At 39.6% G+C, this 72089-nt stretch overlaps 2 protein-coding genes across 2 annotated transcripts; both read left to right on the forward strand.

The window, feature by feature from the left end:
• Positions 1-11671: 11671 nt before the first annotated feature.
• On the forward strand, positions 11672-27083 carry abraa (actin binding Rho activating protein a; the record flags this gene model as incomplete). The annotated part of the gene is made up of 2 exons (XM_079579166.1): positions 11672-12271; positions 26634-27083. 2 exons carry the CDS (start codon positions 11672-11674, stop codon positions 27081-27083), a joined length of 1050 nt encoding a protein of 349 aa, XP_079435292.1.
• Positions 27084-50916: 23833 nt separating this feature from the next.
• On the forward strand, positions 50917-63275 carry lsm3 (LSM3 homolog, U6 small nuclear RNA and mRNA degradation associated). The gene is made up of 4 exons (XM_079579366.1): positions 50917-50951; positions 52584-52694; positions 55760-55855; positions 63158-63275. The coding sequence occupies exons 1-4, from the start codon at positions 50931-50933 to the stop codon at positions 63236-63238; spliced, it is 309 nt and encodes a 102-aa protein (XP_079435492.1). The 5' UTR covers positions 50917-50930; the 3' UTR covers positions 63239-63275.
• Positions 63276-72089: the final 8814 nt, after the last annotated feature.

Raw genomic sequence — 72089 nt, forward strand, 5'->3', positions numbered from 1 at the left:
GGCTTTATGTGTGAGTTTTAATCATGTGATGAAGGTTTTTAACCTCTTAACTCACGCCTGAACCGAGAGGATCTTTTTCCTCACGTCATTTTTTTTCCATCATTTTTTTGTTTGGTATTCAACTCATTTTTGTAATTTTTTCGTCACATTTTTTGTCATTTTCTCATCAATTTTTTATCAATTTTTTGTCATTTTTTTGTAACATTTTTGTCATTTTTTGTCACATTTGTTGTCATTTTTTCATCACCTTTTTATCAAACTTTTGTCATTTTTTTGTCGTTTTTTTGTCAAATTTTTATCACATTTTTGTCATTTTTTTTGTCCTTTTTGTCAATTTCTTGTGACATTTTGGCCACTTTTTCATCAATGTTTTCTCACTTTTTTTTCACATTTCCATCGTTGTTTTCTGTCGCTATTTTCCCACCTTTTTTCCAGAAGCTTTTGGATTGGGGTAAAGCCAAACTGGAGAAAATGTGCTCAGTTCAGGCGGGAGGCTTCTCCAGGTGGTATGAGGATCATTTTGTAAACTTCATCGTGTTAATAGAGTGCATATGACAGGCTTGAATGACTTCACTTGAAATCACTGATAACACCAGACTAACCATATACATGTCTGTGTCCATAGAGTCATGTTTGGAATATAACTGACCTGCATCACATGAATGAGCACATTTTGAGGGACTATTTTCTAGCAGATCACTCCGCCGCTGTGTAGCTTATACAACCACGAAGCTGATGCTGCTCAAATATAAGTTACTTTAAATGATTCTATGGACACAGACATGTATATGGTTAGTCTGGTGTTATCAGTGATTTGACTCAGGTGCTCTGTGGAGCGGGTCACACTGTTTTTAATGCAGGCTAGCTGATACCATAGACATGCACTAGCCTTTGTTTTGCTCTTTTTGGTGGTATGCAAAAACAAAGTGTGCAATATCTCTTCTGGATCTTTAGAATCACAGCATTAAAACAAATTACAATTACAAATTTCAAGGAATTGGCGATCAATAAAACTTCCAAACGTTAAGAACTGGCTCGAAACTATAGAAAGCAAACGACGTATGGAAAGATTGACTCATGTAATAAATGATAAAGAAGCTGAGTTCCAAAACAAATGGTCTCTCTTCAACCAAGACAGATTCATATAGTAACATAAAATAAATGAATAAATAATAATAATAAAAAAATAATAATGATAATAAAAAATGTGTATATAGGTGTATACATAGTATATATTAGAATATACACATTTTAAGAATTAGAATCCCATGATGGGGAGTCCCTTTCCATTTTTTTCCAAATACATGGCAGCTTTGATGTATTATAAAACAAGGAATTATTATTATTTATTTTTTTTCCTCTGTGTTTTTTTTTCTCTGTGTTTTTTTTTCTCTGTTTTTTTTTCTCTGTGTTTTTTTCTCTGTGTTTTTTTTTCTCTGTGTTTTTTTTTCTCTGTGTTTTTTTCTCTGTGTTTTTTTCTCTGTGTTTTTTTTCTCTGTGTTTTTTTCTCTGTGTTTTTTTCTCTGTTTTTTTTTCTCTGTTTTTTTTCTCTGTTTTTTTTTCTCTGTGTTTTTTTTCTCTGTGTTTTTTTTTCTCTGTGTTTTTTTTCTCTGTGTTTTTTTGGGTTTTTTTTTGTTTGTTTTTTTCTTCTTTTTTTTCTAGCTATAATGTATGAATTCGAACCACTGTCACAGCGCATCAGGTATGTAACAGCTCCTTTTGTTTGTTGATTTTATTTGCCACAAAAGGGGAGAAAAAAATAATAAAAAAATAAGACTAAATATTGTGTGTAATAACAGAAATGTAAAAATGTACACAGAAATGCGCTAGCCTTGCATTAGCCTAGCATCACTCGACTCTTTAAACATAAGAACTGATTGAATTACAAAAAAAAAATCTCCAGAAATCAGCAACACTCTGGATAACACTGTGTCAAACATCCTGAAGCGCTTGAGGACGAAATAATCAGCTACGTGGTGAAGTCAGGAACTGAAACATTCTCAAATATTTGCTCCATATTTTCAAGTATTTGGCTATTTATTTCTAGGAAAACATCCTGACTCACACAGTCCCAGCTCTCTCTCAAATGCTCCTAGAATTCAGTCCCATTTGGAACATTTCTAGACCTGTTTTCGTCCTGATTTTATCCTCCTGGTGGTACTGGAGGGGCAAGATATTTGATGAGGTGGTACGTAGTGTAAAGAAGAGGACCTCTAACCCTAAACAAGTTAATAAAGATGAAATAAACGCTGTAAATGTGAAGGTGTGTGAGGCAAAGTGTTCCTCAACATCAGCGCAAAACATTTCTTGCATTTGTGCGATTGTCTGATGGAAAACAAAGCTCTTCTTCTTTTTAATTGACATCCAAACCTGAGCGGTGTTTTTTTTTCTCTTCACATCAAAGTCTCGTCCGTGAAGCACCTCTCTCTCTCTCGCCCCGCCGTCGCCGTCTCTCTCTCTTATCAACGCCGCGACGGAAATAGATTTGGTTTCATCTCAAAGTCACGCTCCACATGCTTCCCCGCTCACGAAACACAACAGGCCCGGGATGTGACGGGAGTGGGTGTTTGGGAGTCCGGGGGTGACGAAGCGCCGGGGCCTCGGTTCGGTCAGACGCCGCTGTGGACGAGGACGCCGCTGTGGACGAGGACGCCGCTGTGGACGAGGACGCCGCTGTGGACGAGGACGCCGCTGTGGACGATGACGCCGATTTTAAACACAGTCAGTGTCATAATATTACAAGACAGTTTGATGTAATGTTTTTTCAGCTCACTCACTCATTTTGGTACAAAATAAAGAAAAGCTGGTTTGATATTGAGAAATGGCTCTAACATCTGTAAGCAGAGATTGGTATTCACACCAGAAGCCAGCTTACTTAAAGGATCTATATCATGCTATTTTAGCCATTCTAAAGTTAAGTATTGGCATTTATATGATATATTGTATTTTGGCTCTATTTGCTGCAGATGCTCCTCACGTTTCCCTCGCCTGATCAGCTCCACGCCGGCTTTAGAATCTGTTCAAAAGCAGGACTTTGTAAAGAATAATGTTCTGTGTTTATTTTACTTTGATGGCGTTGGATTCTCGCAGCACTGACCCCCTCGCTTCCCCCCCTGTCCACCGACCCGTCCCTAATAAGCGGTCATTTCAAACTGCGAATGTGGGCGGAGCTTGGTCTTTAGTTGCACTTTAAGATGAAAAAAAGATTCAATGAAATAGCGACTTTCTTTTTCATTTTCTTTAAGCCGGGTGTACAGGGCATGATCTCTGTCAAGTGTGTCATCAATAAAATACAGCATGTGTGACCAGGGCCATGTTTGTGTCATGTTTTGTCTTTGGTCTTGTCCTGTGTTTTATTTTGACATGTGTTCTGTCCTTGTGATTTTGCTTTGCTACCCTCGTTACCTGCCTGCCCCGCCCTGATGTGTTTCACCTGTGCCCCGTTTCCTCTTGTAGTTATACCCCTGTGTTTCCCTTGTCCTTTGTCGCGTCATTGTCTTTGTCAGCCCCGGTTTTTGGTTATGTCTTGATTTTGTTATTTTGTTTTTTGTCAGTTTCTTGTTTCTTGATTTTTGCACATATTAAATCTAGTTCCGTTGCAGTCTGCATTTTGGATTTTCTTTTCCTCACTCCACCTTAAACCGTGACAGAATGACGCGACCACTTCCACACCCAGCGGACTGCCCTTTGGCAGCTGAGGACCCCGTTCCCCTCGTTCCTGCCCTGAGCCACCGCCAGACTCCTTCCTTCGTTCGAGGTGGGCCCCTTCTGTTCCTGAGCCACCGCTGGACACTGTTCTCCGTCCAGGGTGGGCTCTTCTTGTCCTGGGGCCACCATCGAACTGGAACCTCTGTCTGGGGTGGCCTCCTGTTCATGTCCTAGGTCCACTGCAGGACATTGTTCTTCGTCCTGGGTGGGCCCTTCCCACTCCAGTCCCTCTTCGTCCACCAGGGTAGTCTCTCAGCTGCCTCCAGTGCCTGCACCCATCCCCGAACCACCGCCAGACAACACTCCACGTCTGGGGTGGGCTCCATTCGTCCCTGCGCCACTGCCGGACACTGGCCTCTGTTTGAGGTGGGCCCCTTCTGTCCGGGAGCCACTGCTGGACACCATTTTCCGTCCAGGGTGGGCTCCTCCTGTCCTGGGGCCGCCATCGGACCGAGGCATCCGTCCGGAGTGGGTTCCTTCAGTTTGTGTTCCTCACCTGAGCTCTTCCTGGCTGACGTTTGTCCCCCAGACCGCCTTCATTGCCTCTGGGGCCTGACTTGCCTCTGCTCTTCCCCCTTCAACGTCCTCCTGCTGCTCCCCTGGTTTTGACTCTGTTCCCTCCTCCGGACCCCCTCCACCCGCCCGGGGCTGTTTCGATCATGGGACGTCTGGGAGCCGTCCCTTAGTGGGGGGTACTGTCATGTTTTGTCTTTGGTCTTGTCCTGTGTTTTATTTTGACATGTGTTCTGTCCTTGTGATTTTGCTTTGCTACCCTCGTTACCTGCCTGCCCCGCCCTGATGTGTTTCACCTGTGCCCCGTTTCCTCTTGTAGTTATACCCCTGTGTTTCCCTTGTCCTTTGTCGCGTCATTGTCTTTGTCAGCCCCGGTTTTTGGTTATGTCTTGATTTTGTTATTTTGTTTTTTGTCAGTTTCTTGTTTCTTGATTTTTGCACATATTAAATCTAGTTCCGTTGCAGTCTGCATTTTGGGTTTTCTTTTCCTCACTCCACCTCAAACCGTGACAGTTTGACTTTCCCAGCACGATCCAAACGGAGCCGCCGTCTTACACTTGTCTTAGTAAATCAAATACTTAATGTTACGTAAAAGCAGAGACAGATATTTCCATAAATACATGTAAAACATCAGATGCAATGGTAATGTGTGCGTCCTAATACCACAGGGACGTCCGTCTGTCGCTCTCTGCACAGAAGTTCACCGAAACATTAACTTCTTCAGGACCAGTGATCAGGGACTTCCAGCCAGTCATATGCAAATGAGTATGATAATTATCTGGAATAAACGTGGGCATTGTTGTTTTGTTCAGGAAATGTCTGATCTGCTCATTTCCCGCTAAAACTAAAGACTGGCACACATTTAGTTCACTAATCCAGCAAGAACAGAGACTCAGGATGAAGTCACTCTTCAGAGTTACTTTAGTCAGACACCAGTGACGGAACATGGCTCTAAATATACGATGCTCGTCATATCACTATAATATCGTGGAAAGCAGTGTTAATTTCGTCGACTGAAATATTTAGTCTTAATTTTAGTCAAAGTGATATTTTTGTGACTAAAATTGGACTAAACCTAAATTAAAAGTTTCTCATGAGACTAAAACTGTGACTAAAATGTCCAGATATTTGAGTTGACTAAAATCAGACTAAATAAAAATGAAAAGGAGAGACTAAAATCATCCAAACTTGTATTGAGCGTCTGAAAGAGCCTCAGATCATATAGATTCACTGCCAAATGAACAGGTCTGAGCTTTATTCATGTGGAAGCAGCTCCATTAAGTCGAGGGCCTTGATTAAATATGATTATAATGAATACTATAAATGCAAAGTCGACTAAATTAGTCTTGAATTTAGTCGATTAAAACTAGACTAAAATTGAAAAGTTTTTTTTGACTAAATCTCGACTAAAATTACATTACATTTTAGTCAAAAGACTAAGTGCAGACAGAGTAAGTGCTCCTCATGACATAATTATACAGACAAGGACAAAACTGAAGAGAAGGGGGTTAGGTTACATGTAATATTGCTCGGCACAATTAGAATATTACTTTGTTTAGATCAGTAAAATCAGACGGACTAAAACTAAAATGAAATATGTTGTCAAAATTAACACTGGTGGAAAGTGCATTTACTTCTATTATTCAACTTAAACTGGGAAACTATATGATACAGACTCATTACATGCTGAGTGAGATATGTAGAGCTATTATTTCTTAACATTTTGATTATTATGGCTCAGCTTGAAAAAACCCCAATTAAAAAGCACAGAAAATGATAATATTTTAAAAATGGCTATGTACGTATGTATGTATGGCTATATACTATTAGCTTTAGTTTGCTAACTCCACTATTCTTAAGGCTAGGGCTATGGTAAGGTTAGCTTTAGTTTGCTAACTCCACTATCCTTAAGGCTAGGGCTATGGTAAGGTTAGCTTTAGTTTGCTAACTCCACTATCCTTAAGGCTAGGGCTATGGTAAGGTTAGCTTTAGTTTGTTAACTCCACTATCCTTAAGGTTAGGGCTAAGGTAAGGTTAGCTTTAGTTTGCTAACTCCACTATCCTTAAGGTTAGGGCTAAGGTAAGGTTAGCTTTACTTAAACTGTGAAACTATATGATACAGACTCATTACATGCTCTGTGCTTGTAAAACCCCCAATTAAAAAGCACAGAAAATGTTAATATTTAAAAAATGTACTGTAAGCCATAATCATCAAAATGATAACAAACAAAGGCTTGACACATGTCACTTTGCATGTAATGAGTCTATATCATATATTAGGTTGAATAACAGAAGTAACGACGAGCACCTGTAATGTGCTCTGTGTCTTCAGTCTATCACAGACCGACAGGTGAAGAAGGAAGTCATGGAGATTCTGCTTCAGACTGAACTTTCAAACTTCAGCTGGATGGATCATAGATACACCAGATATATCTGGTTTGTAGAAACATTTATATAACGTTAGCATCGTATGATCGTTTAATCACCTGGAACGCTCTGAGGTCGTAGGTCGTCATTTTCAAGTGGGAAAGATGAGGTCAGCCCGTCATTTGGACATCCTGTCAATCCAACACTTGTCTTTGACACCGCTATTCCGACAATAGGTCCTTAAGGTTAGGGCTAAGGTAAGGTTAGCTTTAGTTTGTAAACTCCACTATCCTTAAGGTTAGGGCTGAGGTAAGGTTAGCTTTAGTTTGCTAACTCCACTATCCTTAAGTTTAGGGCTAAGGTAAGGTTAGCTTTAGTTTGCTAACTCCACTATCCTTAAGGCTAGGGCTAAAGTAAGGTTAGCTTTAGTTTGCTAACTCCACTATCCTAAAGGTTAGGGCTATGGTAAGGTTAGCTTTAGTTTGCTAACTCCACTATCCTTAAGTTTAGGGCTAAGGTAAGGTTAGCTTTAGTTTGCTAACTCCACTATCCTTAAGGTTAGGGCTGAGGTAAGGTTAGCTTTAGTTTGCTAACTCCACTATCCTTAAGGTTAGGGCTGAGGTAAGGTTAGCTTTAGTTTGTTAACTCCACTATCCTTAAGGCTAGGGCTAAGGTAAGGTTAGCTTTAGTTTGCTAACTCCACTATCCTTAAGGCTAGGGCTAAGGTAAGGTTAGCTTTAGTTTGCTAACTCCACTATCCTTAAGGCTAGGGCTAAGGTAAGGTTAGCTTTAGTTTGTTAATAGAGTAGAGAGTCAGAGTGTTCTGACTTTCTGCGTCATCTGCTGGTTTCGGGGCCATGACTGAGGCACAAAAGAACTCCCTCAGGAAAATATGTTCAGTCAAAGCAAAATCCTCGGTGTTCCTCTGAAGGGTCTGCAGGACATTTACTTTGCTCGAGCTCTGAATAAAGCAGACATAATATTATCGGGCTCAAAACATCCTCTGTTTAGAGAGTTTGAGCTGCTCCCCTCAGGTCGAAGGTACAGGAGCCCCGCCCTGACTAAAAACAGCACCAGTCAAGTTATAATACAATTAAACAAACCAACAATACGAAGTAACCAACCAATTATTATTCTGCACAACTGGTCTGTCAGAGAAGGTTTTTAAGGAATGTAGATCACGATTTTAAAATAATTTTAACTGAGGTTGACGGGCCGTGGTTTGTTTTTTGTATGTTGTCAATGTTTGGATCTGTCTGCTGTGTCACTGTTGTATTTGTGTATCTCCACTCACTGCAAATGAATTTCCCCACGGGGACAATACATTTCTACTACTACTACTACTACTACTACTTAACTCCACTATCCTTAAGGTTAGGGCTAAGGTAAGGTTGGCTTTAGTTTGTTAACTCCACTATCCTTAAGGTTAGGGCTAAGGTAAGGTTAGCTTTATTTTGCTAACTCCACTGTCCTAAAGGTTAGGACTGAGGTAAGGTTAGCTTTATTTTGCTAACTCCACTATCCTTAAGGTTAGGGCTAAGGTAAGGTTAGCTTTAGTTTGCTAACTCCACTATCCTTAAGGTTAGGGCTATGGTAAGGTTAGCTTTAGTTTGCTAACTCCACTATCCTTAAGGTTAGGTTCAAGGTAAGGTTAGCTTTAGTTTGCTAACTCCACTATCCTTAAGGTTAGGTTCAAGGTAAGGTTAGCTTTAGTTTGCTAACTCCACTATCCTTAAGGTTAGGTTCAAGGTAAGGTTAGCTTTAGTTTGCTAACTCCACTATCCTTAAGGTTAGGGCTATGGTAAGGTTAGCTTTAGTTTGCTAACTCCACTATCCTTAAGGTTAGGGCTATGGTAAGGTTAGCTTTAGTTTGCTAACTCCACTATCCTTAAGGTTAGGGCTGAGGTAAGGTTAGCTTTAGTTTGCTAACTCCACTATCCTTAAGGTTAGGGCTGAGGTAAGGTTAGCTTTAGTTTGCTAACTCCACTATCCTTAAGGTTAGGGCTGAGGTAAGGTTAGCTTTAGTTTGCTAACTCCACTATCCTTAAGGTTAGGGCTAAGGTAAGGTTAGCTTTAGTTTGCTAACTCCACTATCCTAAAGGTTAGGGCTAAGGTAAGGTTAGCTTTAGTTTGCTAACTCCACTATCCTAAAGGTTAGGGCTAAGGTAAGGTTAGCTTTATTTTGCTAACTCCACTATCCTTAAGGTTAGGGCTAAGGTAAGGTTAGCTTTAGTTGCTAACTCCACTATCCTTAAGATTAGGTTCAAGGTAAGGTTAGCTTTAGTTTGCTAACTCCACTATCCTTAAGGTTAGGGCTATGGTAAGGTTAGCTTTAGTTTGCTAACTCCACTATCCTTAAGGTTAGGGCTATGGTAAGGTTAGCTTTAGTTTGCTAACTCCACTATCCTTAAGGTTAGGGCTGAGGTAAGGTTAGCTTTAGTTTGCTAACTCCACTATCCTTAAGGTTAGGGCTGAGGTAAGGTTAGCTTTAGTTTGCTAACTCCACTATCCTTAAGGTTAGGGCTGAGGTAAGGTTAGCTTTAGTTTGCTATCTCCACTATCCTTAAGGTTAGGGCTGAGGTAAGGTTAGCTTTAGTTCGTAAACTCCACTATCCTAAAGGTTAGGGCTAAGGTAAGGTTAGCTTTAGTTTGCTAACTCCACTATCCTTAAGGTTAGGGCTGAGGTAAGGTTAGCTTTAGTTTGCTAACTCCACTCTCCTTAAGGTTAGGGCTAAGGTAAGGTTAGCTTTAGTTTGCTAACTCCACTATGCTAAAGGTTAGGGCTAAGGTAAGGTTAGCTTTAGTTTGCTAACTCCACTATCCTTAAGGTTAGGGCTAAGGTAAGGTTAGCTTTAGTTTGCTAACTCCACTATCCTAAAGGTTAGGGCTAAGGTAAGGTTAGCTTTAGTTTGCTAACTCCACTATCCTTAAGGTTAGGGCTGAGGTAAGGTTAGCTTTAGTTTGCTAACTCCACTATCCTTAAGGTTAGGGCTGAGGTAAGGTTAGCTTTAGTTTGCTAACTCCACTATCCTTAAGGCTAGGGCTGAGGTAAGGTTAGCTTTAGTTTGCTAACTCCACTATCCTTAAGGTTAGGGCTAAGGTAAGGTTAGCTTTAGCTCGTAAACTCCACTATCCTTAAGGTTAGGGCTAAGGTAAGGTTAGCTTTAGTTTGCTAACTCCACTATCCTTAAGTTTAGGGCTAAGGTAAGGTTAGCTTTAGTTTGCTAACTCCACTATCCTTAAGGTTAGGGCTAAGGTAAGGTTAGCTTTAGTTTGTTAACTCCACTATCCTTAAGGCTAGGGCTATGGTAAGGTTAGCTTTAGTTTGCTAACTCCACTATCCTTAAGGCTAGGGCTATGGTAAGGTTAGCTTTAGTTTGCTAACTCCACTATCCTTAAGGCTAGGGCTATGGTAAGGTTAGCTTTAGTTTGCTAACTCCACTATCCTTAAGGTTAGGGCTATGGTAAGGTTAGCTTTAGTTTGCTAACTCCACTATCCTTAAGGCTAGGGCTATGGTAAGGTTAGCTTTAGTTTGCTAACTCCACTATCCTTAAGGCTAGGGCTATGGTAAGGTTAGCTTTAGTTTGCTAACTCCACTATCCTTAAGTTTAGGGCTAAGGTAAGGTTAGCTTTAGCTCGTAAACTCCACTATCCTTAAGGTTAGGGCTAAGGTAAGGTTAGCTTTAGTTTGCTAACTCCACTATCCTTAAGGTTAGGGCTAAGGTAAGGTTAGCTTTAGTTTGCTAACTCCACTATCCTTAAGTTTAGGGCTAAGGTAAGGTTAGCTTTAGCTCGTAAACTCCACTATCCTTAAGGTTAGGGCTAAGGTAAGGTTAGCTTTAGTTTGCTAACTCCACTATCCTTAAGGTTAGGGCTAAGGTAAGGTTACAGTTCGTAAACTAACAACTAACGTATATCGGAATGACGGGACGTTGCACAAAAGATAGAAGTGTCACCACTCCGAGAAAGGGGCAAAAAAATGTCGGCGTGCCGGGACGTTTGATAAGGAATGTAAACACCCCGATAATTAGACCTCAATGTCGGGGTGGGGGGGTGTTGGGAAAGATACCAGGTACCAGTGGCCTGGAATGCACCATTAGTTCCACTGGATTACCATGGCGACATCCTATCTCGTGTTTCATTACAGGTCTGTCATCTAATATCCAGCGAGAAATACTTTAATAAAATGTCCCAGTCGTTTTTCCATAACAGAATTTCCCCCCCTCGTGCGTCATTATTATTAGTAACTTCATTGCCGGTGCGCGGTGTCCCTCAGAACAGAAGCTAAAAAACACTTGCACCTGTCGCCCGGTCCCAACGGGAGGAAATTCCACCCCAGTCGTAACCCTCTCTCTGCCACCCTCACCCGCTCCGTCTGAAAGCCTGGCCCGAACGCCTCCACCGCAGAGGAATGCGAACGCTGGACTTTCCAAACATCATCACTTCCTTTACGACCGCCGCGCCGCTATTTAAGGGATCGGAGGACGCCAGCCGGGATCACTGCCTGCGGGACAAGCCTGGGACACGGTCGCTTCAGCCGCGGGACACACAAGCCTGGACTAATCAAGAAGAATCACATCGACTGGGGATATACAGCATCAAGAAACAAGCCAGGACGGAAGATTTAAGACACTTTGAAGGATTGATTAAGCTTCTTTTTCTACTACTTTTTGGATTCACTGGACAATTTTACAAACTCAAAACTACCTCTGCTAGAATTAATACTTCAAGCGCTCATTTCTACAGACGTTTTATTGAAAAACGCCTAAGTTTGGATGAATACAAACACTTTTGATTAATAAGAGTGAGCTGCTTTGATTTCTGAAAGCATATTTTCTGATCTTTTCTAATTAGCATTTTGTGTTAATCTAAATCCAAGCTAAGAAAATATATTTAAACTAGAAATCCATCTAGTTATATCACTAGCTAAGGAACCTACACCACACGTATCTGTTTCTGCTTTTGTCAACATTGCAGTATTTCTATATCTGAAATAAGCATCAAGCTATCAAAGCAACAAAACAAAGACTTTGACAAATCAAAGGATTACGTTTTGAAGACATTTCCCTTCACCTCGCCGTCATGAGCAGCGCCGCAGCGACGGTTTCCCCTCAGGAGCCGCAGGCCTTCAAACGGGCCGTGAAGAAGATCCGCTGCGCCGCCATGGTCGCTAACCTCGCCAAGAGCTGGCAGGGCTGGGCCGCCGAGCACTCGGGCAAACAGGACGCCATCCCCTGCGGCTGGATGCCGTCGTCCATCGAGGAGGACAGCGAGGCGGCGAAGACCCACGTGGTCAAACTGAGCGTGACCCCGCGCGTCATCGCCGCGGACGCCGGCCAATCGGGAGGCAGCAAAATCCGGACCGCGTCAGTGGCGAAGACGGTGCAGCCGAAGCGCAGCGAGGTCAGCAGCGGCGACGTGGTGAGCGCCATCAGGGGCAAGATGGAGTCCGGGGGCGAGGCGGACGCCAAGCCGTTTCTGGGGAACGAGTCGCCGACCAGGAGGCGCCAGATGAGGGCGCTGCAGCAGAGCGGCGGAGGGGGCGGAGTCGTGCTGGGCAGGAAGCTGAAGCTGTCGGAGAGGAGCAGCAGCGTGGATACGGAGGACAGCGGGCTGGGAGACGAGGAGGGCGAGATGAGAGCTGAAAACGACGACATCCTGAAGAAGCTGAACAGGCCCAAGGTACGACACGTGACTGACGATGTGTGCGCTTTTATTGTAATCTTCTTTTACAAGGTTTAGGAACATGTCCTCAGGAATACCGAAGGAGTCGTGTATTTTGTTTCACGCATATTTCAAGTATTTATATCCTGACGGTCAGACTATGGTAAGGTTAGCTTTAGGTGGCTAACTCCACTATCCTTAAGGTTAGGGCTAAGGTAAGGTTAGCTTTAGGTGGCTAACTCCACTATCCTTAAGGCTAGGGCTAAGGTAAGGTTAGCTTTAGTTTGCTAACTCCACTATCCTTAAGGTTAGGGCTAAGGTAAGGTTAGCTTTAGTTTGCTAACTCCACTATCCTTAAGGCTAGGGCTAAGGTAAGGTTAGCTTTAGTTTGCTAACTCCACTATCCTTAAGGTTAGGGCTAAGGTAAGGTTAGCTTTAGTTTGCTAACTCCACTATCCTAAAGGTTAGGGCTAAGGTAAGGTTAGCTTTAGTTTGCTAACTCCACTATCCTAAAGGTTAGGGCTAAGGTAAGGTTAGCTTTAGTTTGCTAACTCCACTATCCTTAAGGCTAGGGCTAAGGTAAGGTTAGCTTTAGTTTGCTAACTCCACTATCCTTAAGGTTAGGGCTAAGGTAAGGCTAGCTTTAGTTTGCTAACTCCACTATCCTAAAGGTTAGGGCTATGGTAAGGTTAGCTTTAGTTTGCTAACTCCACTATCCTTAAGGTTAGGGCTAAGGTAAGGTTAGCTTTAGTTTGCTAACTCCACTATCCTTAAGGTTAGGGCTAAGGTAAGGTTAGCTTTAGTTTGCTAACTCCACTATCCTAAAGGTTAGGGCTATGGTAAGGTTAGCTTTAGTTTGCTAACTCCACTATCCTTAAGGTTAGGGCTAAGGTAAGGTTAGCTTTAGTTTGGGCAGTATTTATATCCTGACGGTCAGACTGACTCGAAGTCAACACGTGCGACTGCCACACCTGAAGCCACAGTTCAACCAACACATTCATAAATTCAACTTGTGACGTCGTTTGTTTGCCTTTTCGTGGCTTGGGGCTGATGGTCGTGAGGAAACTGCGTAATTTGTCCACTTTGCGGCAAGAGAGCGCAGGGGTTAGTGCTCGTCTTTCACCGCTACAAGGTCCCGTTTCCAATAGCATTTAGCTTGTAGCCTTCACACATCGTAACATATGAAAGATCCACCCATTGACACATTTAGGTGGAATCTAAGCCTAGTGAGGAAACAGTGTACAGAGTAGTTTAGGCATATCGGCCTCTGAGCTAAATCAGGGTTTATACTCACTTGTGTGAAGTTAGCCCCCCCCATAGTGTCCGATTTGCTTCAAAATGGTGTCATTCGTTTGTGCTTCGTTTGTGCACATAAAATGAGCGTTTGTGCTCACTTTGTTTCTGAGGTATTGATTGACTGTGGAAGTCTTCCGCAGTCAATAATTGGTTTTCATGTAGTGTCCAGCTTTCCAGGGTCCAGACCAAGACCCAAACTGAGACTAGACCAAAACTCGAACCAAGACCAGACAAAGACTAGACCAAGTCCCGAACAGTGGGCACATAAAAATACGTCTAATGATCCCACTGGTCTGTGCTACAACAGAACATCCCACTCAGAACACTGATGTCGCTTTAATCCCAGCGTTTATGTCAGATTTATGGGTAAAAGACACTTATTAAGAATCCTTTTTTATATCAAGCAATTGTTTTTAGCTAAAGTATACAAGTATCTGACTTGTGTGAAGTTAGCCCCCCCATAGTGTCCGATTTGCTTCAAAATGGTGTCATTCGTTTGTACCAGACCAGACCAAGACTAGACCAAGACCTGAACAAAGATCAGACCAGGACCAAGACCCGAGCCAATTACCAATCAACGATCAATATCTCAAAAACAAAGTGCGCACAAACGCCCATTTTATGTGCACAAACGAATGACACCATTTTGAAGCAAATCGGACACTATGGGGGGGCTAACTTCACACAAGTTTTATACTCTTACTGTTTTGCTTACTTGAAATAAAACTGCAGTTTGTTTACTGATAAAAAAAGAAGTGTATTTACGGATCCAACATGACAGCAGCGACTCCATCTTTCGATCAAGCTTTAGACCGTGTTGTAAATAGTTTAGTCATACCTCATCTGATACGATGATACGATGATACGATGATAGGACTGGCTATTGCTACTGCTGACGCCCAATAAACGACTGTGGATGATCGTAAACCACACCTCTCCCTTGGTGGTCCCCAGAATGATTATAACTAAATCTAATATTTTAGTCTGGGATAGCTAGGCTTCTGTTTTCAAGCAAAAATACATCAAAATAAATGTCAGAAATGTGAAAAATATCGTCTCAAATCACCTTGCACCTTAGTGTCCCGTGACCCCCCACGAGGGCCCGACCCCCACATTGGGAACCGCTGCAATAGAGGAAAGAGAATAGGACAAAAACGGGAAACTTTTGAGCCAAAAAATGTGTTCAATTTCAGCCAAAACTGCAGCTGAACCTGTTTTAGACCATTTCTGTTTCAATGAATGTACAGTAAAAAATGTCATAATTTTCCAATACATTTTATTTTAGTAGTAGTAGTAGTTTATTCGGTCAGTTCATTCATTCCTTTAAACGTAAATACATTTCCAATTCTTTGTGGACAACACGACCGAAAGGTCATTAATAATGAACAATATCAAGTGTTAAACAGAAGAGAAATAAGCATGTATCTGAAGTTAGTGACATACATTTCAATATTCCAACAAATATGTTTCATACATTTGTTTTAAGTTAAATTAGTTGAAACTAAATCATGTCATCATTATTATTTTTATTTATTTTTCTTACTATATTCATCCTAAGCTTATATATTCTCGAATTTTAGTAGCTTTAAACAGTTTGGGACAGTTTAAACTGATCTTCCAGGTTGTTCCACAGATTAACATAATTATAATTAATGCCAGTTTGATTTTAATGCCAATTTAATGTTTTTTAATGACATTTAAGGCCTTGATTTTGGTAAAATTCGTTGACTGACGTTTAATGCTCTTTGATGCCCCGTGAAAAGAAATAATTTACTGAAAGAAACCACAGAAATGACATAAAGGCCATGTATGTCAAATGCTTTATTAATGCAGCCTGGTTGAGATCTGGGTCTAGATAACTTTCTGTGATTTGTTTTTAAATGTGTTACTTCGCATTAGCAGCTGAGTCACTTCTTGTGTGCTGAACATGGAGCGTCCAAATGCTTCGTCAAGAGCCAGAAGAAGATTGTCCTGAAGATAGAAGTGAAACCTCCTCAATGCAGCCAGCCCAGTTCCAATGACCAGTACTTTATGCTCATTTGGACTGAAGTGTTACTGTGTCATAGCTTAGTTTGGTCTAAAAAGTACTACAAAAGAAAGTGGACAATCCCAAACAGAAGTCAAAGGAACACTGACCTTCCTTTGTCCGCCGCGGTTTCGTACAGTACAGTTTGGTTCGTGTTTTCTGTTTGACCTTTCCCGGAGCGCCACAGTGACTTAATCATTCATGGGCCCGGAGCTGCTGTTTGGGCACTTTCTGTAATGCACCTTTCCAAAGCACAGACAGTCAAAGTCACCGCGCAAAGACACGGATGTCAGCGAACTCTGCACTGCAGCTGTCGAACTTCAAACTCAGACAAGAGGCGTATATAAGAGAGCACGTACAGTATGTTCAATTCATGTTTGTGAATTCTTTAGATGTATCGCATTAATGACCGTCTTTATGTCTCTCTCAACTAAGTGAGCATGACTTATTGGGATCGAAAGAGGCGTTTAAACGACTGGCTCAGTTTTATAATCACTTGGTAAGAAGCCGGTCTTTCATTATTATTGAAATGGGGCTCAACAGGAGTGGGCGGGACAGTTGAGCTAAATAAACTGGAAGACTGACGAGGGCCCAGGACTAAAAAGGGTTTTTTGCCAAATTTTGAGCCTGTTTTGTTTTAGTGTTTCTTGCAAGCTGTCGGCCAGGGGTGCCCAACCTTTTTTATTCAGTGAGCAACTATTACGTAACAAAAGTGGCAATGAGCTGCATATGCTTCAATGGCACAGACAAGTATCCGACTTTGGTGGAGGATCCATCCATCCATCCATCCATCCAACCATCCATCCATCCATCCATCCATCCATCCACCCATCCATTTTCTTCCGCTTTACCCGGGGCTGGGTCTGAGCAGAGATGCCCAGACTTCCTGATCCACACACACCTCCTCCAGCTGTTCTTACCCCGAGGCCACACCTCCTCCAGCTGTTCTTACCCCGAGGCCACACCTCCTCCAGCTGTTCTGACCCCGAGGCCACACCTGCTCCAGCTGTTCTGACCCCGAGGCCACACCTGCTCCAGCTGTTCTGACCCCGAGGCCACACCAGGCCAGCTCGGAGACATAGTCCCACCACCGTGTCCTGGGTCTTCCACGAGGCCTTGTCCCACTAGGACATGCCTGGAACACCCAGTAGACATCCGGAACAGATGCCCGAGCCACCTCAGCTGCTCCTTTCGACGTGAAGGAGCAGCGACTCTACTCCGAGCTCCTCCCGGGTAACTGAGCTCCTCACCCCCAGCCACCCTGCCAAGGAAACTCATTTCGGCCGCTTGTATTCGCGATCTCGTCCTTTCGGTCATGACCCAAATCTCATGACCATAGGTGAGGGTGGGAACGTAGATCGATCGGTAAATCGAGAGCTTTGCCCCGACTCAGCTCCCTCTTCACCACGACAGACCGATACAGCGACCGCTTCAGGATATTTCAACACAATTAAAGAAAAGGCTTTGAGATGATTGTTTATTTACTGTACGTAACTAAATGTTTGCTGTCTGTGGTCAGTTTCTTTAGAACACATAAAGAAAACTTATTTAAACACAGAAAGCTTTTGAAAGGAAAGGGCTGTGGAGCCGTTGGTTGGAGATCCCTGGTCTCTGACTCCGAGTGTATTATCAGGGGGCGCTCCTCTTCCTGTCTCAGTATTTCCCTGAGCAGCATCGTCTTGTCTAAAAAAACGATGTAGCTGATGATTACATGGCAGCAGCGAGTTACTGGTGAACAGTCACAGCATCAGGTGAAAACTATCACTTCGAGAGCAAAGATGTTGGAGTTGAAGCTAATGGATTAGCGACGTCTTGCACAAATCAACGAATAGTTCAAGAAAACATCCCGGACAGTGAGATACTGATGGGAACTCACTGTGTTAAAAACATTACATTGAATTCTTGACTGCAGGAAATGTCTGTGTTTTTATCTCAGAGTTAACGGCGAGTATCACAAAACAACAACAATGATGTAACCGGAGGGAAGGCGGGGTCTCGCTGATTGGATGATATATATACCTGCTCTAGTCTGGCAAAAACAGGAACCTGAGGCAAGAGTAGTAGCAAAAAACAACACCACAAAAATGCAAAGAACTAATAAGTACTAAAGACAGGCTGATTATTCTTTGAGCGGCTCATTCAAAGTCTTGGTGCTTATTTAGTGTTCGCTGTTTGGCTTTAAGACAAAAACACAGTGATGAGCGCAGATGTTTCCTCCGGTGAAGTCTTTGCTCATGACACGATGAAGCTAACTCACTGCCTGCCATGTAAACTTGGCCTACTTATTGATTTGGACATGGCACTGCTACGAACTCACAGGGAAATGACGGGACAGGAAGAGCAGCGCCTCCAGAGGATCCATAGTCACGTGTCACTCTCGTGCAGGGAGCTCTTTGTCACGTCTGTTCTTGTGTTTGTGATGTCAGCTCGATTGTACCACAGCCTCAAAACCTAAAAGTGTAAATTGGAAAAAGCAAAACTCGCTGCTTCCTCTGTTTATCTCCTCTCACATCCAGCCCCCCCTTCGCTCGCACACTGGAGCATCCGACCTGCTCCTGTGGCGCCTGGGAGCCAGGATTTCATCTGCTCATTCAGAACTGGTCACTGACGCTGGGCCTTTGCTTTGACATCACACATTACTCTTGGACAAACTTCAGGAGGGAGTTTGGGGGCTTTGTGTGACAGCATTCCCATCTGGTTTCAGCCTTTTTTTTCAGAGTTTAGAGTCAACAAAGTGAAGTCCTGATTAGTCGTGCACAGAAACGAGCTGGCGTGTGTGGCTGCAGTAACATGAGGCCTCTGTGAACCGTCTCCTTTAAAAGGTGAAGAGGGCGGAGGCTGGAAAGCACAGTGGAACATGTAAATAAAGGCCTGAGCTTTAGAGACGGGGTCATCGTGGGGGGAAGTGTGAGGGGCAGGGGAGAAGCACCAAATTCTGGGCCCTGGGTACAAACCATCTCGGTGAACCCCCCTTCCCCCCATATGAAATTCACATTTCATATTCTCTGTTCTTTAACCACATAACAGTGGTTTAGTGGTTTGACAGTGCAGTTCATTTATATTCTACTATAACTTTATTATATATACCTTAACTAAGTGAGAAAATGGGTTGGCCAAAAAAAGTGCTTCATATAAAAACACATATCCAATCCAATGGGTACTGAGGTCATGGATTGTTTGTTTGTTTGTTTGTTTCAGGTCAGTGTTTGACTTGAAATTGCATCTGATTTGGCTTCAGTTACAGAAAATGAATAACCTTTAATCATGTGGTGACAGATATTTAGATTAGGGTGAAATATTCTGCTTTCATTGGGCCAGTTGAAATGGCTGGTTTTAGGTGGAGCATAATGATTATTAGCGTCACATTAAACAGGACGACTGCACTAGGGACATGGGATATTTGTGCTGAGAATAACACATGTGTGACTTTAAAATGATGATACTATGACGTCTCTGTGGCCCACAGGCCTGAACAAAAAACTCCAGGCTTCAGTCTGATTTAGTCTCACCATATTTGAAGCCTGTACCTTTAAGTGTATAAAGTTACGTTGGAATCATAGGCTAAACACCGTGTGTGGGCTGAACCATTTGGCACATGTTTAAAGGGGTGTCAGGGCCCTGAGATATTATCCATCATTATTTTTTGTGCAAAATTCTGTGTAGAACCGTTGTTTTTCCGCCCGGTTGTTCAGTTCTTATAGTATCAATTATGAGGAAATTACAACACAGAACGCTTTTTGCAGCATTTTTGAGGCCCCTCCCCTGCTCTGCTCCAAAACAAAGCTTTGTAATACATATAATCCTGTCTCTATACCTCACACATTCTCTGACACGGAGATACATTTCACATGTTACGAAGACTACAGCAAAAGGACACAGTTATGTCCCTCAGCGGCGATGCTAACACCACTTTAGCTCAATGCTAAGCCGCTAACGTTGTAAAATGACAGTGGAATCGCCCTCATAAAACAACCCAGTGCCTCAAAGCCGTCTCAGGCCCACGCGGTGCCTCCTGTGTGTGCAGAGTTGTAGAGTCGTCCCAGTGGAACGTGTCGCTACATAAGTTAGCTCGCTGTCGGGAACTCCATGCTGCGATTTTGTTTACGAGTCGCGGATGCAGCGTGGACGTCAGGTGACTCAGGCCTGTCAATCACTCGTCAAACGCCAACCATTACGAGGCACATTTTTCTTTTCTTACCACCATTTTTCATAGTTTGGCTGGGGGTTGAGGGCACGCACAAAGACCAGACAGGTACGCATCAACTCGTCTAAACTCAGGCAAGAACATATCTCTGTGTGTAAGAATGGCGGCCTGTTCCTTTAAAGTGTAAAAGCTCAAAATAAGAGTTGGTTTTGCAGAGATTGGGCCCATTTCGATGCTACCGGCCGTACTGTGAAAAACTGTCTGGATATTATTAAAACGATCCTCAGCTTAGCCTCGCGTTGATCCGGAGTCTTATCGCTTTACGAGTTCAAAGAGGCTTCGGGGAAAGTCCAAGTGTCAAGTCTTTAGTTTCATCGTTCAAATACCAGAGGATCCGGTGACAAACCCGGCCGAGCCCCAGCGGGACGGTTCAGGACTGGGGGCTGTCGTTACTCGTCTCATCTAGAGTCGACTGTGTTCATGTTTTAGGCCTTTAGGGGAGTTATTATAGACTTTATTTAGGCCTCGAGGCTGTGGTTTAACCCGGGCTCTGTGGGACCCGAGGACCCGATGTTCTGTTATATAATACGAATTACACCATGGTCTGGGTGAATACTGGACTCTGATTGGCTGGTGCATTATTTTGGTGTAACCGCACACGTAGTCCGGTAGTTAAATCACTGGGATGTCACTCCGCTGTGGCGTCGCCATAGCAACGCCTGACACAGCTGAATCAGATAAAGGCGTAATTAGTGACTGACAGGAACGTATGAGATGGATTTAGTGTTTGCTAAATGTTTGTAGAGGAGAGTGAGCAGCTAGGTTAGCTACTGTTAATAACATATGAGCTTTACATTTCTATTGGAAACGGTTAAGGCTATTCATCATTTTCAGGCGTACATAAAATGATCCTGCATTGAAGCATCTTTGTCTGGATTAGTAAAGTCAAACATGTTAGTTTGAGTTGGGGGGGCCCAGGTGTGAGCGACTCCACCGCAGCTGTTTCCATAAACAGTTGAGCTGGTTGAGCTAGCTAGCTTTAGCTTCAGGTTAAACCTTGTAAAAGGTAAATAACTGGTGCCCACGAGTGCCGCATATCGGTGTTTCCTTCCAGGGAAAAGTGTTTCCGGGTTAGTCCTGTTGTGTTGTGATTCTGTGCTGATGTTGTGTCGTTGAGCCTGACTGAGATCCTCGTAATAGCTGCGGAGAATGACTCGCTCTGAGACCAGCCTTCAGTGACCGGCTAATAACCCACACAAAATACACATTTAGAAGGACATTGTGACAAAAAAATGTAAAAAGGTTCTTTAGTTATAAAATTAATAAAAATATAGCTTTTTTATATATCGAAAATTACACATAAACTGAAATGTCTTTCCTGAAAATATACTTCATAGCACACACTCCAAACTGAGTACAGTTGTGACCTTACTGGTGCTCAGCATGTGTGCACAATCTCAGAAGTCTAGATCCAAGTATGTTGGATTTGTAAACTTTTCAATTTTTGGTGCTATATCTCATTAGCATTGTGCACAAACCTCTCCAAAGGGCCAAATGTTATAAAAGCAAAAATATTTTCACAAATGTGTTAAACAAAGTGCAGCAGCAACAACGAACCTCCCAGAAATTGACTAAATCAAAGCAAAATGAAGTGGGTGATTTCTTTTCCATATTTATCTCAGTGCACAAAGGTGCATCAGTCACACCCTTGCCCCGAAACAAAATGGCCGCCTTGTTTACTCAGAAAAGAGCCTTTACACGTCTTCATTCACTGTGGATCTGGACTATGGCAGATTGTTGGACAGAGACAATGGACGTCTACTCAGATGTACCACTGTCACCTGGGAAATCAATGGCCCTGTGGACATTTTAGACAAGTTTGTGCCTAAATGCTAATGTGGCTAACATGTGGCTAACATGTGGCTAACGTGTGGCTAACAGGTGGCTAACGTGTGGCTAACATGTGGCTAACGTGTGGCTAACGTGTGGCTAACAGGTGGCTAACGTGTGGCTAACATGTGGCTAACATGTGGCTAACATGTGGCTAACATGTGGCTAACAGGTGGCTAACATGTGGCTAACATGTGGCTAACATGTGGCTAACGTGTGGCTAACATGTGGCTAACAGGTGGCTAACGTGTGGCTAACATGTGGCTAACATGTGGCTAACAGGTGGCTAACGTGTGGCTAACATGTGGCTAACATGTGGCTAACATGTGGCTAACAGGTGGCTAACGTGTGGCTAACATGTGGCTAACAGGTGGCTAACGTGTGGCTAACATGTGGCTAACGTGTGGCTAACAGGTGGCTAACGTGTGGCTAACATGTGGCTAACAGGTGGCTAACGTGTGGCTAACATGTGGCTAACGTGTGGCTAACATGTGCTTCTGGCACCCACTGAGCACTTGCAGCACAAATATCAATGGATTTCTTTGGGAAACGGCTCATTTTGAAGAGAACAGTCATTAGGATTAAGGGAACAGAACTGGAATTGCCTAAAAGTTTGTTTACAAGAAGATTTTCTCATTTGTGGAGTATTTTTTATTTATTTATTATTTTTCTGACCGTGAAAATTGAAAATAATGAGCCAAATTTTCCAAAAAGAGAATTTTGTTGAATTTTTTGTTGAATTATATTTTACTTGAGTATTTTGGACCAAAAAATCCAGTCGACCTATGATTGGACCACAAATAATTTAATATGGATAAGAAATGCTTAATTTTAATGCTCGATTTTCATGTTTTTTTTTTCATTTTTCTGTCCTTAATTAATGATTTAATTTAGGTGATGGTGCTCCATGACTGGAATAGATGTTTTGGGGAGAAGTGCCTGTTTAAAAATCTGTGCCACATGTTTATATTGGTCGAAATATAATTTGCCTAAATACTGTATGCAAGTAAATGGAACTGGAATCAGTCCCTGATCAGGGACGGTCCTGAACAGGTTAACCTGCATCTTTCCTCTGTGCAGGAACTCTATCCTCGTCTGAACAGTTGTTTTCTGCTTCACACGGAGTTGTTTTGCCAGTTCTTATGGATCACTTACACGTGGACTTATTTAAAGATTTAGTGCTGCTGATCAACGAGGGGCCGCGTGTGGGACAAAGGTCATGACGGGAATATTTATCTGGTCTCAAAGCAGAACCGACAGGAGAATGTAGAGCAGGAGTTATGGAGCAAAATCAAACATACATGTAGGTTTAACATGGAAACACCGCCCGTGCAAATCAAACATACATGTAGGTTTAACATGGAAACACAGCCCATGCAAATCAAACATACATGTAGGTTTAACATGGAAAAAAAATGTAAAAAGGTTCTTTAGTTATAAAATTAATAAAAATATAGCTTTTTTATATATCGAAAATTACACATAAACTGAAATGTCTTTCCTGAAAATATACTTCATAGCACACACTCCAAACTGAGTACAGTGTTAACCTTACTGGTGCTCAGCATGTGTGCACAATCTCAGAAGTCTAGATCCAAGTATGTTGGATTTGTAAACTTTTCAATTTATGGTGCTATATCTCATTAGCATCGTGCACAAACCGCTCCAAAGTGCCAAATGTTATAAAAGCAAAAATATTTTCACAAATGTGTTAAACAAAGTGCAGCAGCAACAACTAACCTCCCAGAAATGGACTAAATCAAAGAAAAATGAAGTGGGTCATTTCTTTTCCATATTTATCTCAGTGCACAAATGTGCGTCAGTCACACCTTCCCCCGAAACAAAATGGCCGCCTTGTTTACTCAGAAAAGCTTTTACACGTCTTCATTCAGTGTGGATCTGGACTATGGCAGATTGTTGGACAGATATATGTTTCCTCTTCTTCTTTTTCCTTCTTCCTCCTGTTTCCTCTTCTTGAACGTGAAGAGCACATTGTCTTCAGTGTGGTGTTACTGTCCTGGTGTCTGAAGCTGAAGTTATTCCACATTCACACTGAGAAGCTCGGACTCATGAAGGCCCCGAACAGGAAACAGAAACAAACTGGGACCATCATGATCTTTCAGGCCTGTCTTGAATCTGACCTTTGAGTTCCAGGTCCAGATCTCCTCCATGGTTGACTCTGACCTTTGTGTTCCAGGTCCAGATCTCCTCCATGGTTGACTCTGACCTTTGTGTTCCAGGTCCAGATCTCCTCCATGGTTGACTCTGACCTTTGTGTTCCAGGTCCAGATCTCCTCCATGGTTGACACTGATCTTTGTGTTCCAGGTCCAGATCTCCTCCATGGTTGACTCTGACCTTTGTGTTCCAGGTCCAGATCTCCTCCATGGTTGACTCTGACCTTTGTGTTCCAGGTCCAGATCTCCTCCATGGTTGACTCTGACCTTTGTGTTCCAGGTCCAGATCTCCTCCATGGTTGACACTGATCTTTGTGTTCCAGGTCCAGATCTCCTCCATGGTTGACTCTGACCTTTGTGTTCCAGGTCCAGATCTCCTCCATGGTTGACACTGATCTTTGTGTTCCAGGTCCAGATCTCCTCCATGGTTGAATCTGACCTTTGACTTTTTGGCAAATTTTCGTGACTTTTTTGTCAATTTCTTATCGCTTTTTTTCGCAGTTTTTCGTCAAATTTTTGCCCATTTTTGTCAATTTTTGTTCATTTTTTTGTCAATTTTTCATCAAATTTTTCTCACTTATTTGTCAATTTTTTGTCAATTTTTGTAAATTTTTTGTCGCTTTTTCGTCAAATTATTCAAAAATTTTTGTCAAATTCTTATCAATTCATCCTTTTTTCCCCTTATTTTTTTCTCACTTTTTTGTGAATTTTTTGTCACTTTTTAGTCAAATTATTTGCACTTTTCCCTTTTTTTCCCGCAATTTTTCGTCAAATTTTTGCCCATTTTTGTCATTTTTTGTTCATTTTTTTGTCACTTTTTCGTCAAATTATTCACATTTTTTTTCTCACTTTTTTGCCAATTTTGGTCAATTTTTTGTCGCTTTTTCGTCAAATTATTCACATTTTTTGGTCAATTTCTTATCACTTTTTCATCCTTTTTTTCCCCTCATTTTTTTCTCACTTTTTTGTAAATTTTTTCTCACTTTTTAGTCAAATTATTTGCACTTTTCCCTTTTTTTCTCCGCAATTTTTCGTCAACTTTTTCTCACTTTTCTCACATTTCCATCCTTGTTTGTGTTCCAGGTCCAGATCTCCTCCATGGTTGACTCTGACCTTTGTGTTCCAGGTCCAGATCTCCTCCACGGTTGACTCTGACCTTTGTGTTCCAGGTCCAGATCTCCTCCATGGTTGAATCTGACCTTTGACTTTTTGGCAAATTTTCGTGACTTTTTTGTCAATTTCTTATCGCTTTTTTGTCCTTTTTTTCGCAGTTTTTCGTCAAATTTTTGCCCATTTTTGTCAATTTTTGTTCATTTTTTTGTCAATTTTTCATCAAATTTTTCTCACTTTTTTGTCAATTTTTTGTCAATTTTTGTAAATTTTTTGTCGCTTTTTCGTCAAATTATTCAAATTTTTTTGTCAAATTCTTATCAATTCATCCTTTTTTCCCCTTATTTTTTTCTCACTTTTTTGTGAATTTTTTGTCACTTTTTAGTCAAATTATTTGCACTTTTCCCTTTTTTTCCCGCAATTTTTCGTCAAATTTTTGCCCATTTTTGTCATTTTTTGTTCATTTTTTTGTCGCTTTTTCGTCAAATTATTCACATTTTTTGGTCAATTTCTTATCACTTTTTCATCCTTTTTTTTCCCTCATTTTTTTCTCACTTTTTTGTAAATTTTTTCTCACTTTTTAGTCAAATTATTTGCACTTTTCCCTTTTTTTCTCCGCAATTTTTCGTCAACTTTTTCTCACTTTTCTCACATTTCCATCCTTGTTTGTGTTCCAGGTCCAGATCTCCTCCATGGTTGAATCTGACCTTTGTGTTCCAGGTCCAGATCTCCTCCATGGTTGACTCTGACCTTTGTGTTCCAGGTCCAGATCTCCTCCATGGTTGACTCTGACCTTTGTGTTCCAGGTCCAGATCTCCTCCATGGTTGACTCTGACCTTTGACTTTTTGGCAAATTTTCGTGACTTTTTTGTCAATTTCTTATCGCTTTTTTGTCCTTTTTTTCGCAGTTTTTCGTCAAATCTTTGCCCATTTTTGTTCATTTTTTTGTCAATTTTTCATCAAATTTTTCTCACTTTTTTGTCAATTTTTTGTCAATTTTTGTAAATTTTTTGTCGCTTTTTCGTCAAATTATTCAAATTTTTTTGTCAAATTCTTATCAATTCATCCTTTTTTCCCCTTATTTTTTTCTCACTTTTTTGTGAATTTTTTGTCACTTTTTAGTCAAATTATTTGCACTTTTCCCTTTTTTTCCCGCAATTTTTCGTCAAATTTTTGCCCATTTTTGTCATTTTTTGTTCATTTTTTTGTCACTTTTTCGTCAAATTATTCACATTTTTTTTTCTCACTTTTTTGCCAATTTTGGTCAATTTTTTGTCACTTTTTCGTCAAATTATTCACATTTTTTGGTCAATTTCTTATCACTTTTTCATCCTTTTTTTTCCCTCATTTTTTTCTCACTTTTTTGTAAATTTTTTCTCACTTTTTAGTCAAATTATTTGCACTTTTCCCTTTTTTTCTCCGCAATTTTTCGTCAACTTTTTCTCACTTTTCTCACATTTCCATCCTTGTTTGTGTTCCAGGTCCAGATCTCCTCCATGGTTGACTCTGACCTTTGTGTTCCAGGTCCAGATCTCCTCCATGGTTGACTCTGACCTTTGTGTTCCAGGTCCAGATCTCCTCCATGGTTGACTCTGACCTTTGTGTTCCAGGTCCAGATCTCCTCCATGGTTGACTCTGACCTTTGTGTTCCAGGTCCAGATCTCCTCCATGGTTGACTCTGACCTTTGTGTTCCAGGTCCAGATCTCCTCCACGGTTGACTCTGACCTTTGTGTTCCAGGTCCAGATCTCCTCCATGGGCGACATCAAGAGCCGCTGGCAGCAGTGGTCGGTGCAGCACGTGGAGGGCCAGAAGCTCAACCCCTTCAGCGAGGACTTCGACCACGACTACGCCATGGCCCAGCGGCTGAAGAAGGGCGACTCCGGCTACGGGCGGCCCAAGGAGGGCTCCAAGACGGCGGAGCGGGGCGACCGGGCGCACCGGCACGTCCACCGGGAGATGGAGGAGATGGTGTGGATCATCAAGGACATGGGCTCCAAGGACAAGGAGGGCAGGACGGTCATCTCCTTCGGGCGGCTGTTCGACCGCTACGTGAAGATCTCCGACAAGGTGGTGGGGATTCTCCTGCGCTGCCGGAAGCACAAGATGGTGGACTTCGAAGGCGAGATGCTGTGGAAGGGACAGGATGATCACGTCATGATTATAGTCAGAGATGAAGAGGAGAAATGATGAAGAGGTGAAGCGGCGTCTGATCTATCAAAGTGCAATAATACTCTCCAAGCAGCAACTCACAGGTGTTCATTTCAAAGACTATAATATTTAGTCTTAATTTTAGTCAAAGTGATATTTTTATGACTAAAATTGGACTAAAACTAAATTAAAAGTTTCTCATGAGACTAAAACTGTGACTAAAATGTCCAGATATTTGAGTCGACTAAAATCAGACTAAATAAAAATGAAAAGGAGAGACTAAAATCATCCAAACTTGTATTGAGCGTCTGAAAGAGCCTCAGATCATGTTTAAAGGATCAGCTCTGAGCTTTGTTCATGTGGAGCAGAAACATGAAGCAGAGGAACAACATTAAATATGATTAGAATCAATTTATCAATGCAAAGTCCAATATATTAGTCTTAAATTTAGTCGACTAAATTGACATGCAATTTTAGTCGATTAAAACTAGACTAAAATAAAATATGTTGTCAAAATGAACACCAACTCACAGGTGTGCTGCATCTATAGTAAACAAAACAAAACATTGGTACTTGATTTCATTACTTGGGTAAAAGTACAGATACGACTGGTCAAATATTACTCCAATCAAAGTATACGTTTCTTTGCCACATAATTAAGTGAAAGTACAGAAGTATTGGCTGTAGAAAAAGTATTCAAAGTCTGTGTTAGTGAAATAACTTTTCAGCTTCTAAAACACACAAAAAAATCTGAAAGAATTCACCCTCTGTCCGGATCTGGACGGGGACAAGGGGGAGGGGAGTCTTACCTGTAGCACTTTTCACATCCATTGAGTCATTTGAACCATTTTGCATTTAAAATAACTTAAATTTGAGCAGCTTCAGCTTCGTGGTTGTATAAGCTACGCGGCGGCGGAGTGATCTGATGGAAAATTGTCCCTCAAAATGGGATCATTCATGCGATGCAGGGGCGGATCTAGAAAAACAGGGTGGCCAGCAGGGTCAGGGGTCATTTCTGGGGTGGAAACACACTTTACAATGTTGAATGTTTACAGCAAATGTTTAGCTTGATCGCGAAGCAGTTTTTCAGTTTAGATGCAGGCTGAGCCCCCCCCATACATACACTGTACAAAGTATAAGTAGGGGGTCTAACTCAGGTACAATTGAAACTTTTGTAATAAAAAAATAAAATAAAAACACTCACACATCTTTGGAGCCACAGGAGCTGCACCTTATTTAGCTTTAAAGTTGTTCTAATTCTTTGTCCTGTCAAAAAAGTTGCTTCTAGACCAGATGTGAGGCTGAGGCTGGGGTGGCAGAACCTTCACTCGTGCCACCCCTCTAGATCCGCCCCTGATGTGATGCAGGTCAGTTATATTCCAAACATTACTCTATGGACACAGACGTTTATATGGTTCGTCTGGTGTTATATGCCTCAGGTGCTCTGTGGGTCAGTCTGTTTCTAATGCAGGCTAGCTGATACCATAGAGCTCCACAGTCCCGCCCCTTTCAGTCCTGTTGCTCCGGAAGCAAAAAATCCCCGTCTACACGACCGTCGATTCTCCAAAAATTCAAATATTAAGAGTTTAACGTCGCCGCAAAAGCTAATCAGCTCTGTAGCAATTCATGACCATGAAATGTTTGATTTCAATCCACAAAGAAGACTTGATGTTGAAGAAAAGGCAAAGGTAAAGGCTGTGACATCATTCACTTCCTGACTATAGAAACTCCGTATCCCAGGAGCCATTGCCACATCGCGCCCGCTGGTCAAGGCAACCAGGTTTTCAGCAAACACGGCCAGTTTCTTTTACTTTCAGACAAAAGTTCTATATTATTTCACTATTAAACAATCTGAATCTGCTAATGGGAATAAAAATGATGATGGTTCGTTTAATTGGATCGTTGGGAACATTTTGACGTTTTTCTTCCTCTCAGTGTTAGATCTGGATAAAACGTCCACTCTCTGCCTGCTTTATGTTTAAATACATTGTTTATGATATGTTTTCTACATTACAATAAATAAACACGTGAAGCTCCACCAATCAAAAGCCTGGTAGTAGATCATGGGACTCCCGAGCATCCTGGGTAATGTAGTTCTAGGACGAAGGCTCGCAGTTAAACTAGATGGATCAGACGTGCTTTTTTCACCTGCGTCTGACTCTGCGGGACTGTGGAGAGGAGGCGGGACTGTGGAGAGGAGGCGGGACTGTGGAGAGGAGGCGGGACTGTGGAGAGGAGGCGGGACTGTGGAGAGGAGGCGGGACTGTGGAGAGGAGGCGGGACTGTGGAGAGGAGGCGGGACTGTGGAGAGGAGGCGGGACCGTGGAGCTCTATAGAAATGCACTAGCCTTGCATTAGCCTAGCGCCACGAAACTCCTCAAATAAAAGAACTGCATGAATTACAAAAAAATACATATCTCCATAAATCAGCAACACTCTGAATAACAAGGAAATGAGACCTTATGTCAAACATCCTGAAACATCCCTTTAATGTGATTTAAAGCACATTCATTATTGTTTTACACGTCGTTCTGGGATTTAAAACAGGCCACGGTCAAAGCTGCGACGCTCAAACCAGTCATTTCACCTCCACATCACGTACATAAGACTGTGTGATCATGTGGAAGGAGACGTTTGACATTTATTCATTCATCGTGTTTTTGTGTCGGGCGTGCGGAGGTTTCTTAAGTGACGCCTTTTCAACGTGAACTTTTTGATTTTACCTCATAGTAAAGTATCCAGGTTGTTGTTCTTTCAAACTGAAAGCGAGTGCATCTTCTCACAGAAGACTTAGTGAATGTTCCGTACGGTGTTCTGATGTTTGTGCACGTCTGTGGTGGCAAAGCCGTTTAAATGTCAGCGCTGATGGCGTGTTGATGGCGTGTTCTCGGATGTAAATAAACCGTGTGAAGTTGGATCTGTTTTTTTCTTGTTGCGTAAATATCCATAAATATCACCGCACGGTTACATGTGAGGAAGATCTGATCCCCACCCGTCAGGCGTCTGTGTGTGAGCCAGAGTTCACACTTCATCATTTACTCTCTATATTTATGAGCATTTATTCATTTATAATACAATATTTTACCAGCAACTCAGAACAAGATTCCAAAAACAGTAAATCAGGACCAAAACGTGGCTAAAATGGAGGTAAAACAGGAAAATTAAACTTAAATTCAAGCCAACGAAGAGCCAGATGTGACTCGTCCCCTGAGATAAAAATAGGTGAAGAGAGAAAGTTCTACATCTGAGCCTGAATGAAGGCGGTGATAAAAAAAGATTTGCCTGAATTTTCCAGGTAGAAAACCTCCAGATTCCCCTGATTTCCAATCTAATACAGTCAAAACAGTGGTTAGTGCACCTGCTTCACAGTTAGTCGTGTTTATGAGAAGTCACAATAATAAAGTTTGTCCACAAGAGGTCAGTGTTCAAACAGAATGAAGCTGCTCAGAGACTTCGAAGCTACGGCACTTTTTTGCAGGAAACCCTCAAAGTAAAGGCTTCACTCGCCGTCACTACAAATAAAGCAAAACAAACAAACAAAATCTCCATCCATCTTCTTCCACTCGCCCTTTGCCGGGTCATGGGGGCAGTCATCACTTTGCACCCGCCCCTATGGCTCCCCCTGCAGGTGCATCATTCATCCCTAATCTCTGCAATGAAGGAAACACCACTCAGGTAATAAAGGCCTTTAACCATGAAGCTGGAGACAAGAGGCTGTGCTTATTTTTAGCCCCACACAGTCTGGGCGTCGCCTGCTGGGCCGCTCCTCCACACTCCCCCCCCCTGCAGGCTCGCTAATGTCACTGCCGCGGTGATCACGGGTGTTCAGGGATCACGGTTGTTCGGGGATCATGGGCGTTCAGGGATCACGGGCGTTCAGGGATCACGGGTGTCCGGGGATCACGGGCGTTCGGGGATCACGGGCGTTCTGGGATCACGGGCGTTCGGGGATCACGGGCGTTCTGGGATCACGGGCGTTCGGGGATCACGGGCGTTCAGGGATCACGGGCGTTCAGGGATCACGGGCGTTCAGGGATCACGGGTGTTCGGGGATCACGGGCGTTCAGGGATCACGGGCTTTCGGGGATCACGGGCGTTCGGGGATCACGGGCGTTCAGGGATCACGGGCGTTCGGGGATCACGGGCGTTCAGGGATCACGGGTGTTCAGGGAAGGAAAAAGGACTTACCCTATAATTGTACGGATTGTAACTGCAGAATGTGGGTGCATCTAATCAAACGGGTCACATCATGGAACAACAGCAGCACCAGCCCTCGCCAGAGCTGGGACTGAAGAACCCTTTGGATCAGTGAGGCTCTGCCAACACTAGCCGGGCACATGAACCTTTGCTTTGCAGTCGGATACGAAGAGGACGGAGCGAGAGGCAGCGAGTGGAGCTACAGGGGCCTCTGTTCTCATGAAGGGCCAGCCAATCTCAAAGGCCAGTGAGCCCCATGACGACCAAACAGTACGTTATATCACATGAATCACCTTTTTCAGCTACGTTTCCACAAAGTGTTCAGAATCAAACTCTTCAGCTACTTCTCTCCGCTGTGTCCACTGTCTCGGGGCTGACGTCCGTCTCCTTTTCTTATTAAATCCACTGGAAACATGTCCTGCGTCTTTGTGATCAGCAGACAGGCTCGTATCTGCAGCTCTGAACTGTGGTCATCACGTGACACTGTTGACCAATCAGGACAACAGAGGCCTCTCTTTGCTGATCTGGGGTCAGTTTTTCTCCTCCAAAGAGCGAAATGAAGCAGGAGAGAGAACCCAAATGCACCGCTGTATTATAATACATCAGTGTCAGTGTAGAGCAGGGGCGGCAAACTCATCGTGGGTCACGGGTCACGGGTCGCATATAATAAAGAACATTTTCCCAATAAATAAAGAATAATAAGCTGTGATTTGGTCAAAGCCCCAACTTGACTGTAGCTTCATTAATAACAACGGCTTTTACTTGTATTGCACTCCAATAGATACAGACTGTATCCGAATGTCCACCCTAGTCCCTAACCCCTCATTCACTACATAGGCCCGCACTATAGAGTCACCTATTCTGTTGACGATTCGAACACAAGCCACTACTTTCTCCGCGCTGCGTGACATCACGCGCGCTGCGGCGTGCAGATGTTTTTTTTAATTTTTTTTATTTGAATTTATTTATTGTTACAAACATTTATTTTGTGAAAGAGAACGACTGTTTTGGCACTTTTACAGGCGTTACATCATCACAAAAAAGAAACACAATTTTCCCTCTTTTTAGCCATTTTCTGGTGGAATATGAACTTATTTATCCCATAAATAAAGTCAAGTGTAAATCAGGCCCATATGGATATTTACTAGTGAAAAAACGGCAGTTGTAGCAAGCCCTAGCTAACCGTTAGCATTAGCCCGATGCTAACATGTAGCATCATGTTAGCATTCTCCGTTATTCATGTATTTATGGGCTGTTGAACCACTTTGCTCCTCCCCATGTCTTTGTATCTTTATTTAGTAGAAACTATTTTCATAATTCAGCATTTGTTACAGTAGTTTTTGAATAATTAGAGAAAGTTTAGATTTTTTCAAAATTGTTTTCCCCTTAACTGTTGATGACCATATATGGGCGATTCCAGAGATGCGTCTGTATCTATCCAATCCAACTTTATTTATAATGCACTTTAAAAACAGCATAATTGACCAAAGTGCAGAACACAACTGCAAAAGGTCACAGAAAAAATTAAGAGCACATAGGTAAAAGAATACAAGGAATAAACACAGGCAAAAAAGGTAAAAATACAAAAGATTCTTCTCAATTAAAAGCTACAGTGAACAGGTATTGCGCTAGTACTACAGTAATCATTATTCACTCACTCCACACTCTGTTATTGCTGTTATTGAAGCCACAGCCGTCCTGGGGCAGACTGTCCATTTACCACATGGCTATATAATGTGTTATTCATATCCTGAGCTCTTATTATGTCAGTGCCTCTGCTGGACACGTGTGGAACTCTTTCCCCCCTAGTGGCGAGAATGAGCATTCTGGTTATTCTTTAAAAACTCATAACTCTGCACAGGAATGGGCTATAATAATAATAATAATAAATTTTATTTGTAACGCACTTTTCATTCAGAGAATCTCAGAGTGCAACAAGACAACACACACATTAAAAACAGCGAAACAACAAAACGGCTGTTCCAAAGCCTCGGTGCAGCAGAGCAAAAGGCTCTGTCCCCCATGGTTCGGCGTTTGGTTGAAGGAACATGGAGGTGGAGGCTCCTGGATGACCTGAGGGTGCGGGTGGAGGGTTTCCGTGATACACTGCAAAAAGTATTTAACTAGATCAGTATAAACATCTCAGTTTGAGCACAATAATCCACATGTCAGTTGTTTTGACTGGTTAAGAAGTTGTTGGGCATTTGTCCTGGATTATTTCACTTGTTCTGAGATGTTTCTGACTCGTTTCGATACATTTCGTCCTTATTTCAGGTCATTTTCTTTGCCAATGGGGAAAGAAAAACGGTCTTATCTCATTGGCAATTTTACTTTCTTATTCCAAGCGAGATTTACCCTAGAACTGGTGTGAAATGTCCTCAAACAAGCAAAGCAAACTCGGTCCGATCAGGAAAAGTGTCTAAATGAGTGAAAACCGCTCAAAACAAGAAACATTTCCTCAATTCAAGTCATTTAAGCCAATGTTTGATATTTACTTTTTGTAGTGTATGAGTTCTTGCAGGTATTGTGGAGAATGACCAGTGATGCATTATGGGTGAGCAGCAGGATTTTGTAGTCGATCCGGGCAGAAACTGGGAGCCAGTGCAGTGAGAACAGGACGGGTGTGATGTGCTCGTACTTCCTGGCTCGCACAAGTGTTCTCCCTGCACTGTTCTGTATGTACTGGAGTCTCTGGATGTCTTTGGCAGGGAGCTGTCTGGAATTTCCAGAATGTGCATGGATGTGGTTTGAGTAGTATTTTGCACGTGCGTCTTTCAAGGATGTAAAATAGGCCTTTTGATGGTCTCGGAAAGCCAGCTTGTGGACAGTAAGTCCAGACTTTCTCGAAAGACGCTCCAAGACACGGCCAGCTGTTTTCATTTGGCGTAGCTCCTGCGTGAACCAGGGGGCAGAGCGCTCAAATCTGACTTCTCGAGTCCTAGTAGGAGCATGGAGGTCAAGAACACTGCTCAAGGATGTATTGTAGTGCTCCACTAGTTCATCCACTGTTGTATTGGCCGCACAGGTGATAGACTGAAGATCTGCAGCCATGGAGTTTAGATTTATTCGCTTCCAATTTCGAAAGGTGATATGGCGTTTAGGTCTTTTACTTGGTAGAGAGAGTGCAAGCGTCATAGAGACCACCTGATGGTCAGACACACCCAAATCATAGACTTAGAGCTAGAGACTTACTTTTGTTTTTACATACTCTATTAAACCATCCCTGGTGTCGAGTGTCACTCTTACGCTCAGTAACTGGATTGACTCTTGTCTGTGAAAACGTGGCCAGGCCTGTGTTGTTTGGGTGAGCTCGTTCCTTTGGTTTTGCTTTGTACTTGTTGCAAATAGAGTTTATTCCGTGACACATTCAGTATTCTTAAAGCACATTCTAAAGTCATTCTAAAAAGTCTGAATGAAGCTTAATACATCTTCTTTAAAGTGTAAATTCCAGGGCGCTGGTTCGGGGACAAAGCAAACAGGAGTAATTTGATCTCTGACGGTCGGCTGCTGAAGACGTCCCGGGTTTAATCCACCGCCTGCTGCAGCTCTGCCTCTCGTCTGTTCCCTCGCCGTCCAGACTCCTGCCACCAACGTCCAATTCAATCACGCTCCGTCACACTGAACACGCACACGTATGCAGCCAGAGCGCCGGCAGAGGGACGGCGGGGGATGGGGCGGAGACAGACTGACGGGTGAGGAAGTTAGATGTTCTCACATGTTTATTATCCTGGACTTTTCATCTCCAAATGTTTCCTCATCAAAAAACACATCATCATTTCATTCATGCATGTTTGAGTAATCCTGTATATTCAGCTCAAAATGCTCCATCCCAACAGCTTTTTTAGATTTTAGCGCCCGTGCCTCACAGCTAGAAGGTCCCAGGTTCTATCCCGGACGGAGTTTGCAAGTTTCCTCGTGTCTCTATGTAGGTTTCGGCCCTGGTCTCACTACACGACTGGATTCAGGTCGATTATAGAACGTCTGGGGGTTCACACTTAACGACTGAGAATCGTCAGAGCGACTCACGATTCTGACAAACAGCTGATGTTTTATAACACAGCGCGTCTGTCGTCTCTACGGCTTCAAAACTGACCCCAGATCAGCAAAGACAGGCCTGTGTTTGTGAGCGCGGGATAACGTGTGTGTCCCGATTGGTCAACGGTGTCAACAATGTCACAACACCGCAGCGCTAGCTTACTGCTACTACCAAGCTTCAACTGGGCTGTAGTTCTGTCACATGGAGATACAAGTCGGCGACAGGAAGAAGCGGGACGTGTTTCAGTGGATTTAATAAGAAAAGGAGACGGACCTCAGGATGGAGGAGACGGGTGAAGGTGAAGCTAAACAGTTCGTCTCCAAACTCAGTAAGAGCCGCTAAACTCTGCTCGTGGTTGAAATGTAGCCGGAAAAGGTGGTTGTGGTGAACTTTTGCTGATATAAAGTTGTGCTGTTTCGTGTGTGGGGCTGTGGCCATGAAATGAGTCGTTTGTGCCGCTGGTTTAACAGAGAAGTTAAATACTTACTACATATTACATAATTCATTGGTATTGATTGATGACATTGATAACCATTCGACTGACAATCGTTCGCCGTTTGTAACTTGCTTTGTACCAAACATTGTATATGTAACGAGACTGTTGTTGTAGTTGTGCTGCGCTTCCCTTCTGCTAAATTCTGTTAAATACATGAACATTCCCTTAAGTGCTTTGTAAGGGTGGTCCACTTTGAAATGTAACAGGTTCCTTGCTAAGGAGGCAAGTCCAATTATGATGTTGCTAAATGTATCATTGTATCATAATGTGTTAAATCACAGACGGGTACGTTGTGTTCATGTGTGCGCATGCTGTGTTCCAAGGCTCTAGTACTTTGTAATATGTTCTTTGGTACTATTGTTGTGATATACACTTTTATTGTAATGATTTCGGGGTGGGCGTCTATAAGCTTTTGCTTCGGCCCACTCCTTTTGAGCAGAATTTTAACTGCTCAAATGAACAAATAAAACTAAAACTAATAAAACTAGAAGTGAGAAAAGGAGGCGCGGCGGTGTTTCTCTGTCTTTATATCTCTCTGTCATTCACATATGTGTCGGGAAAATCACCCACATTTCTCACGCGCGTCCAAAATCAAACATGTTCCATTACAGCTTCGAAACATCACAGAGCTGAGTGTTTTTAAATCACAGTTGAAGACACATCTTTTCAGGAAAGCCTTCGATACAGAGCTACCGACTCGACTGCTGTTTTTATGTGTTTTTGTATTTATTTTTGTCTACTGTGATTCTTGTTTTTATCCTGGAAAGCGCTCTGGGCACCTTCTGGTTGTTGTTGGGCGCTATACAAATACAATTTGATTGATTGATTGATTGATTGATGTTTGATTTCCTACGACTGGAGTCTCGACGCGTCTTTGTACCCCCCACACTACACGATTCCAACGTCAGTCCAGTCATGACCCCCCCACACTACACGACCCGACTCTGTGTGACCGCCTTCGACTGAGAATTAGAGCGAAATCGGGCATAAAAGTGGTGTAGTGTGAGCTGACCTTAAGTATTTTCTACTTTAATGTAAGTAATAATATGACTGGGCGACTTTGACTGTCATTGGAGCAGCATTTGATCAGTAGAATCACTTTAACTCAAGTAATGAAATCAGGTTTGTCGCAGGAAGGGCATCTGGTCGGACAGAACAAGCCATTCTGCAAACCCGGCTTAAACACCCAGAAGGAGAGAAAGTTACAAAGCTTCCTCACACTCACAGTTTTTTGTTTTTTGGGATCTTCTGGCTCCTCCAGCCTGGAAACGCCTGCACTCGTGTGAGGCGCGAGTCGAGCGGCCGCACTGGGGGGGGGGGGCGCAGCAGATGGGCCGCGGTGGGACGGAGTCTGCGAGGAAACGGATCCTTTCATCCGCCCACTCGGAGCCCACGGGAGACAATGGGAACGCTGTCGGGATCGGGACGACGCCGCCGCCGCCGAGACGAGGTGCGAGGAAAGTTTTAACAACGCCGACAGACACGGGGAAGTGGAGTCGTTAAGTAATCGTGTTCTTGTTCAACTTCAGGACAAACTTTTTATGTTTAAAATCTGCTGACTTAGATCTGTGTGGGCTGTAAGATGAATGTGATAATAGGCAACAAGCACAATGTGGCTACGCTAGTTCCTCTGAGCTGAAGCTGTGGGCGCTTCCATTATTATGCTCAAATTGAGATGTTTATACTGATCTAGTTAAATACTTTTTGCAGTGAAGGCCTCGTGGAAGACCCAGGACACGGTGGTGGGACTATGTCTCCGAGCTGGCCTGGTGTCGGTCTCAGGGTCAGAACAGCTGGAGGAGGTGTGGCCTCGGGGTCAGAACAGCTGGAGGAGGTGTGGCCTCGGGGTCAGAACAGCTGGAGGAGGTGTGTGTTGTGGGCGATTTTACAGGAAATATTAGCACTCTAATTTACATAAGATCTGACTCCATAAGATCAATTTAAACACAGTTAAACAGTTAAGTTTAAAGTATTAAAGTATCAAAAAGGTCTCGCCAGCGTGTTCGTTGATCCCAAGGTCCGAGGAGAAACCAGCAGAATTCAGTAGCTTTAGTCAAAGAAGATTTATTCGCTATAACAATTACAATTTCTAAACACTCTTATCTGAGCGCTAAAGTCCCGAACAATATACACGGTGCTCGAACGGGACGTCCCAGGAAACGGCACCGTCTAACTGCGCTCTTACAAATATATATATCAGACAAAATGTGACGTTCACGAAGAGACAGGAGATGAGTGGAGCTCAGGCCGAGGTCATCAAGCCTTTCTCTCAGTAGTTTTCCACTAGAAGTGTCTTCCTGTTGCCTTATTTGGAGTTATTTTTCACAGCTCCGGTGAGGGCACCTGGACGTCTCCATAAGTTTGAGCAAAAGAAAGCAAGAGCAAGAAATGGGGTATTGTTACAGCGATGTGCGTGTGAAAAGATTGGTTTCAACTAAAACTTAAAGCACATAGATTAAATTCATAAAAAACATTCAATAGCATTATCAAATATAACATTAGCTAAAAATCATCAATTTCCCACAGTGTGGATCGGGAAGTCTGGGCGTCTCTGCTGAGACGCTGCCCCCGCGACCCGGCCCCGGATAAAGCGGAACAAAATGGATGGATTCTCTTTATATGTTTTCTTGGTGTTTTTCCTGCTGACATGTTTTGTGTTTTTATACGTAGCGACTGAAGCACTTTGAGATGTGTTTTCATGTGTAAAGCGCAATACAAATCAAATGTATTATTAGCATTAAATGTACAAGTTGCTGGCAGATACTTAAAGACTACTATACTGAAAGACTTCAAATCAAATCAAATCAAATCAACTTTATTCATCCCAATGGGCAGTTCTGTTCTTCTCTGGTCATAAAAAACAGTAAATGGAGAAACATACAACCACATACAGACGTCATGAACTGTAAGAGCATCAGGACATAAGGGGACCGGGAAAAAAGAGCAAGATAAACTCTGCCTTCCTCGATGTTGTCATTTAAGTTTCTGACAGCCGTCGGAATGAAGGACTTTTCATAGCGGTTTCTTTTCTGTTGGGGGACGACATATCGCCCCCCGGAGGCATCAGAGTAAAGTGCGACCGCAAGACATGGTTTTGTTGACCCAAAATCGATGGAGTCTTTTGGACGACTCTTTTCTTCCAGACTGAGGCGAGGTCTTCAAAACGCACACCAGGAATCTGACTCCACACTTTGACAATGTGGTTCAGATTAGGGCTGTGCAATTAATCGAAATTCGATTACGATTTCGATTACAACAGTAAACGATTACAAAATTAGCATAATCGCAAAAAATCGATTATAATATTTTTTTTCAATTTTTTTTTTTTCAATTGTTTTTTTTTCAATTTTTTTTCAAATTTTACATTTTGGGATTTTTGTCTTTTTTTTGATGGATTTTTGTCTTTTTTTTATGGATTTTTGTCATTTTTTTGATGGATTTTTGTCATTTTTTTGATGGATTTTTGTCATTTTTTTGATGGATTTTTGTCTTTTTTTGATGGATTTTTGTCTTTTTTTTGCTTGATTTTTGTCATTTTTTTGATGGATTTTTGTCTTTTTTTTATGGATTTTTGTCTTTTTTGCTGGATTTTTGTCTTTTTTTTTGATGGATTTTTGTATTTTTTTGATGGATTTTTGTCTTTTTTGATGGATTTTTGTCTTTTTTTTGCTGGATTTTTGTCTTTTTTTTGCTGGATTTTTGTCTTTTTTGATGGATTTTTGTCTTTTTTTTGATGGATTTTTGTCTTTTTTTTGATGGATTTTTGTCTTTTTTTTGATGGATTTTTGTCTTTTTTTTGATGGATTTGTGTCTTTTTTTTGATGGATTTTTGTCTTTTTTTTGATGGATTTTTGTCTTTTTTTATGGATTTTTGTCTTTTTTGATGGATTTTTGTCTTTTTTTTGATGGATTTTTGTCATTTTTTCTGATGGATTTTTGTCTTTTTTTTGATGGATTTTTGTCTTTTTTTTATGGATTTTTGTCTTTTTTGTTGGATTTTTGTCTTTTTTTTGATGGATTTTTGTCTTTTTTTTGATGTATTTTTGTCTTTTTTTTGCTGGATTTTTGTCTTTTTTTTGCTGGATTTTTGTCTTTTTTGATGGATTTTTGTCTTTTTTGATGGATTTTTGTCATTTTTTTGATGGATTTTTGTCTTTTTTTTGATGGATTTTTGTCTTTTTTGATGGATTTTTGTATTTTTTTTATGGATTTTTGTCATTTTTTTTAATGGATTTTTGTCACTTTTTGATGGATTTTTGTCTTTTTTGATGGATTTTTGTATTTTTTTTATGGATTTTTGTCTTTTTTTGATGGATTTTTGTCTTTTTTTTGATGGATTTTTGTCTTTTTTGCTGGATTTTTGTCTTTTTTTTTGATGGATTTTTGTATTTTTTTGATGGATTTTTGTCTTTTTTGATGGATTTTTGTCTTTTTTTTGCTGGATTTTTGTCTTTTTTTTGCTGGATTTTTGTCTTTTTTGATGGATTTTTGTCTTTTTTTTGATGGATTTTTGTCTTTTTTTTGATGGATTTTTGTCTTTTTTTTGATGGATTTTTGTCATTTTTTCTGATGGATTTTTGTCTTTTTTTTGATGGATTTTTGTCTTTTTTTTATGGATTTTTGTCTTTTTTGTTGGATTTTTGTCTTTTTTTTGATGGATTTTTGTCTTTTTTTTGATGTATTTTTGTCTTTTTTTTGCTGGATTTTTGTCTTTTTTTTGCTGGATTTTTGTCTTTTTTGATGGATTTTTGTCTTTTTTGATGGATTTTTGTCATTTTTTTGATGGATTTTTGTCTTTTTTTTGATGGATTTTTGTCTTTTTTGATGGATTTTTGTATTTTTTTTATGGATTTTTGTCATTTTTTTTAATGGATTTTTGTCACTTTTTGATGGATTTTTGTCTTTTTTGATGGATTTTTGTATTTTTTTTATGGATTTTTGTCTTTTTTTGATGGATTTTTGTCTTTTTTTTGATGGATTTTTGTCTTTTTTGATGGATTTTTGTCATTTTTTGATGGATTTTTGTCTTTTTTTTTATGGATTTTTGTATTTTTTTTATGGATTTTTGTCTTTTTTTGATGGATTTTTGTCTTTTTTTTGATGGATTTTTGTCTTTTTTTTGATGGATTTTTGTCTTTTTTTTGATGGATTTTTGTCTTTTTTTTGATGGATTTTTGTATTTTTTTTTATGGATTTTTGTCTTTTTTTTTATGGATTTTTGTCTTTTTTTTGATGGATTTTTGTATTTTTTTTATGGATTTTTGTCTTTTTTTGATGGATTTTTGTCTTTTTTTTGATGGATTTTTGTCTTTTTTTTGATGGATTTTTGTCATTTTTTTAATGGATTTTTGTCATTTTTTGATGGATTTTTGTCATTTTTTTTGATGGATTTTTGTCTTTTTTGATGGATTTTTGTCATTTTTTTTATGGATTTTTGTCTTTTTTGATGGATTTTTGTCATTTTTTTTATGGATTTTTGTCTTTTTTGATGGATTTTTGTCATTTTTTTTATGGATTTTTGTCTTTTTTTTATGGATTTTTGTCACTTTTTGATGGATTTTTGTCACTTTTTGATGGATTTTTTTAAAGGCAACAAATAATCGTGATTTCAATTATGACAAAAATAATCGTGATTATTATTTTTTCAATAATCGAGCAGCCCTAGTTCAGACTGTTCTTGTTTTTCACAGACCGGCGTCAAACCAGCAAATAAAAGAAAAGGTTCAGACACTTTCAATAAAAGAACGATAAAAGTGACTTAAAGTATTTGCTGATGCATTAAAAGAGTTCAGTTTCCTCGTCAGGTGAACTCGCTGCTGACACTTTGCTCTGTGTTTTTATCAAATCGTAGAATCAAAACCAGTCCCCAAATACTTCTGGAATGTTTTCTGTATTAAACCCCTGATGTCCCGCACGCCGCCGGTGCAGTGCGAGCTGCTGCAGTGTCCTCCTGTCCGTCCTTCAGAACTACAGCCGTAATGATGTGGCATCCATCACTCTGTCAGGCTGAAGGCTGATTTCATGCACACGTCTCATGGAGGAACACAGCTCTCCTGAGGTGACGGCGCGCCGCAAATCACATTCAGCTTTGATGAGTTTGCACATTTACAGTGTGAGTGAGAGGCCCCTGAAAACAGCAGGGTCACAGAACGGAGAGTGTTTTTAAAGCAGTGGTTCTCGAGTCGTTTTCCACTGCGTGTTGGAGTCAGGACGAGTAAATACAACACATGGAAATGGGAGTTTTCTGCAGCTGTTTTCTGCACCTGTAATAATATTTATTACCATTAACTTGCTCATTCTCTTCTCTTTCCTGACAGAAATCCTGAATTCTTTAAAGTGCAAGTTCATCATTGCATAATTATCATTTTATTTTAGTCAAACAGTGATTTTAAAGAAGAAAAGTTATTTTTATTAGAATTAGGAAGTGACATAGATAAAGGTAAAGTTCCATTGACTTAACATGGTCGGCACGGCAACAGTTCAAAATTAGGTGTGTTTAAGATGAGCGAGGCGCTGCAGGCGCTGCAGGCGAGCGGTGCAGCCGGTCAGAATCGCTCTGACGCCACCTGTGCGACGGTCCCGTATTCTCGTGAGACCGAGGCGGCTGGAGCGCCGTGGGTCGGCGAGCGAAGTTGCTTTTCTCCGCCTCGCGCGGCTGCCTGAACTACAAAGGCCAAAGGGATTGTGGGAAATGAAGTGCTGTAAACACGTACACTGACAGATGATGGATCTGAGTTGTGTTTAGATCAGAAACGTGTTGCCCTGACGCTCCGCAGCTCCTGCATCATCTTTTCTCATCACAGATCTACTTACATCTGCAGAAATGCTTCATATTTGACAGAAAGTGCCGTGTGTTCAACATATGGCCCACATTTAAATAAGCATAAGTTTATTATTCTAATCCTAAACTGTAAGAGGAGAGTCTGTTATTGTAGCTGTAGTGATGGGTCAATTTGTCTGGTGAGTGGGAGAAGCAGAAATGTGTCACAAACTTTTAAAATAGTTTTATTCCCAAACTCTTTCTAACAAACGCGAGACGCTGCGTGACCTGAGGCTCCTCCCTCCGCTCTCTGACGCCACCGCCTGGTCTCGTCTGGAATCGAGGCGAGGCCACTTCATCTTAAACACACCTATTGTTTGCCTACATCGATGTCACTTCCTGTCGGTGTCCAACAAGGAAGTGAAACTAAACGATGAACAATCACAAAAATGGCCAAACTAAAGAAGGTCTTTAGCAGAATAAGAAATATAATTGTATTAACTCTGTTGTGTGCGTATAGATACAGACGCATCTCGTCATAGAAGGGGGCGTGGCTTCGCCGAGGGGAAAATAGAATCTTTAGAGAAACACAATTTTCCCTCTTTTTAGCTTATTTATCACAAATAAATAAAGTAAAGTCTAAATCGGGTCCATATGGATGTTTTCTCACAGTGGATTGTTCTGTCTGCCGTTAGCATTAGCACGAAGCTAACATGTAGCATCAAGTTAGCATTCTCCGTTATTCATGTATTTATGGGCTGTCGAACCACTTTGCTCCTCCCCATGTCTTTGTATCTTTATTTAGTAGAAACTATTTTCATAATTCAGCGTTTGTTAAAGTAGTTTTTGAATAATTAGAGAAAATTTAGAATTTTCTCCAAACTGTTTTCCCCCTTAACTGTTTTCAAACATGACCATATATGGGCGATTCCAGAGATGCCGTAACTGTGGTAACTGACGAAATGCAGATTTTTATGTCTTTGTTTTTGGCTCATAGATACAGACGCATCTCTGGAATCGCCCATATATGGTCATGTTTGAAAACAGTTAAGGGGGAAAACAATTTTGAAAAAATGTAAACTTTCTCTAATTATTCAAAAACGACTTTAACAAACGCTGAATTATGAATATAGTTTCTACTAAATAAAGATACAAAGACATGGGGAGGAGCAAAGTGGTTCAACAGCCCATAAATACATGAATAACGGAGAATGCTAACAGGATAGCATCGTGCTAATGCTAACGGTTAGCTAGCACTAGCTACGACTGCCGTTTCTTCGTTTCTACTGAACAATCTGCTGTGAGAAAATATCCATATGGGCCCGATTTACACTTGACTTTATTTATGTGATAAATAAGTTCATATTCCACCAGAAAATGGATAAAAAGAGGGAAAATTGTGTTTCTCTAAAGATTCTATTTTCCCCCTCAGCGAAGCCACGCCCCCTTCTATGACGAGATGCGTCTGTATCTATCTCAGTCATTACTGGAAGAATCCAAATGAAACAAAAACGGTCTCACAGTTCATTGTCTCCTCTGTCGGCTCATATTAAGAAACGTCCAATTATTTCCTCTGAAAGGCGGAGGAAGGACTTTCAGACATAAACATAATATATCAGGTTTCTGAATCCAGTCATTGTCAAACACTGATGAGGAAAATCACGTGTTCATTTTGGTTTTGGAGATTTCTCACAAAAACTGACCCCCCCCCACCGGACATTATGAATCTGACTGGCTGAAAAGAGGGTCAGGGACTATAGCCAGAAATCTGTGGCTGAATATCAGAACAGCCTCAAAAACGACACCACAGTCTGAAAGAAACAGCTTTTATTTCTCAGTTACAGATTCAGGAGACATTTTGTTTCACAGGCGGCGCTGGTGCATTGGAGGCTGAGGTGACCTACATTCCAACAGGGGGATAATTGATGACTTCTGCTGCTCTTCACCTTCACTGTGACCTCCAGAGCTGGCTCCTGGCTCCATCTGGTGGTCAGCGGAGGGACTGCAAGCAAACACACCAGAGAAACTGGGATGACACAGGGTCAAAATCAACTACAAAAGTATCACATAAAACCTGGTGATGTTCTGAGGTGACAATGCCTACGTACTTTGATTACTGTGATTTAAGTACTCGCCGATACCGAATACCGATACGAGTACAAGGCATTTTCTTCAACAGACTGACTTTTCCACGGCAGGTTGGTTTGTATTTAGTTAATTTACTCATTTACATTTCCTTGAGTAAAGTCGGCGACACTTTTAAGAGAAGATCAAAATTGTACAGATGCCATGTTTTTTTCCCCGTTCAATATAATTTTTATTGCACTGTCGATCACAGACAGACCAGCTCCTCAATGCCTGAGCTTTATTCATTTATTTACAAAACTGATCTCAACGGATCTTTTTCCTCGCTTTGTTGCAGTGTTGTTGTTTCTTCTTTTTCATCTCATTTCTGCCACATTTTTGTCGAGCTTTTAACCTAGTTTTCTTCCTGTTTTTTGTTGATATTTTGAAGCCAAACTGGAGGAAAAGTGCCCGGTTCAGGCAGTCGTCTTAAGGCTTTGAAACCCTGTGAAAGAATCACCAGGAGCAGCCGTGTTACAGCCGTATCTCCAGTTACTTCACCTGTCGTTAATGTTTAACGCATTTATCGGGTCACACGGGGTTCTTAAAGCGACAGAACGCGGAAAACGGCCTCCGCTGAACTGTAAACACGACTTTAAAGTGTGGTTTTGTGGCGGGAGTTTCTTCCTCTCGGAGCCACAGACGGAGCAGAGAGAGGAATGGGTTTGTCCCGCTGTGATCTGCCTCCGTGTCAGACGTCAGCCCAGTACTGGCAACTGGGCCGCACCCACACCACACACGAGGCACAATACGGGATAAAACAATACATTTTAATATTAATACATATAACGGTGTTACAACATATATCAACCTCCTGAATCAAGCACAGTTTCTCCTGTTCGGCGCCACAGTCTATGGCGAGTGTAACGTCTCATTTGAAAACTTCCTTGGGTTGTTGCCACCTTTTCGTTCTTTTTCATTGCATTTTTTTGTCACTGTTTGTTGTTCTTTTGAGGTTTTAATGTTGCTTTTTCATCGTATTTTTGCCACTTTTCATTGTTTTTTTGTTGCTTTTTCACCACATTTATGTCTATCTTTCAAAACCTTTCTTTTTGGTCACATTTTTGTGTGTTTTTCATCTTTTTGTCTATTTTTCATCACTTTTTTGTTTCTTTTCCGTCACATTTTTGTCTATTTTTCGTCAATTTTTTGTCTATTTTTCATCACATTTTTGTCTATTTTTCGTCTATTTTTCGTCTCATTTTTGTCTATTTTTCGTCACATTTTTGTCTATTTTTCGTCACATTTTTGTCTATTTTTCGTCACATTTTTGTCTATTTTTCATCATATTTTTGTCTTTTTTTCGTCATATTTTTGTTTATTTTTCGTCATATTTTTGTCTTTTTTTCGTCATATTTTGTCTATTTTTCATCATATTTTTGTCTATTTTTCGTCATATTTTTGTCTTTTTTTCGTCATATTTTTGTCTTTTTTTCATCATATTTTTGTCTATTTTTCGTCATATTTTTGTCTATTTTTCGTCAATTTTTTGTCTATTTTTCGTCACATTTTTGTCTATTTTTCGTCACATTTTTGTCTATTTTTCGTCATATTTTTGTCTATTTTTCGTCATATTTTTGTCTTTTTTTCGTCATATTTTTGTCTTTTTTTCATCATATTTTTGTCTATTTTTCGTCATATTTTTGTCTTTTTTTCATCATATTTTTGTCTTTTTTTCGTCATATTTTTGTCTATTTTTCGTCATATTTTTGTCTATTTTTCGTCATATTTTTGTCTCTTTTTCGTCATATTTTTGTCTATTTTTCATCACATTTTTGTCTATTTTTCGTCATATTTTTGTCTATTTTTCGTCATATTTTTGTCTTTTTTTCGTCACATTTTTGTCTATTTTTCATCATATTTTTGTCTATTTTTCGTCACATTTTTGTCTATTTTTCATCATATTTTTATCTATTTTTCATCATATTTTTGTCTATTTTTCGTCAATTTTTTGTCTATTTTTTGTCAATTTTTTGTCCATTTTTCGTCAATTTTTTCGTCACATTCATTATTGTTTTATCTCTGTGCTGTGTGTTTTTGCTCTTTCATCAGTTCTCGCGTTTTCGTCATTTTTTGCTGAGTTTTATCACGTTTTCATCACTTTGTTGTCGCCTGTTTTGCTGCGTTTTCATCCTCATTTTATCTCGTTTCCACCATTATTTTTTGGCTCTTTCAAGAACCTGTTAGATTTGGGTAAAGTCGTGCTTGGTCAAGGCGGGGGTTAAGAGGTGTCTGTCTCCCAGGCACCAGACGAGCTAAATGAATCTCACCTTTCACGCTAACCCACGAATAACAACAGGAAAACAAACAAAGCTTTTTTGTCTATTTTTCGTCAAATTTTTGTCAATTTTTCGTCAAATTTTGGTCTATTTTTCGTCACATTTTTGTCTATTTTTCGTCAATTTTTGTCTATTTTTCATCACTTTTTTGTCTATTTTTCGTCACTTTTTTGTCTATTTTTCGTCATTTTTTTGTCTATTTTTCGTCAATTTTTTGTCTTTTTTTTGTCACATTTTGTCTTTTTTTCGTCAATTTTTTGTCGCTTTTTCGTCACTTTTTTGTCTATTTTTCGTCACATTTTTGTCTCTTTTTCGTCACATTCATTATTGTTTTATCTCTGTGCTGTGTGTTATCGCTCTTTCATCAGTTTTTGCGTTTTCGTCATTTTTTGTCGCCTGTTTTGCTTCCTTTTCATCCTCATCTTGTCTCGTTTCCACCGTTATTTCTGTCTCTTTCAAGAACCTGTTAGATTTGGGTAAAGTCGTGCTCGGTTAAGGCGGGGGTTAAGAGGTGTATGTCTCCCAGGCACCAGGCGAGCTAAAGGAATCTCCCCTTTCATGCGAACCCACCAATAACAACAGGAAAACAAACAAAGCTTTTAAACCAGGTACAAACTTTAAATGTCTGATTTCTCCGACATAAAACGCGCTGCTTCAGATCCACAGCGAAGGTGACACGAGCGCAGCTGCGTCACTTTGTCAAAGCTAATGGCGCGGTTTGTGCACGTGTTCAGCAGCTGTCTGGACAAATAAATAATAAGAATAAAGTATAATTGTCCCGTTGCTCTAATAACGGATGAACTCACTGCGGGTCAGCCGTGGAAAGATGGAAAGCTCTGGAAAAAGGAGGAGAGCGCCGCGTCGCACTGACCTTTTAGCCACGGGGTTGCCAGGTCTGACGCTTTTCTCTCTCGGAGCGGATGTTGCGCAGACTCGAAGTGATTAACCTCTTAATCACCTCAGTCGAGCACGTTTTCTCCAGTTTGGCTTTACCCAAATCTGAAAAAAGTGTCAAACAAAAAGAGACGAAAACGAGGATGAAAATGCAGCACGAGAGCGACGAAAACACGAGGGAAAAATAAGTGACAAAAACGTTACGAAAACGTGATGTAAAAGCGACTAAAATACAATCCACTTTCTTTGTATTGCACATTTAACCAACAAAAATGTCTCCAAAGTGCTGCACATGGGATCCTAAAAACAGGTACAATACTTATTAGCTCTACCACAAAAAAAGAAGAAAAAAAAAAGATGAAAAATTGAAAAAAAAAGAAAAAAGTATAGACTAAAACCTGCATAAAACAATAAATAGTTCGTAAAAGAAATTAATAAAAATAAAATAGATAGATTTTTTTTTTTTTTGGTAAAACACCATCACTACATGAAACACATGACACGTGTGAGTCGTGTTATTTTACATCAAAGCAGCACTAAGTAACTTATTTACCTTAATAAATCCTCCCCGTCGTCCCTGTGAGGGTGATACAAGTGTTTATGGGATGATTGGAGGGTCTTTCATCGCCCCCTGGTGTCTCTGGAGAGAAAACCATGTTTGCAACTTGACTGCCACCGGTGCGGAGAAAGCAATACACACTAATGGAATCACGAAGAAGAAGCTAACAGGCTAACGGGCAAAGCTAACTGTGGGCTAACGTCACTTTAAACAGTATTTACAGCCAAGTTTGAGTGAAAAAAAATATTTCCGTTGTATAATTGGATGAACAGTATCCCTCAGTCCCTTTGCCTTTCCTGTCAGCGTAGTATTTACTCTCCAAGACAATTAATACATTAAAAAATCTACACTTGCAGTTGTGCTTATGGCCTCTAGGGGGAAGAGTTACTTAGTACTGCTTTAATGGTGTCAGGTCTAATAAACTCAAAGAAAAGCATCACGAGGGGACCAGATAAAGTTACTGGAAAATTAGGAATTTGGGAACAAAAAAATCCTAAATAAATACAATAATGAAGATGTAAACTTGTTTTTTGGTCCATCCGTTCCTGGGACATGTGAGACGTCTCTGGTGAAGGCTCAGTGTCCTCGGCACAAACAGCCGCAGGAAGAGAAACAAATACGTCATATTTTGAATGGGTTTAAATGAGTAAAATAACTGTGTTCCTCACTCACTGTGAGGCCGAGACACGAACTCTGTGACAGGAGCAAAGCTGGTTTTGAAGTCGCAAAGTAACGGTGGCCCTGAAGGTCAACCTTGATGAAGAGTTTCCTGATTTTATAAACTAACCCGACCCGACCTTCTATCACTATTGCAAACATGCGCCTGTAGGAAAAGTGTGTTTTAGGATCAGAAACCCCCCAGGCCATTACAGATGTCAAAGACAAAGCTGAAGCTACGGAGACCCAGGACACGCAGAGAAACACAGCATTATGAAAATCACCCGGCGATAGTGTTCCATAGGGTTAAAGCCACACCGTGTAGGATTTTCACTGATTAATAACATTTAACAGCATTTATTTTATGATGGATCATTTCATCAGTGGACCTCAAATGTACAAACACACATTGTTTTTGCTGGGCTCAGCTCAGAGAGAGGGGACGTCTCCAGCTCGTCTCCAGGTAGATGTGGACTAAGCTCAGCAGAATTTGAGATTTACACAGGTTAGGTCCTCATTCGAATCCATTCTTTGATTATTCACAGCAGTAAAAGCATGTTCTGTGTGGAGCTGGTCAGTAGGAGCGTGTTTTGCACTGATGGCAACAGTAAAGTCCAAAATGTTACACAGTGTCCCTTTAAGAAAGAACTTTTAACGTTGACCTGTTTTTCCTCCTAAAGTAAAATAAAGACTTAAAACACCTTATGCTACAGTTCATACATGTGGCCACACCCCCTTTGCTCTGCCCAATCCCGTCAGACCTTGGAAGCTCAGCAGGGAAGGGCCTGGTCGAATGTAGTGAGTGGTTGGTGGTGGTCGGAGGGGCCGATGGCGCAGACTGGTTGCCTCGCTTCCGTCAGTCTACCCCAGGGCAGCTGTGGCTACAACAGTAACTTACCACCACCGAGTATGGAGTGAACGAACAGTGCAATGTAAAGCGTCTTTGAGTGTCCAGAAAAGCGCTGTATAAAACCAATGCATTATTATTATTATTATTACAGTTCATACAAACACTGCACATGTGTCACACGATGCTGCTCCTGTTCATGGTAATTACTTCATTGTAGTAATGAAACGCCGTATTTATACATTAATATACTGACAATCAATGTTTACAGTAAAAGTTTTCAAAGTGTTCAGAATGCAGAACTACAAAGAAACAGAATACGTCATTAAGGCAAGAATTCAGCAACTTTATACAATTTCAGCGTCGACACAGGCTGTAACCTTTTAAATTTGGGTAAAGCTGAACTGGAGAAAATGCGCTCGGTTAAGGCGGTGGGTCGGCTTTACCCAAATCTAAGCCTAGACCAGTGTAACCTCATTTGAAAGCTAACACAAACAAACAAGTTGCTTTTTTTTGTCGTGTTTTCATCACGTTTTTGTCACTTCATTGTGTTATTGTTATTATTTTGAGACGTATTTTTATGTTTTTATTATTATTATTATTATTATTATTATTATTATTATTATTATTATTTTTATTTATTTTTAATTATTTTCATTATTATTATTATATTTTTTTATTTTTTATTATTTTCATTATTATTATTATTATCATTTTTTTATTCTTCTTCTTATTATTATTATGTTTTTATTATTATTATTATTATTATTATTATTATTATTATTATTATTATTATTATTATTATTATTATTATTATTATTATTATTATTATTATTATCATCAGTACGATTTGCACATTGAGACCCTTCCGATTAACTGAATAAAATAATAAAATAGAATAAACAACAAAATGCGTGATATCCGCGGATCTGGCACCCCACGCGCAGTACGTCCCCTCGGTGTCGCAGTTGACGGCGGCACGTCGGGAGAACGCGCGCTGACGCACTGACGCACTGTCTGACGCAGACTCAAACAGCATGGCGGACGAAGTGGAGCAGGTTTGTGCAGCTCCGCGCTCTTCTTTCTCACGCGTTCTTTCTTTAAACACCTTTTAAAGACCTTTTGTGTTCAGCCAGAGACGAAACATCTGTAGATCTTTTATGAAACCTTCATTGTCGTCTGTAATATCCGGTCTTTTGTGCGTGGAAACGTGTTGAAAAGCCACAGCCGGTGTGACTGCCCGGTTAGCTCAGCTCGTTGCTTTCCTGTTCACAATTTATGTTAAACATTTTCTGCACGATTTTCAAGCGATTAAAATGCGTTTGAGCGTTGAATGGTTTACGCAGAGATTAAGACCTTAATAAAGTTAAACACCGCGTTTTAATATGACCACGGCCTCCAGGGGCGGACTGGGACTGAAAAACAGCCCTCGACTCTGACCAGCCTGGCCCAAATTTGCATAAATACGTACTTCTAAAACTACATATTAACCTCTTACCCCCCGCCAAAACTAAATGCTTTCTCCCCTCTTTGCCATTGTCGTCACTTTTTATTTCCCTTATGTGTTTTTGTTACTTTTTTAATGCATTTTTGTTACTTTATTGCTGTATTTTTGTCTTTTTTTTTTAACAGAATTTTTGTCATTTTTTTGCTGGATTTTTGTCACTTTTTTGTTGTATTTTTGTCTTTTTTTTGCTGGATTTTTGTCATTTTTTTGCTGGATTTTTGTCACTTTTTTTGCTGGATTTTTGTCATTTTTTTGCTGGATTTTTGTCACTTTTTTGCTGGATTTTTGTCACTTTTTTGCTGGATTTTTGTCACTTTTTTGCTGGATTTTTGTCATTTTTTTACAGGATTTTTGTCACTTTTTTGTTGGATTTTTGTCATTTTTTTTTACAGGATTTTTGTCACTTTTTTGTTGGATTTTTGTCACTTTTTTGTTGGATTTTTGTCACTTTTTTACAGGATTTTTGTTACTTTTTTGTTGGATTTTTGTCATTTTTTTGATGGATTTTTGTCACTTTTTTTACAGGATTTTTGTCACTTTTTTACAGGATTTTTGTCACTTTTTTACAGGATTTTTGTCACTTTTTTACAGGATTTTTGTCACTTTTTTGCTGGATTTTTGTCACTTTTTTTGCTGGATTTTTGTCACTTTTTTTTTAACATGCTGAGTGCTTACAATAAATGGTGGGGCTGAAAGACTAAATTTGTGAATTTATAGAGCTGTGATGGAAAATTCGCTTGTGTTACTTTGGATCCATATGGATGTTTATTCACAGATTGTTCAGTAGAAGTGGAAAAAAAAAAAGCTAGCGTTAGCACGATGCTAACTTGAAGCATCATATTAGCATTGTTAGCACTGTTTGGCTATTTCTGTATTTATGGGCTGTTGAACTACTCTGGTGCTATGTGATTGAAAAAAGCAGAACACCCCCTCTTTAAGGCAGTTCTAGTCTTGTTTTCATGTAGATTTAGAAATTCTGTAACAATAACCCAGTATTTTGTCCATGTAAGAAGTTAGGCTAACAAGTTAAGAAGTGTTTCAAAACAAGACTAACCACTGAATCAGAAAATCCCATTGACTTTTTTCATTTAAATGATAAAAAACAGGTTTAATCTGGAACCGAGCTGAACTACGACACAAGTGCTCACAAATATATTGATCACGTGATTGACTTGTTTTCCAGCAGCCGACCACGAACACGGTGGAGGAGCCGCTGGATCTGATCCGGCTGAGTTTGGACGAGCGGATCTACGTCAAAATGAGGAACGACCGCGAGCTGAGAGGGAGGCTGCACGTACGTCCTGCTTTAAGAGGGTTTTTGTGGAACCACTGGCTGTATTTCTCTTTTTAGGAGAGATGGGACGACACAGATGACTCGTCTGACATGTCGGTATCCCTTTAAGGCGAGACACTTTAGGTGAAAGTATTGATGTTTCCCGCAGTGGTGGAAGTGGAGATTTGTATCTGTTTTCCTCCCTTTACATCTTAGTTTTCATGTCAGATATAAAAATGATGATGTTTATTTGATGATGTTTTTTTGTCTGCGAGGTGGGGGCGACCCGGAAGTAGAAAGGCCGTCTTTCCCGCGGGTTTTCATTCATAAATATTGACAGACTTTACATCCACATGTGCTGAAGGGCGTCCGCGATGAGGCTATAATCTAAATATGGTGCTTTTACTTTAGTGAGACGCATGAGCGCTCGTTAGACTTCAGGCCTGAGGTTTTAGCTCCGCTCATGCAACGACCTCAGCACTGATAATCCTACGGAATCACAACTTTCCAGTCTGGGATTTAACAAGATTTTCAAGATGTTTCATTTCACTCCAGTCTTGGTGTTGCTGAAGTTCCTTTAGGGGAGACTTGGAGCTTAGCGTAGGGCGATGTGGCCAAAAAAGAAAATCTCAATCATTTTTTTGTTTTACTCAGTTTGGACGATTACGATTTGTATTGATTTTATTGGAAGTAAACTTAAAAGGCCTCCTGATCTTTCATAATGAAGAAAACTCCTCTGTCCTGCTATACAATTAGGCCCTTTTAAAATCACTATTATTTCTGCTTTAAAGAGGGGGTGTTCTGCTTTAAAGAGGGGGTGTTCTGCTTTAAAGAGGGGGTATTCTGCTTTTTCCAATCACATAGCACCAGTCTATATCCCACTACAATGATGACAAACCTTCTGTTGGTCTGTAAATGCAGTAAATTAGAATAACTGCCTTGTATAAAATGTCTCTCTCAAAATGGCTGTAGTGAATGTCTTGAAATAGGCCTCTGTCTCTTTAAGAACCTCTGAGCCTTTAGACACGCCCCCTCCACACGCTGTCTGTGGCATCAGTGGGGAGGGGGTTCTGCTGAGGAGCAGTGGTTGGTTACTCGGCTGGTGACCAAAGCTCGGAGGCGTCTCCAGGAGGTGGGGGCGTTCCTAGGAGGACTCAGGCAAACCTATCCCTAAAATGGCCGCCATCAGAGTTTTTACAGATTACTCAGAAATACGTGAATGTGCCAAGGCAACACTTCAGGCATGTTTTTAATGAGGGAGTGACAGAATAACAGGATGGAAAGCTGGAAAAAGTCCATTTTGCAGAATACCCCCCCTTTAAATATTCCTTGTGTGCTCTCAAAAGCAAAACTTCTCATCCCCTTGAACTGTGCTGTGATTGACAGCCGTCTCCATGGAGACTCGAGGGGAAAGGGGCGGAGTTGTATCTTGCAGAACCTCCGCCGTGTTTGTCTCCGCACTAGTGGGAGAAAGAATCAGACTCGGGTGAAACTTTATTTTAGCGGGAGAAAACTTCCTCGAAAGCAGTCGCTCCGGAGCAGACTCTCTCCGTTACTTTATATCTTTAAGAAGTGCAAATATCTTAAAATTTACACAGCAGTGGTGATGTACAAAGCTCACAATCTCAGGCTCCCTCAGTGTTTACAGGAGATGTTTCAAACTAGAGGATCTAAAAACAACCTCAGAGGAGCTGATCTGCTACAGAAACCTCTGGCGCTCAGTAATACTAAGAGGAGGAGTTTATCAGTCAAAGGAGTTGATCTATGGAACGGTTTATTCAACTTAAGGCTCCAAAACTATTAAAGCATTTAAGAAAACGTATAAGTTAAACATGATGGAGACGTATAGAACACTTGAATGAAGATCATTAGAAAAGAAGTCGATCGAGGAAACAAAGCATCATTTCAGATTGTTGGAGTTTAAGTTAGGGCTGTGCAATTAATCGAAATTCGATTACGATTTCGATTACAACAATAAACGATTACAAAATTAGCATAATCGCAAAAAATCGATTATAATTTTATTTTTTTATGATTTTTATTTTTTATTTTTTCACATTTTTTTTTTATTTTTTTTCAAATTTTTTCCCCTAATTTTTAATTTTGGGATTTTTGTCACTTTTTTGCTGGATTTTTGTCTTTTTTTGATGGATTTTTGTCATTTTTTTGATGTTTTTTTGTCATTTTTTTGATGTTTTTTTTGATGGATTTTTGTCACTTTTTTGCTGGATTTTTGTCTTTTTTTGATGGATTTTTGTCATGTTTTTGATGATTTTTTTGATGTTTTTTTGTCTTTTTTTTGCTGGATTTTTGTCATTTTTTTGATGTTTTTTTGTCATTTTTTTGATGTTTTTTTTGATGGATTTTTGTCACTTTTTTGCTGGATTTTTGTCTTTTTTTGATGGATTTTTGTCATGTTTTTGATGATTTTTTTGATGTTTTTTTGTCTTTTTTTTTGCTGGATTTTTGTCATTTTTTTGATGTTTTTTGTCATTTTTTTGATGTTTTTTTTGATGGATTTTTGATGTTTTTTTGATGGATTTTTGTCATCCATCAAATGTCATTTTTTTGATGTTTTTTTGTCATTTTTTTGATGTTTTTTTTGATGGATTTTTGTCATTTTTTTGTCATTTTTTTGTCACTTTTTTTATGTTTTTTGTCACTTTTTTGATGGATTTTTTTAAAGGCGACAAATAATCGTTTGAATAATCGTGATTTCAATTATGACAAAAATAATCGTGATTATTATTTTTTCAATAATCGAGCAGCCCTAAGTTTAAGTTTTGTGCTGAAGTGTTTCCATCGTTGGTATTAGAGAAAGTGTATAATGTGTCTCTTTGGACACAGAGTCACAGTTTGTAAAAGTGTTTAGAGGCAGAATAAGTCTCAGCTTCAGACTAAACCCTTTTCAGTCAGGCATCATTTAGATTAAACTCTTAATGTATGTGTTTTCTTATTGTATAATGTCTAAGATCTTTGGAAAACATGTGATTTCAATGTTCATAATGACCGAAGAAAATAAATTAACTAACTAAGATTTAAATGTCATCCCATATGAATCAGTGGTGTGTGCTGTGGTTCTACAGGCCTATGATCAGCATCTGAACATGATCCTGGGGGACGTGGAGGAGACGGTCACCACAGTGGAGATCGACGAGGAGACGTATGAGGAACTATACAAGGTACTACAGATGCGCGGGTCGACCCGAAACCCGGGTACCTCAAAATTACGGCAAACTTCGGGTGTGGGTGGGTCGGGTCACAAAGCGCACTTGTTTTGTTTTGTCCTTATATTGTTGTCTTACTACATACAGCTCATTCTTATCCATAAAGGCCTCAAAAGTCGACTGTGTTTAGTTGAATGTTTAGTTTTAGGGGTAAATGTGCCATAGTATGTTATGTTTAGATCATGTCACCTGGACGATCCTTCTGTATGACTTTGATCACGGCTACAAAAGCGTCACAATAGCCGTGTCCAAGCACATACGACACGCACATGTGATGAAAGTAACAACAAGAGGCAAAGTGAAACTAAAATCAAAGACACAGCCTCTTACTGACCTGAGGAGCTTCTGAGCGTCAGGTGAAGCTGCTCCACTTTAGTCCAAACTGCGTTTCCTTTGACAGAAAGACTCGTCCATGACGTGGTGGAAGTAAAGCCTCGTGAGAGTTTCTGCTCCTCGTTTCCTGATGAGTCCATTCGTGATTTCAAAGGTTCCTCAGCGGCGCAGCAGCAAAACAAAGCATCAAGAGCTGATTCTCCTGTAAACTCGCCGTGATGTCCAGCTGCAGCGAGACTCAGGCGGCAGGTTTTTAATGTGCGCGGGTCCAAACTTTACAGTCTGAGACACAACAAGATTCTGAAGGTTTTTTCAGAGGGATTTTTTAATATCTAATTCCTAGCCTGATTTATTCAGCTTTGAAACCAAAAAAACAGGCGGAATTTGAGTTTTTACAGATTTTTTCACTGATGATTAGTTTATTGAAAAACTAAACAAAATATCCAAAATCCCCTCTGAAAAAATCTTAGTTACTAATATGTCAGGGAAACTGAGAGGCTTTTCTCCGGGTCGGGTTTAAACTACAGCGGGTCGGGTTGGTGGTCGGTGCGGGTCAGAAAAGCCGACCCGAGCATCTCTACAAGGTACAATTCATTAAAAAGAAACATCATGATAAACGAAAAAGACATCACTCCTTTTCACATCATTTCCTGTGAACGACGGGAAAACCTCTCGCCTCCAGCTGAGGGATGTTCGAGCATGTGGAATCTCGGTTTGGAAATTAAATGAAAGTCAGAATCTGTAGACAATATTTAGAAAGTTGGGGAGTGGATAGAGTTGGAAGCAGAGGGAGGGAAAAAACATAATTTGGGCACAGAAGGGCCACACATCTGGCCCCTCAATGTTCTCCTTAATCTCTTCCCCCCACCTTAAAGTGATGGTCTGTAAGTTTGCAAAGTGAGGAGAGTAAATCCCTCCCTTCTTGGACCAGAAAGCCCTTCTTAGTTTGCAAAATGAGGAGAGCAGGAACAGAATTTTCAAAAGTAAACCATCAAGCCCCTCCCCCTCCCTCCTGATTGGACCTGACAGGCTGGTTCACAGGAAAAGCTCGTCTCATTGGTCGACACGGGAGGATGCTTGACTCTGATTAGCTGCAGAAAGCTGTGTAACCTGTGAAAACTTCACAAAACCAGGCGGTCGATTTTGCACACAGACGATCACTTTAACTGAGCTTTACCCAAATCTAACAGCTTAAAAGAAAAGCATCAAAATAGCAACAAAAACTACGATGAAAACGGAACAAAAATGTGCCGGAAGAGCAACAAAAAACACAACGAAAGTTAAAAAAAACATGACAAAAATACAACAAAAAAGTGACAAAAAACATGACAAAAATACAACAAAAATGTCCAAAAAAACATGACAAAAATACAACAAAAATGTCCAAAAAAACATGACAAAAATACAACAAAAAAGTCCAAAAAAACATGACAAAAATACAACAAAAAAGTCCAAAAAAACATGACAAAAATACAACAAAAAAGTCCAAAAAAACATGACAAAAATACAACAAAAAAGTCCAAAAAAACATGACAAAAATACAACAAAAAAGTTTAAAAGAAACATGACAAAAATACAACAAAAAAGTGACAAAAAACATGACAAAAATACAACAAAAAAGTTTAAAAGAAACATGACAAAAATACAACAAAAAAGTTTAAAAGAAACATGACAAAAATACAACAAAAAAGTGACAAAAAACATGACAAAAATACAACAAAAAAGTGACAAAAAACATGACAAAAATACAACAAAAAAAGTGACAAAAACGTGATGAAAACACGGCGAAAAGCCAGAAAAAAAAAGTAATGAAAAAGCGACAAAAAAGCGGCGACAACATGATAAAAAGTTAGTCACTTGCTCTCAGTTGCTCTCCAGTCGAGAAGCTTTTAGTTTTGGGTAAAGCTGAACTGGAGAAAATGCACTCAGTGGTTAGAGGTTAAAATATGTCTTTGGGAAAGTGTGCATTTACTCTCATTTGGGCCAGAGTCCAGGGCCGTTTTTCAGTCCCAGTCCGCCCCTGGGGCCCCCTTATATAAACATGCCCGTCCTTCAACCAATCGAATAACTGGAAGAATCTATAAATAATGATAATGTTTTGTCTTAGAATATTGTCTCCCTTCAGTTGTGGCACAAGAGCAGAAGTTAAAGCTCATTCTGAAGTCGTCTTTGTAAAACGTCAGATAGGGCTGCTCGATTATTGAAAAAATAATAATCACGATTATTCAAACGATTATTTTTATTTATATATTTATTCATAGAAAAAAACGATGCTGAATATTTTCTGTTTTCTGAACAGTCATAAAAGTACAAATGATTTCAAAGTATGTTCCTCGATTAACCTCTTAACTCCCACCTGAACATGTTTTCTCCAAATTCTCCAAATCTAAAAGCTTCGTCAAAACAGAGGCACAAAACGAGAAGAAAATGAGGATGTAAACGCAACAAAAAAAGCTAAAAAGTGACCAAAAAAAGCGAGTGACAAAATCCAGCAAAAACAAACAAAAATCAAGCAGAAAACAAACAAAAATCAAGCAGAAAACGAACAAAAATCAAGCAGAAAAAAAGACAAAAATCCACCAAAAAAAGACAAAAATCCAGCAGAAAAAATGACAAAAATCAAGCAGAAAACAAACAAAAATCAAGCAGAAAACAAACAAAAATCAAGCAGAAAACAAACAAAAATCAAGCAGAAAACAAACAAAAATCAAGCAGAAAACAAACAAAAATCAAGCAGAAAACAAACAAAAATCAAGCAGAAAACAAACAAAAATCAAGCAGAAAAAGACAAAAATCCAGCAGAAAAAAAGACAAAAATCCACCAAAAAAAGACAAAAATCCATCAAAAAAAGACAAAAATCCATCAAAAAAGACAAAAATCCAGCAGAAAAAATGACAAAAATGCCCCCTGCTGAGCAGCGCGGCCTGATATCATCACACAGCGCTGTTTGTTTTTATGTCAGGCAAAAGCACGAGCCGTGGCACGTGAAAAGTGAAGGTAAAATAATCCCAGCGCCGTGAAATAATGCAAGTCTGCTTTGCCAGAAAAAAATGCCAAAAATGAAAAAAAAAAAAATGATTATGCTAATTTTGTAATCGTTTAGTGTAATAATCGAAATCGTAATCGAATTTCGATTAATTGCACAGCCCTAACGTCAGCAAAGCCGAGCTGATGCTGCTCTGTTTTGTTTATGCAAATTGGAGCCCTTTGATAATCTCTCCCCAACACGATGATCTGCGGTCGGAGCTCCTGGTCCAGCCGGTTTTTGCCCACGGTCGGACACGTGTGTTTGGTGTGAACAGCTGGGGGGAAACAAATTTTACTATGTTTTACTATTTTTACTATTTTTTTGTGATGAATAAGTATGACATGAGTCCGTCTTATATGATCTATAGTTTAAAGATGTCTTGGTTTATTGCTCATTTCTTTTGCCAATTCACACGAAACAAAAAGTGTCATTAAGTTTAAAGTCTGCTCCAGCTCGTATGAACTGTGGTCCAGTTATTTCCTCATTAGGGCGTCCAAAAGGTGGCAATATTCACAATGTGTGTGATGTTGGTCAGTAGAAAAGACTGGGTTTGTGAATCCAGTCACTGTCAGACAATGATTAGGAAAAACATTTGGACATTTTCTTTTGGAAATCTATTGTTTCTTTCCCGTAGGTGCTGCTGAGTTTCAGGCGACATCACAGTGTTCTAAAGGCCTATAATATTGTAGAGTTACAATTATTTTTGGACATTCTTGGTCTAATACAGAGAGATCATGGACCCAGTGACTGATATTAATGATCATTTTTGTAATTCATACATTTTCTTTGAGATCCGACTTGTGAAAGTGTAAAGCAGTGAATAGGAAAAACTGGCTCCTCCCTCCACTGGGCCCGGTGACATCATCACATTCTAGAACCTGAAAACAACCTATGGCTGGGTTGCAGGTTCTCGAATGTGATGATGTCATCGGGCCCTGTTTTTCCTATTCACTGCATGATCTCCATGATCTGGGTCCATGATCTCTCTGTACAAGACCAAACATTTCCTCAAAAACAAAATCATTTTTCCTCTATATAATAGTACAGGCCTTTAGAACGCTGTGAAGCTCCAACTGAAATAGAATTCTAGAACATGAACGCAGCCTATTCCCCCTATTTCCGGCCCGCCCACTTTAGCCTCTTTTTGCGTTGTCTCGGTTCCTCCGGTCGAGCGCGAAGCCCGTTCATTTAAACGGAGATCAAGGGGAAATGTTCGCCTAAAATCTGATGTTTGGTCGATTGATTTGTGTAAAATGTCCATTTGCACCGACATGTCGACACTGCAGCGTTTCAAGCTCTCGTTTTTGAACTCGTTCCTCTTGCTGTGACCATCTAGCTATGAGACGAAAACAATGATGGATATGTGACAAAAAAATTGAAGGAAAGAGGCAAAAATGTCACAAGAAATTGACGAAAAAAGGCCAAAAATATGACAAAAATGTGATAAAAATGTGACAAAAAATGAAAAATTATTTAATGAAAAATTAACAAAAAAATGTCAAAAATGTGACAAAAAAATGACAAAAAATTGACAAAACTGTGATAAAAGTTTGACGAAAAAATGACAAAAATGACACAAAAAAATGACAAAAATGTGATAAAAATGTGACAAAAAAATGACAAATTTTATGAAAAATTAACGAAAAAATTACAAAAATGTGACAAAAAATTGACAAATGTGACCAAACTGATAAAAAATTTACAAAAAAATGACAAAAATGACACAAAAAATGACACAAAAAATGACAAAAAAATGACAAAAAATGACAAAAAAATGACAAAAATGTGACAAAAATGTGATAAAAATGTGATAAGAAAATGACAAAAAAAATGACAAAAAATTTATGAAAAATTGACGAAAAAATTCCGAAAAAATGACAAAAAATGTGACAAAAAATGACAAAAAAAAGTTACCAAAATGAGTTGAATACCTGACAAAAAAATGATGAAAAAAAAACCTGATGACGTGAGGAAAAAGATCCTCTCGGCTTTACTTCCTGAATCATCCCTTTATTCCTCTTGCTGTGACCGTCTGGCTCTCAGGTCAGCCCACCATTAGCTTTTTTGTTTTCTTCATTGCGGTCAGACTAACCTCCGCCAGTCCCTCGGAAGTTTCTCGCTCACTCTAAACTTCATTTCTCCATTTGCCTTCACTGTGCGGCCCACATTACCACAGTGGCATGTGTTATTTTGCAGGACGATACTTTTGTTGACCTCGTGCATACTAATGAGTGACGTCATGCATATTAATGAGGCAGCCGTGCTCCTCTGATTTCACAGTCAATAGAGGCCAATAATGATCAAGAATCCAGTGGGACCAGCAGGGGGCAGCACTGCCGTTTTAAGCACTTGGACCAAACACTGTCACACAGACACATGACTTTTAATGACAGTTTATATGATTATGAATGAGATTAATTTGGGGTTGATTTATTCTTTTGAAATAGGACTGTGGTTTGTTTATTTATTTAAAAAGTCACTGACAGATCTTTAGAGTCAGTGTGTGAGTCACAGGATCATTTATACACACAGGAAAAGAGGTACAAAGTGCATGTAAATGATGAATAATATGTGGTATGTTAAAATAAAGGTTAAAAGTAGCATGTTTTTTTTTTCATGGTGATTTTTGTGCAATATAATCGATTATTGCATATATCGCGTATCAAATCGTATCTTAACTAAGGCTCTCGATATTCATGCCAGATATCTCGATACGATATAACTATGGGTTTGGTGAAAACTAAGCATTTTTCAGAAAAATAAAATCATGAAACAAGAGTGCAGTTTAATTGATGAAAATCTATATCGTTTATATCTTTTTCGATATTAATATCTTGAATGTTCATATCTCGATCGATACGATAACGATATCTCTTTCAGCCCTTCTCTTAACCCCCACCTTAACCAAGCACATTTTCTCCACTTCACCTTTACCCAAATCTAAAAGGTTTCCGCACTTCATTTGAAAGCTGACCAAAAATATGACAAAAATGTGATAAAAATCACTAAAATTTTATGAAAAATAGACGAAAAAATTACAAAAATGTGATACAAATTTAACAAAAAAATTACAAAAAATTGACAAATAATGACAAAAAAATTGACAAAAAATTACAAAAATGTGACACAAAATTACAAAAAATTTACAAAAACATGACAAAAATTTTATGAAAAATTGACAAAAAATGACAATGTGATAAAAGTTTGACCAAAAAATGACAAAAAATGACAAAAAAATTATGAAAAATTGACGAAAAAATGACAAAAATGTGACAAAAAAAGACAAAAAATTTACAAATGTGACCAAACTGTGATAAAAAATTGACGAAGAAATTACAAAAATGTGACAAAAAAAATTACAAAAAATGTGATACAAATTTAACAAAAAAATTAAAAAACAATTGACAAAAATTGACAAAAAAATTGACAAAAAAATGTGACAAAAACATGACAAAAATGTTATGAAAAATAGACGAAAAAATTACAAAAATGTGATACAAATTTAACAAAAAAATTAAAAAAAAATGACAAATAATGACAAAAAAATTGACAAAAAATGTGACCAAACTGTGATAAAAAATTGACGAAAAAATTACAAAAAATTACAAAAAATTTGATAAAAATGTGACAAAAACATGACAAAAATTTTATGAAAAATTGACCAAAAAATGACAATAATGTGATAAAAGTTTGACAAAAAAATGACAAAAAATGTGACCAAACTGATAAAACCTTTGACCTTTTCCCTTGTGTCGTAGCCACTTTGTTTGACATTTCTTTTCATTTCTTTTTTGTTGTTGCATTTTTGTCACTTTCCTGTTTCTCTCTTGTCGCCTTTTTTTGGTCCCATTTTGGTCCGATCGATCCAAAGTCGTCTCCCCTTTGTGTTTTTCAGTCGACCAAGAGAAACATCCCGATGCTGTTCGTGCGAGGAGACGGCGTGGTCCTGGTGGCCCCGCCCCTTCGAGTCGGATAGACCAATCACAGTTAGAGTATTTGAGTTTGATCCGTTTGGTCACTTCTGTTTTAGCGCCACACAAAAGCTTCATATGTTCTTTCACCACCAGAACACAGAAAAACGATTAAAAACATTTAGTTTGGACATTTAAGTGGACAATAGAAGTTTTGTTTTTTTGTATTTGTGTTTTATATGACGATTCTGTTGGGGATGTGGGACTGAATCATGCTCGCACTGAGAGCGAAATGTTCTTTTTCTGCTTTTGGTCAAGTTGAATAAAAAAAATGTTGAATAGAGAAACTGTGCTTTCTTTGCTTTACTTCCTGAATCATCCCTTTATTTATTTCACCGATTACCTCCCGACATCAGGGGCACGTGTGATTATTTAGTTTTTAATCTTTACTTTGGTGCCGTCTTCAAAATGAAGCTAAATGTGACAAACTGTGATAAAAAACTGACGAAAAAATTACAAAAATGGGATAAAAATTTGACCAAAGAAATACCAAAATTTTATGAAAAATTGACCAAAAAAATGTGACCAAACTGATAAAAAATGTACGACAAAATGACAAAAAGTGACAAAAAATGACCAAAAAAATGACAAAAATGTGATAAAAATGTGACAAAAAAAATAACAATTTGATGGAAATTGGACAAAAAAAATTACCTAAAAATGATGAAAAATTACAAAAAATTGACACAAAATTTGACCAAACTGTGATAAAAAATTGACGAAAAAATTACAAAAAATTTATGAAAAATTGACAAAAAAATTACAAAAATGTGACAAAAAAATAACAAATTTGATGAAAATTGGACAAAAAAATGACAAAAAATGTGACAAAAAATGACAAAAAAAAGTTACAAAAATGAGTTTAAAACCCAACAAAAAAATGATGGAAAAAAAATGTGATGACGTGAGGAAAAAGATCCTCTTGGCTTTACTTCCTGAATCATCCCTTTATTTATTTCTGAACTCTTGAGTTTTTAGTCTTTAGTTTGGTGCCGTCTTCAAAATAAAGCTAAAACACTAAAATTCAAACCTTTCACTACAACATACAGCTCCAAGTGATGACATGAAAACTGTCCTGATCAAACTTAATCCCACGTTAAGTTAAAGTTGAAAGTTACAAAAATTTGTCATTTTTTTGGTCACATTTTTATCACATTTTTGTCAATTTTTTGTCAAATTTTTGTAATTATTTCGTCAATTTTTCATCACAGACAAAAATTTTATGAAAAATTGACAAAAAAATGACAAAAATGTGATAAAAATGTGACAAAAATAAAAAAAATATGAAAAATTGACAAAAATATTACAAAAATGTGACCAAACTGTGATAAAAAATTGACGAAATAATTACAAAAATTTGACAAAAAATTGACAAAAATGTGATAAAAATGTGACCAAAAAAATGACAATTTTTTTTATGAAAAATTAACGAAAAAATTACCAAACTGTGACAAAAAAAATGACAAAAAATTGACAAATGTGACCAAACTGTGATAAAAAATTGACAAAAAATTACAAAAATTTGACGAAAAAATTACAAAAAATAAAAAAAAATTGGACAAAAAAAACTACAAAAAACTACAAAAATGAGATAAAAATTTGACAAAAAAATTACAAAAAATTGAGAAAAACATTACAAAAATTTCAGAAAAAAATGACCAAAAAATGACAAAAAATGTGACAAAAAATTACAAAAAAAAGTTACAAAAATGAGTTGAAAACCCAACAAAAAATGATGGAAAAAAAATCTGATGACGTGAGGAAAAAGATCCTCTCGGCTTTACTTCCTGAATCATCCCTTTATTTATTTCACCGATTACCTCCCGACATCACGGGCACTTGTGATTATTTAGAATTGATCCACTGAACTCTGGAGTTTTTAGTCTTAGTTTGGTGCCGTCTTCAAAATGAAGCTAAAATACCAAAATTACAAAATTTTAATACAACATACAGCTTTAAGTGATGACGTGAAAACTGTGCTGATCAAACTTAATCCCACGTTAAGTTAAAGTGACTGATGACGTGTTTGCAAATCTTGAGAAATGTAATATGATTTTTTTTCTTCTGCATTTGTGGCATGAAAATATAGTGTTTTGGCATTGAAAGTGGCATTAAATTTAAATTGTTTCTGCCTGTATAAACTGACTTGCAAACGTATTTATAATGTAAGTATTTATCCTATAGCCGCTTTTAACCCCTTAACTCCCACCTGAACCGAGCAAAGTTTCTCCAGTTTGGCTTTACCCCAATCCAAAAGCTTCTGGAAAAAAGGTGTGAAAATAGCAACAGAACTGAGAAGAAAACAATGATGGAAATGTGACAAAAAAGTGACAAAAAATTGATGAAAAAGAGGCAAAGATGTCACAAGAAATTGACAAAAAATGACCAAAAATGTGATAAAAATGTGACAAAAAATGACAAAAATTGTATGAAAAATTGACGAAAAAATTACAAAAAATGTGACAAAAAATTGACAAAAATGTGACAAAAAAATGACAAACTGTGATAAAAAATTTACCAAAAAATGACAAAAATGTGACAAAAAAAACTACAAAAATGTGATAAAAATTTGACAAAAAATTACAAAAAATTGATGAAAATGTGACAAAAAAATGACAAAAAATGTGACCAAACTGATAAAAAAATGTACGACAAAATGACAAAAAATGATGAAAAAGCTACAAAAATCTGATGGCGTGAGGAAAAAGATCCTCGGTTCAGGCGGGAGTTAAGAGGTTAATTATGATTTGTTTTGTAAAATGAAGAAAAATGAATGAGGTAAATCACATATTCTTAGGGAAGATTTAATGCATATTGTTGGGGGGCCTGTGGGCTCGATGGGGGAGGGAGCGAAGTGCTGGACTTTGTTGAGAAATGGTCTAATTTATCTCGGTCTAAAACTAGATACTTTAATATAAAGTCACTCCTTTCTCTCAGATATTTTGTTTTATTGGTGTATTTTGGTCGGGACGGTGCGTTAATGAACATACATGGGTCTCATGCATGTTCTCTCACTGATCCTGGCCTATTGTACATGTTTTTAGTGGTAGGGGAAACCGGAGTACCCGGAGGAAACCTTCACAGACACGGGGAGAACATGCTCCACACAGAAAGACCCCGTCCAGGTGGGAATCGAACCCGGGACCTCTGCGCCACCGTGCCGCCACTATTTTACTATTTTCTACCTTGATCCTTGAAGAGCACCTTCAAAACACTGTTGCAGGGCTGCAGGTGACATCACAGTGTTCTAAATATACAAAAACAACAATTATTCTGTTTTTGAGGAAGTGTTTGGTCTTGCACAGAGAGATCATGGACCCAGTGACTGATATTAATGATATTTTTTTTAATTCATATATTTTCTTTTGAGCTTATGGAAGTGTAATGCTCTTAACAGGAAAAACTGGCTCCTCCCCCTTGGATCCGGTGACATCATCATATTCTAGAACCTGCAACCCAGCAATAAACACTCTGTGAAGAAATGGGATTTTCAAATTTAACGGGACTTGATTTTCATGAAACACTTTGAAAGACGCCGTGTCATGTGTCCGATGTAGAAACGTCTGAATTGTGGCGCTTTTAAACTAAATGAAATGAATGTAAAAGAAACCTTCTGAGTGTCCAGTTTCTGGAGCTTTTCTTGCTCCTATTGTACTTGCATTGGAAGTCCACCAGGGGGCGGCAGCGATCTGGGAAAAGATACAAAGTAAACACAGTTATTGCTGCCTCAACTGTTCTGGAATATGTTATTCCAGAAAGATTCGTGAGATCATTCCTGACTTTAATTACTCAGGGAATTTCACTGTTTGAAGAGAAAATAAGAACCAGAATCTCCTCTGAACAAATCTTTGCATCTAAATTGTGAACAAAACAAGTCCAGAATTGTTCCTTGACTTTAACCTTTACTGAAGTCGGTCATTTTGATTCACTCGCCTGTAAAACGACGTCTCCAAATGAAAACCATTGCTGTTAATGTTCCTTATGGAGTTTACGTCACACTCTTGCATGTGCGTCTCTGTCAGTGTGATTATCAGATCCACTATTGGCCAGTTATAAACTACAGGTCAGGTTGTATATTCTGAGTTACTTGTGCAGCAGAGCAGTGGTTCCCTGGGATTGCAGCTTCGTCTAGGCCAGGGCGGCCCAGATGTTTTGTCTCCGAGGGCCAAAATGAAGAAGTGCCTCAGGGTCGCGGCCAATCACAGCGATGTCAGTGTGAGACACAAACAACTGCAAATAAAAATAGTTACTTTATTTTCTTTTTTGGTTATACATTTGCATTTAATTCTATCTATGGAAATAGTTTGCTACAAAAGCCAAGTTTTAGTCGAACAAAATCAATTATTGTAGCAATGTAGTGCAAAATGTAAACAACACCACCCGTACCTGCAGTGACTTTACCTCATTCATTTCTTTAAGTCAAAGAAAATGCCACATTAGACCAATTTGAAAGTGTCAGTTCAGCATAAATTCTTTCATAAGTCATAGATGTGAACGACCTTTGCAATAAAATTTGGGAAAAAGTTGGGAAGTTGATGCTACGACGCTCTATGACTGACAAATAAGACACCAGAACAGTGTTTCCTTAACCTTTGTGAAAGGAGTGAAACAGCGCCCCCAATTTGTCGCTGGTGGGCAAAAAGTGAACTGCATCTATATTTGCCATTGAGAATGAATGGGAGAGAGTTAGTATTAACCAGATGTGGTGCAAAAGTAGGTCACTCTCTGGCGGGCCAAATTTGGCCCCTGGTCTAGGCAGAGGGACCAGGTCATAAGTGATGTATTTTAGCAGATTCAAAGGCCTAGAGCATGAACGGGGGGGGGCTTCAAGAATCCATCCATCCCATCCATCCGTCTGTCCAAGCTTTACAACAGCACCTGATGAACAAAAGTACTTTGCATAAGTACAAATAAAACATAAAATACACATGTGCAACTACCAGTCAAAAGCAGATCTACACAGGTGTGTTTTCAACCGACAGCCTTAAAGGAACAGGCCGGTGTTTTTCCACACTGAGATATGTTCTTACCTGAGCTGTGACGAGTTCTTTAGGACCTGTCTGATCTTCAGTCACGTAAACACAGCGCAGACGGCGTTAGCATTTAGCCTCTCCCTCTCTCCTCTATAGCTCCAAAACAGGTCAAGATAGAAGCTACCAAGCTCTTCCACGTTTCCCCTATTTAAATATGGTTACGTGAAGTGTTCCACTACAAAGTATAATTACACACAATTAAACTATGTGGATTTTCTAAGCGGATAAAAGGGGGGACTATATTGTAAGAGTAATAATACCAGGAGTAGTTTTCGAACTTGTGTTTTTTGTCATTTTTTTAATCATTTTTTTAATCATTTTTTGTCATTTTTTGTCATTTTTTTGTCCATTTTTTATCATTTTTTGTCATTTTTTGTCATTTTTTGTCATTTTTTTATAATTTTTTGTCATTTTTTTGTCGTTTTTTTGTCCATTTTTTTGTCATTTTTTGTCATTTTTTTGTCCATTTTTTTGTCCATTTTTTTGTCAATTTTTTTTATCATTTTTTGTCATTTTTTTGTCATTTTTTTGTCAATTTTTTATCATTTTTTTGTCATTTTTTTGTCATTTTTTTGTCCTTTTTTGTCATTTTTTTGTCATTTTTTTGTCAATTTTTTTGTCGTTTTTTTGTCGTTTTTTTGTCATTTTTTGTCGTTTTTTGTCCATTTTTTTTGTCATTTTTTTATCATTTTTTATCATTTTTAGTCATTTTTTGTCATTTTTTTTGTGTTTTTTTTGTCGTTTTTTTGTCATTTTTTGTCGTTTTTTGTCCATTTTTTTGTCAAATTTTGTCAATTTTTTATCATTTTTAGTCATTTTTTGTCATTTTTTTTGTCATTTTTTGGTCATTTTTTGGTCAAATTTTTGGTCAATTTCTTTAAAGAAACAGGCCAGCGTTTTTCCACACTGAGATATGTTCTTACCTGAGCTGTGACGAGTTCTTTAGGACCTGTCTGATCTTCAGTCACGTAAACACAGCGCAGACGGCGTTAGCATTTAGCCTCTCCCTCTCTCCTCTATAGCTCCAAAACAGGTCAAGATAGAAGCTACCAAGCTCTTCCACGTTTTCCCTATTTAAATATGGTTACGTGAAGTGTTCCACTACAAAGTATAATTACACACAATTAAACAATGTGGATTTTCTAAGCGGATAAAAGGGGGAACTATATTGTAAGGCGTAATAATACCAGGAGTAGTTCGAAATCCGCGCAGGAATCTTCACTTTACTGCGCGGATGCCAGATTGAAAAAAAAACAGTCAAAATCCTGAAATCCGAATCAAAGCCAATCGAGCCATCGAGACAAAAGACAATGATCTACGGAGTCAAAGGCAAGTCAATAAAAAGCAGTCAATGAACTGCAAGAGCAACATCAAGGTCAAGGTAAAAGTTTATAGCACATTTAAAATATAGTGCAGTGTAATATCATTCACTGTTCTGGGCGTGTCCCTGGTTTCTGTTCTGATGTCGTGAGTGCATTACAAGGACATGACCTTAAATCTATGAACACGCGTTACATCGGTGCAACTACAGTGTTTCAAAGGTGAACGTTTGTGAGAATAAACAACACTGATCTTTTGCAATATCAATGGTGTTGATATATTTTTATTTGTGTTGTATTTTCACAATGTCTACACAGAACAATTCATCTTAAAGTGGACATTGACCTTCTTGAGGTTTAAACCGTGCTTTAACGACAAACCTGGTATTTCACTCTGAACGTTCACACAGAGTGATCCTTAAGCTGTTAAATCGAGCTGTTTCTTCTTCTACAGTGTCAGCGCCTCGTTCTGATCGTGTCTGATCATGACATTGTTCAAACACACATTTGTAAAGCTCATAATCCAACATGAGTGATTCCTGTGTGTTCATCAGGCACTGCTGGAGCCGCTCACGTGTCCAACCTAGAAGTTATTTTTATAAAGAAAGTTATTATAGCGCGTTCTTTACTTAAAGGGGGCCTATTATGCAAAATCGACTTTTTCAAGCTTTACATCATGTTATTAAGTCATTCCCTCATTAAAACCATGCCTGAAGTGTTGCCTTGGCACATTCACGTATTTTCGAGTAATCTGTAGAAACTCTGATGGCGGCCATTTTAGGGATAAAACGCCTGATTCCTTCAGGAAACGCCCTCGACCCCCAGGATACGCCTCTGACCTTTCGTCACCAGCCGAGTAACCAACCACTGCTCCTCAGCAGAACCCCCTCCCCGCAGTGTCCAGTCCTAAGATGTAAACAGAGTCATCATGGATGATTAGCTTCATGTGTTGTGAACCGGAGCCACAGCAGACTTTTACAAAGACACACATCAGTGTTTCTGTTACCGAAACACCCAGGATTAAAACCGGTGACAAGAACACTTATTTCAGTGTCTGGTTCTGCGCTGGGCCTTGATGATGCACAGAGCCTCCGGAGAAAGCTAATGCTAAGCTAAACCTCGAGTCATCACGTGGAAACGAGAAATATGCACAAATAAAGTCAATAAAACCACCACACACATCAAGAACCGTTTAACAATGATCACACACGGAGCCAGGCTTGTTGATTTGGAAGTTTATTGCTCACATTTCATCTACAATGGGTCATAGCCGAGTGGTTTTCTCCCGGAGCTAACAAGCTAGCCGCGATGAGCTAACGGGAAAATTCACTGAATACAAGCAGCATATTATGCATTGAAAACGTCACTAAAACAGGCAACTGCTTGAAGCAGCCTTTATGATGATCACACACGGAGCCTGGCTTGTTGATTGTGCAGTTTATTGCTCACATTTCATCTACAGTGAGTCGTAGCCGAGTGGTTTTCTCCCGGAGCTAAGGCACTATTAGCCGCGACAAGCTAACAACCTTCACCTTCACAACATTCATTGAAAACAGGCAGCATATTATGCACAAATAACGTCAATAAAGCCGGCAACTACTCGAAGCAGCCTTTACGATGATCACACAATGAGCCTGGCTTTACACATTTGTGGTTTATTACAGACTTTTCATCAACAATGAGCTGTAGTCGATTATAACAAGCTAACGGGTAACCTCGGAAAACCATTGTCCACCTGCACAGATAATGTCCGTCTTTGAATCGTATGGGCACCTGCAGATCCGGGTGTCGTCCATGGGGGTATAGTTAGAAATCCATAGGGCATGGCAGATGCAAAGAGATAGCCTCCAAACAGCAGTTATTTTTCAGGCAAGAGCCCCTTCCAAGCGTCCGGTGTGGAAGGTTCGTTTCCAAATAATATCCTGTGTGGCCATTGTTCACAAAGTGATAAACAGTAGGTCCTTTCCAACAATAAAAATTAAAATGCACCGATCGTAGTTTCAATACAGTTGAGACGACGAGCGCAGTGTTGTTGTGATGCCACAGACAGCGTGTGGAGGGGGCGTGTCGGAAAGGGTCAGAGGTTCTTAAAGAGACAGAAGCCTATTTCAAGTCATTTGCTAACGCCATTTTGAAAGAGCAATTTTATATAAGGCAGTTATTCTAATTTACTGCATTGACAGACCAACAGAAGGTTTCGTCATCATTGTAGTGTGCTATAGACTGGTGCTATGTGGCTGAAAAAAGCATAATACCCCCTCTTTAAAGCATCAAAATAGCAACGAGTGAGCCAGAAAAGCAACAAAAATGTGTCAAAAAAGTGACTAAGACGTGACGAAAACATGACGACAACCAGGGGCGGACTGGCCATATGTCCTGTATTCTGGAAGAGCACAGAGGGGCCACTGGCTCTCGGGCCCCCGGTCTGGTCTCTCACTTTACCTTACCCTGACCCCCGGGCGTAACCGAGCTTTACCCAAATCTAAAAGCTTTAAAGAAAAGCA

This window comes from Gobius niger (genome assembly GCF_951799975.1).
Source record: "Gobius niger genome assembly, chromosome: 20".
In the NCBI taxonomy this organism is placed as follows: domain Eukaryota; kingdom Metazoa; phylum Chordata; class Actinopteri; order Gobiiformes; family Gobiidae; genus Gobius; species Gobius niger.

Excerpts from the sequence above, each read along its gene's own strand:
- lsm3 (XM_079579366.1), top strand. The coding sequence starts at position 50,931 with ATGGCGGACGAAGTGGAGCAG. Across the intron at positions 52,695-55,759 it reads AGCTGAGAGGGAGGCTGCAC|GCCTATGATCAGCATCTGAA; the intron begins GTACGTCCTGCT and ends GTGGTTCTACAG. Across the intron at positions 55,856-63,157 it reads CGTATGAGGAACTATACAAG|TCGACCAAGAGAAACATCCC; the intron begins GTACTACAGATG and ends TGTGTTTTTCAG.